The following is a 60,948-nucleotide window of genomic DNA, read 5'->3' on the forward strand; positions in this document are numbered from 1 at the left end:
CGTGTTCACTTCTCTGGGCCTCAGCTTCCTCATCTGAAAAACCCACATGCTGGACTCCATTTTTTAGGTCTATTCTAGATTAATTATTCTATGATTCCACACATAAACCTGTCAGGTGGGAGGTGAGGCCCTTCTACAGCCCCAGCCAAATCATCCAGCAGCCGCAATAATTTGCATCTGAGCCAACGCACCAATATAACACGTTTGGAAAACAGTTTTATTCCTTGTGCCAACTTAGGTCTGTGGGTAGTGGCCATCCCCAGTTCTGTGTTGAGAAGGAATCTGAAGCCTTATCTGGGTCCAGCAGGAAACAGGATGGTTCAGGTTAAAAGCTGGGCTCAGAGGCTGCCACCTTTACCAGTTGTGTGATTTGGGCAAGCTACTCAATCTCTCCCAGCCCAGGGGATGGTAATGTACCTGCCTCCCGGGTTGGTTGTGATGATGAATGAGATAATGCTTGTAAAACTGCTCGCACGGGGTCTGGTGCATAATCAACGCTCTGCTAGAAGAGCCAGGGCTGCCTGTGGTGGGCGTGCCAGGGGTGCTTTACCGACCACATTATCTTTTTCCCCTCTTCCCAGGGCTCATTTCTGGCTGATCAGGGGCGCTGTTTCTCTTAGAGGGCGATTAGGAATCCCACAGTATGAGAGTGGAGTCGGAGGAGACAGCCCACCCTCAAATCCTCATGAAACCTTTGAGTTGCTCCTTTCCTTTCCCTTTTGTCCTGGACGGGGTTTATTTCCAGAAACGCCTTTGCGACCCCGCCCCCTGCTCTTCAGGGAGCCCACCCCGTGCCCCTTTCTCGGGCCGAAGGGGGGAGCCGGGTCTCAGTCGCCCCTCCTCCGACCCGGTCCCGGAGGGTCTCAGGCTTGCCTCCGGTAGGGGTCTTCCTCCTAGATTCCTGCCCCCGGCCTCGGGAGGCACGGGAACGGCCAGGTTTACCGCGTATCCCGGGCAGGGGCGCAAAACGCGCTGCCGCTGGCCCCGCTGGCGCCCAGCCGCGTGCGAAACTTGCTGGGTCTCCGGAGAGAATTCCACTCGATCAGCAAATTTCGTTTTCTTGTTGGTTTTGTCTGCTGGCTTTTCCCCAGTTTCTCTTTTTCCTTCTTCCCTTGAGTCAGCAATGCTTAGCCCAACAACGCAGATGAGGCAAAGAGGAAGCGACGGGCCCGGGGCGCCCCCAGGTCCCTTTGCCGCGTCCCCAGGCTAGCCTGGCGCTGCGGCGACCCGCGCTTCCGGCCCGTTTTTCCGCTCACACAACTGAACTCTGCCCCGCCGCCCGGGGCTGGTGCAAGGGCACTGGCCGGGGAGGGCAGGCGCCGGTCACCTGTGGTCTCGTGGGTGCCCCGCCTGCCGGCCTGCCTGCTCGGCAGCTCCCTTCTCTGAAGCTCTTGCCCAGTTCTTTGGACTCGGATGACTTCGGACCCTTTAACACAATGCTTTGTATTTAATGCACTTGTTCTCAGTGAAACTCTAAGTCCTGTTATCCCACACTGTTACTGTCAGCAGCCGAACTGAGCAATAGTAATATAATCACAATGGGAGTCATTTTTCAAACCAGTAATTTTTCATCTGAGCTTTAAGATCTGAAGCGACATTTGAAAGGATCCCTCACAAAAATACTAGGTTGGCCAAAAAAGTTCGTTCGGGTTTTTCCTGTAACGGCTTACAAAAACCCGAGCGAACTTTTTGGCCAAACCAATATTACCCTACACTCAGGGCTAAAAATCTATCGGTAAATGTATTTAGTATAAGTATGCCCCATGCAATATTTGGGATATATTCATACTAAAAATGTATCTGTTGTTTATCTGGGGTATACTTATACTAAAAAATGATCCACTGGTTTTTTGGGGTTTTTTTAATAATAAATTTATTTATTTATTTTTGGCTGCGTTGGGTCTTCGTTGTGGTGTGAGGGCTTCTCACTGTGGTGGCCTCTCTTGCTGCAGAGCACAGGCTCTAGGCGTGCAGGCTTCAGTAGTTGTGGCTCATGGGCTCAGTAGTTGTAGCTCACGGTTCCAGAGCACAGGCTCAGTAGTTGTGGCGCACGGGCTTATGTGCTCCGTGGCACGTGGGATCTTCCCGGACCAGGGCTCGAACCCATGTCCCTTGCATTGGCAGGTGGACTCTTAACCACTGTACCACCAGGGAAGCCCTGATCCCCTGTTTATCTGAAATTCACATTTAACTGGGTGCCCTGGTTTTTTATTTGGTATATAATCCTAGCCCCATGGTCCCTGAACTGATGCTGTAGAAGGACCTCACCTACCAAGAAATCCCCACTCCAGGCACAACCATAAAACCCCTAGCTGTGGGGGACCTCCCCCCCAACCAGGTGGCCTTTGTTTCTCCCCCATTTTACTGAGTGTGCTCACCCGGGATCGCTTCTTCCTCCTCCTCCAATGCTGCAGCCTCTTCCTAGGCTCACAAAACCCCAGCCCACCCGTGCCCAGGTGAGCAACTTGCCCCCCAGCAGGCAATCCAGGATGCTGCAAAGGCCAGGGGTAGGGGGCTCTGCTGAGTAAGCCAATCCCGCCAGCTGGGACTTATGCAGCTCGGGCTTCTTCCCAAGGCCCCCACTAGAGACAAGGGGGTCCCTCCCTCATAGCAACATTGGGATGGGGGTGCTAGAGAGCAGTGAAAAGGACTTGGAGTCTAGAGACTTTGATTCCGCCCCAGCTGAATACTGCTCCCAGCGTTCTCAGACAATTCCAGACATTTGGAGCCTCCATTGCCTCATCTGCAACAGGGCTAATAATACCTAGCTGATCCCACTGGGGTGAGAGTGAGAGGATGTAAAAGCCTCAAGAATGAATAATGGATGAAACGTGTAGATCTTCAACATTCCTGCTCCCTCACTCCCACCCTCCAATTCAGGCACTGCTTGGGCAGTATTTAAACTTTTTTCTTTTTTTAAATTTTATTTTTGGGTCTTCATTGCTGCGTGTGGCCTTCCTCTAGTTGCGTAGAGCAGGGGCTACTCTTTGTTGTGGTGCATGGGCTTCTCATTACGGTGGCTTCTTTTGTTGCAGAGCACGGGCTCTATCTGTGCAGGCTTCAGTAGTTGTGGCTCGTGGGCTCTAGAGCACAGGCTCAGTAGTTATGGCACAAGGGGTTAGTTGCTCCGCAGCATGTGGGATCTTCCCGGACTAGGGCTTGAAGCTGTGTGCCCTGCATTGGCAGGCAGATTCTTAACCACTGTGCCACCAGGGAAGTCCCAGCATTTACACCTTTTTAAGAAATATTCCCCAGTGATTATTTGACAGAGCCCTAAATGACAATGATCAAGGTCCAAATGGGCCACAGAACTGAACCTTCTGGAAACAAGGCCCCCAGCACTATTTTTTTGGGCTGTGTTTGGTCTTCGTTGCTGCGCGCAGGCTTTCTCTAGTTGGGACGAGCACAGGCTACTCTTTGTTGTGGTGCACGGGCTTCTCATTGCGGTGGCTTCTCTTGTTGTAGAGCACGGGCTCTAGGCACGTGGGGCTTCAGTAGTTGTGGCTCGCGTGCTCTAGAACACAGGATCAGTAGTTGTGGCGCACGGGCTTAGTTGCTCAGCGACATGTGGGATCTTCCCGGACCAGGGCTCGAACACATGTCCCCTGCATTGGCATGCGATTCTTAACCACTGCGCCACCAGGGAAGCCCCCGGGTCCCCAGCTTTGCTTTCTGACTTATTGCTGACTTGGAGGACAGATGCCCAGCCTGTAGGGGAGCTCTTGGCATTGACGCATCCTGCAAACCTCCCCAAGGTGACAGCTGCCTTTTTGGCAGAGGACCAGGGAGTCCTTAGCCCAGCCTCTAGGATTCCATCCTCTCCTCCTTGGGCCCCAGCACGGCTCTCGGGGCACAGCTCTCTCATGGGGCACAGCCATGAGGCCCCACGGTGCCAGCATGGACAGGAAAGGCAGAAACTGTGCAATATGCCAGGCTCTGGGGAGAACCTCATCCTGGCTCTGCAGGAAAACAGCGGGAGTCGGGGTGCTCTGAGCTGCAAACCCCAAAGCTGAGACCTGTCTGTCTCCATTAACTCATTCAGCAGACACATTTTGGGCACTTCCTTCTCCCCCAGCACTGCGGATGGGGAGGCAAAGACAAACACAGGAGCTTAGAGCCTGGTCCCTCATGCTTTGTCTCTCCTGAACGTCTCTCCACAAAACCTCCACCACAGCTCTGGGCTGGCAGCTTTCCCTCCTAATGTGCCAGTTTCTCTGAGATACAGGGTCTTGTCCAAAGCCCTTCCCTGCACACCCCTAATTCCATCCAGCTGTCAGAGAGGAGAAAGGGAAAGAATAAGCGGCTGCACAGTGAGGCTGACTTACCAGTGGACTCTGACAAAGGCCCGAGAGACCTGGATTGACTTTTTACATGTAGCGTATGTCTATTGAGGGCTTTTATGTGCTGAGCCCTAGGGATACAGGCATAGACAGGAAAATGGCTTCCTGCCCTGATGGAGCTTATGGTCTGGCAGGAGAACAAATTAGGTAAGTCATAACAATCTAATAATAAATTAGTAATAATAGCAATATAGGTCATAACAATGAGATAAATAATAACGGTGTAATGAGGGTTAGGCTGAGAGAAGTGAAATTGCTGTGGCATAAAGCAAGGGTCTCAGCCAAACCTAGGGGTCAGGAGTCTGGGTCAGAAAAGGGCTCCCCAAAGAAGAGGAGAGCGAGAACTGAAGGCTGAGCAGGGGATCTCCAGGTAGAGAAGGAGACAGAGTAACAGTGTTTTTGAAATTCCCAGGGCAAGAGAGAGGCTCTGGAACCTTGGAAATGTTATGCTTGTATGATTCTATTTATATAAAATGTTCAGAATTGACAAATCCGTGGAGAAAGAAGGTACATTCGTGGTTGAGTGTGAGGGGGTTATAAAGAGACTGCTAACGGATTCGGGTTTCTTTCCGGGGCGATAAAAATGTTGCAAAATTAGGGGGCTTCCCTGGTGGCGCAGTGGTTAAGAATCCACCTGCCAATGCAGGGGACAGGGGTTCAAGCCCTGGTCTGGGAAGATTCCACGTGCTGTGGAAACTAGGCCCATGCACCACAACTACTGAGCCAGTGCTCTAGAGCCCGCGAGCCACAACTACGGAAGCCTGCGTGCCTAGAGCCCATGCTCTGCAACAAGAGAAGCCACCACAATGAGAAGCCTGCGCCCCACGACAAAGAGTAGCCCCTGCTCACTGCAACTAGAGAAAGCCCGCATGCAGCAGCAAAGACCCAATGCAGCCAAAAATTAAATAAATGTATAAATAAATAAATTTATTTTTTAAAAAAAGACTAGGGGCAGTATCTTACAAACAACCCAGTAATTGCACTTTTGGGCATTTATCCCAAAGAAATTAAACTTATGTTCAAAAACCCGTACAGGAATGTCCAGAGCAGCTTTATTCCTAACAGTCAAAAACTTGAAACAACCCAGATGTCCTTTGATGGGTGAATGGATGAACAAACCACTGTGTATCCACACTATAGAATGCTACTCAACAATACGAAGGAACGAACTAGTGACACAGGCAGAGACTCGCATAAATCTCCAGGGCATTATGCTGAGTGGCAAAAATTCAATCCCAAGAGATCGACTGCTGTATGATTCCGTTTATATAATATTCTCAATATGACAAAAATCATAGAAAAGGAGAACAGATTAGTGGTTGCCGGGTGTTGGGGATGGAAAGAGGGAAGAAAGTGGGTGTGGCTTTGAAAGGGCAGCAGGAGTGATCCTTGTGGTGATGGAAATGTTTTGTATCTCGACTGTATCATCCTCAGTATCCTGGTTGTGATACCGACTCTGGTTTGTAAGATGTTACCATTGGGGGAAACTGGGTAAAGGTACAGAAATCTTTCTGTATCATCTCTTACAACTCCATGTGAACCTACAATCATCTAAGAACAAAAAGTTTACTTTAAGACGTACACTTTAAATAGGTCACACACTGTATGGTTCCGTTTATATAGCACAGCTGAAAGCTGAAATGACAAAATTATAAAATGAACAGATGGCCAGGTGCCAGGGTTTGGAGGGCGGGTGGAGGAAGGGCTGTAGCTTTTAAAGTTTAGCAGAAAGGATCCTTGTGACGGAGCTGTTCTGTATCTTGAGTGTGGTGATCCCACAAATCTACACATGGAATAAAAGTGCTTAGAATTAATATACACACACATGCACAAATGAGTACATGTAAAACTGGTGAAATCTGAGCAAGACCAATGGATTGCATGAATGTCAATTTCCTTGTGATCTGGTACCATAAGATGTTATCATTGGGTATAAGGGGTCTCTCTGTATTATTTCCTACAGCTGTATGTGAATGTACAATGATCGCAAAATAAAATATTTTTTAAATGATATTATATAAATTACAATCAAATAAATTATATTTAAAAAGACAAACATGGACTTCCCTGGTGGCGCAGCGGTTAAGAATCTGCTTGCCAGTGCAGGGGACACGGGTTTGATCCCTGGTCCGGGAAGATCCTACATGCCACGGAACAACTAAGCCCGTCAGCCACAACTACTGAGCCTGCACTCTACAGCACGTGAGCCACAACTACTGAGCCCACGTGCTGCAACTACTGAAGCCTGTGCGCCTAGAGCCCATGTTCTGCGACGAAGAGTAGCCCCCGCTCACCGCAACTAGAGAAAGCCCGCGCGCAGCAACGAAGACCCAACGCAGCCAATAAATAAATAAGTAAAAGATAAACACTAAAAACCCATCACTTCCTAATGATTTCACTCCATCTCACTACTACTCTGATCTTAAGGATATTACATCTGTGGTATCTATGTGGTGGCTAACTGATGCCTTGGTAGCTTGAAATGGGCCACAGTGGGAGTATTTATACCATGAGAATCAGCAAACACTACAGATCAGGGCTTTCCCCATCCCCTGTTGGAGCCTTTTGTAAGACATCTCCCAGCACACCGCTGGGCTGGCCAACTTGTCAGAGTCTGAGGGGGTGGAGTAGTCTTTGTGGAGGACAGAAGCAGGAGCTGACTGGAGGCACAGGTTAGTGAGACTTCTGGGCGCCGTTGTGGGTCCAGCTGAAGGTAGAGACCGGGACTTCACGGGGCCCCAGCCTGCCCAGCGTTATGGAAAGTCGTTGGGTGCGTTTGTTGAGGGTTGGATTTTTGCCAGTTGCTTTCGAGGGAACGGCAAGGGAGAGAAGGATTTTAAGATGTAGACAATTAGTGCTTGGAGCTGGAGCATGGAATCTGAGCTGGGGAGGGAGGCATGTGAAGGCAGTGGGGACTGGGGGATGGGGACAGTGTGGAGGCATCCTGGGCTGGCGGTCCCGAAGGACCTGATGAGCAGGGTGTTACGGGCGACCAAGCAGGTGAGCCGAAAGGGTGGGGCTGCAGTCAGGGGGCGCAGTGACTGCAGGTGTTATCTCAGGGGGCAGAGTCCTGGGCACAACCAAAGCCCACAGCATGGGCTGCAACGGAGGAGAGGGCCCTGAGGATGAGACGCCAAGGATGTGAGAGGCTAGCTGGACAGGTCATTTCCATGGAGGCTGGTGTCTCCAGGGATTATGGCAGGACTTGGAGCAGAGAAAACATCAGAAGAGGGAAAAGTGAAAATGCAGAGGGAGGGAGGGAGAAAAGGACCCAAGAGAGAAAAGCCTGTTCTTCAGGGAGGCCAGAAAGAGAGACTCATGTGTAAAGCTGGAGGATGTTTGGGGCATCATTTAATGATATTAAATGTCTCTATTTTAATCAAAAAGGCTAAAAGGCTTAATTGAGAATCTAAATTACCCCAGGGACCAAACTAAATTCCTGCCTTTGCACTTCTTAACTTGTCATAAAAGTCTGAAATTATCAGAGTGCATCCCAAATTACAGGACAAAGGGTAACCAAGAAAATAAAGAGTGGCCGGGACCACCCTCCTATTGCCCTGGGACCAGCCCTGCCAGCAGCTGACCACAGCTCCCAGACATGAGTGTCTACTCGCTGGGCTAGTCTGAGGGAGGAGGCTTCAAAGGGGGCATCAACCAGAAGGTGGGAGCTGGGGCCAGATCTCAACTAGACAAGTCTGACTTCTCCCAGGACCCAAATGGGGACCCAGGAAAAGCTCCGCTCAAGCTCTGGGAGTGAAAGCATGGTGGGAAGTTCTGTCAAGTTGCAGAAACCATATCTTTCTTACTCATGTTTATAGTGCCTGGTCCAGTGTCTTGCACATAGTATGTCAGCAGGTGCTCAGTCAGTGTTTATAGAATTAAGGAATTTTTATTTAAAAAGAGAGAGAGAGTTTCAATCGATGGATTGGGAATGCGATGTGTTTCCCAGCCAGCCAGATTTTAAATTTAAGATGGGAAAGGGAAGGAGATATTAGCATAACTAACCCTTCACTAGTGGACTTCCAGCTCTCCGTGAAAGGTTTTCTTGTTGGTAGCGAAAAGGTAGGAAGAGCCTTTCTTCTTTCTTCTTTCCTTTCCTTTCTTCTCAATTACCCCAAGGGGCACCGGTCAGTTCGGCGAGCCGTGCTTGTGTCACCTCTCAGTTAACCCCTCAGCTAGGTGTGCAGGACACTGAACTGTGCACTTTCCAAGGACACAAGCCTGTTTCAACCTCACCACAGCCCTTGGAGGGAGGGATGCTGTTATGTCCACTGTATCAACCAGGACCTTCAGGTTCAGGGAGGCCCCTGGATGATGCCACTGGCCAGGGGTGGGCCTGGGACACCAACCCACCTTCTGCCCCCAAAGCCTGAACCCATCACCCCACACCTGCCCCCCACACACACACACCTGCCCCCCCATGGACCCTGAAACTGAAGCAACAGCAAGAGGCCCTCTTCTCACTGACTCAGAGCTCGCTCCCTGTGACCCCTTTGGACAAACACCTGCCCCATCTTGTCCCAGAACTTGTGCCAAATCACGTTCTTGTTCTACAGGTAGAGGCAGGAGACGGAAAAATCCGGATTCCACTGCCAAAAGAACTTCAATCTGGGGGCAAGGGAGGGGTGGAAGGAGGAGAGAAGTATAGGAAATGACTCAAAAAGAGCTGAACTTGGAAAAACGGCAGAAAAATCTCTCAGGTGCCACAGAGAAGTAGATTTTTTAACGAAGCTGTGCTAAAGGACTGGAAAATTGCTTATGAGCAGAGGGCAGCGGCCTAGGGAGCAGTTTGACCTGACAGGGCAGACAGAAGAACTGCTGGGGAGGCAGTGAGAGAGTGGCATGGACATATATACACTACCAAACGTAAAACAGATAGCTAGTGGGAAGCAGCCGCATAGCACAGGGAGATCAGCTCGGTGCTTTGTGTCCACCTAGAGGGGTGGGATAGGGAGGGTGGGAGGGAGATGCAAGAGGGAGGAGATAGGGGGATGTATGTATATGTATAGCTGATGCGCTTTGTTATAAAGCAGAAACTAACACACCACTGTAAAACAATTATACTCCAATAAAGACGTTAAAAAAAAAGAATAACAGTCTTGGGGCTCTGAATTCACCTGTGGGCCAGAGTAGAGTGACAACAGCCTGATGGCAGCTCGGGACTGGAGGGAGGGGAAGGGGGGAAGGTATTCATTCATTTGTACATGAGTCCAGAAGCCTCCCTCTCTTTCCTGGGAGGAAGTGGTATTTCTTTCCCATGTGGCTGTCCCTTTGGCACACAAAGCCGTCTCTGCGCCTACTCACTCGTCTGGACTGGGGACCAGGTAACTCCATGAATTATTTTTGTCGAGGTGGATGTTGTCGCCAAGGAGCGTTTGCTTTTTAACTGAGTTTGGGGATTTAGAAAGGAGTGAGTATGGGGCTCTATTTCATTTGGGTTTTACCTGTGGCCTTGCTCCTGGGCAGCCAGGGAGTCCTGTGGCCTGTGGTTTTCCCCGGCAGCTCCCCTTGGCCATCAGAGGGGCTGCAGGAGGCAGAGGAAGCCTGGTCTTGACGTGGCGGCCACAGGAACCCACCCACAGGCAAGGGCCTCCCATGCTGCACGGGCTCCCCTGCGGAGTCAGCCTCCTCCACACACCCCAGCCTCCATGCCTCTCTCTGCTTCTCCCCCAGCTTACACAGGAGCGCGGGATGGGGCCGTGTCCCCAGGTGCGCTCACAGAAAGGACCCGGCAGCTCCCGGCGCCCGCCTCGGCTGTGTGGAGAGACGGAGGGTCAAGGGGCGGTGGCACAGAGGGAACCAAGGCCCCGTTCTCAGGTGCCTGTCCTTTCCCCCCGCTGCCTCCTTTTTGTCTCACCCAGTACTCCTACGGTGGGGGACGCTATAGGAGTCCCCAGCAGCCCTGCCCGGCCCCGCAGCAGTTTGACTCTCCCATTTGCAGGGGCTGCTCCACATTGAGGAGCGGAAGGCGGCCGCTGGCCCAGCTGAGGGTCCAGCGGGTGATTGCGGCTTGAGGCGCCCAGGCGCCCTACACTGACTTTTCTGGGAGCCAGGAGATCCCAGTACTGTCTGAGCCTTCACGGTTTACTTTCTCAAGTCTTTTCCTTATCACGACACATGCTCATTGTAGAAAATATGAAAAATGCAGAAAACTATAAAGATGTTGAAAAACGATTACTAAGCGTCCATTCCCTTGGAAGCAACCACTAGTAAAACGTCAGCGTATCGTCTTCCAATCTTCTCTGCTGTTTCTTTTCCTTCATGTGGTTGAGCTCATATTGTACTCCTAATTTTGTGCAGTGTTTGTTTCTCTTAACAGTAGGTGATAAGCCATTCTCGATGACATTAAACATTTCGTAATGTTATTTTAAAGGCCAGCTGTGATGGTTCATTTACTTTCATGTGTCAGCTTGACCGGCCGTGGGTGCCCAGGTTAAACGTTATGTCTGTGTGTGTCTGTGAAGGTGTTTCTGGATGAGGTTAGCGTTCGAATCAGCGGACTCAGTAAAGGACATGAATAGAACAAAAAGTGGAAGGAAAAGGAATTTGACCTGTTTTCTGCCTTACTACTTGAGCTGGAGCATCTCATTTCATCTTCTCCTGCCCTCAGACTGGGATTTACACCAGTGGCTCCCCTGGGTCTCAGGCCTTCAGACTCGGACTAAATAACACCATTAGCTTTCCTGGGTCTCCACCTTGCAGACTACAGACTGTGGGGCTTCTCAGCCTCCATAATCACATGAGCCAATTCTCCATAATATATATATATATATATATTTTTTTTTTTTTTTTTTTTTTTTTGCGGTATGCGGGCCTCCCACTGCCGTGTCCTCTCCCGTCGCAGAGCACGGGCTCCGGACACGCAAGCTCAGCGGCCATGGCTCACGGGCTCAGCCGCTCCGCGGCATGTGAGATCTTCCCTTCCCGGACAGGGGCACGACCCCGTGTCCCTTGCATCGGCAGGCGGACTCTCAACCACTGCGCCACCAGGGAAGCCCTCCATAATATATCTTGATGACAGATAGATAGATAGATAGATAGATCAATCGATTCATATCTCCTCTGGAGAGCCCTGACTAATACAAAAGCTGTCACTGAGCCACCTCATATATAAGAAAGGAGAAATGCTTTCCACCTCTCAAAGGATGGATTAACAAAGAATTTGCAGCCACCTTTAATCCACCACAACAGGTGTATGAATGCTATGGTGCGCCACTGGGTTCACCAGAGAAACAGAACCAATAGGAGATACAGATACAGATATAGATACAAATACAGTTATAGCTCTCATTTACAATTACTATAAGGAATTGGCTCATACAGTTATGGGGGTGAGAAGTCCAAGATCTGAAGTTAGCATGCTGGAGACCCAGTGGTGTAAGTTCCAGTCCTGGTCTGAGTCCGAAGGCAGAAGTCTGATGCCCCAGCTCAGAGACAGTCAGGCAGAGAGAAAGAATCCTTTACTACTCAACATTTTATTTTATTCCCACTTTCAACAGATTGGATGAGGTCCACCCACACTGGGGAGGGCAATCTGCTTTACTCAGTCTACTTGAATTCAAACGTTAATCTCATGCAGAAACACCACACTCACAGACACACCCAGAATAATAGATAAAGAAATATCTGGGCACCCTGCGACTGAGTCAAGTTGACACGTCAAATGAAGCAACGCAGTCATCCAGCGCCTCCTTCCAGACGAAGGCATTTGTTTCCCTGCTGGCAGTATTGGCTGCTCACAGCTGAGTGTCTCCCCAGAAACAGTCCCCTCCCAAAGTTCCACCCCCCTCAAAGCACAGCTCCCTCCCAAAGCAATCCTCTTCCCTCACTCCCTGGCAGATGCTGCTCTCCAAGTCCTCCCTAGTAACCAGACACAGATCTCTGCCTCAGAGTGTTTCCCACCAACCTGACCTAGTCAGAGAAAGAGGAGACCGAGCTCTGACTGGGGCAAGTAGCCATGCAGGCAGACTCTGAAATAAAATCAGAGCCTTCTGCAGGCAGTGGGATTAGTGAGGCTGTAATCTGAGGCCCTGGGGTGGAGTGGGTAGAATGAGAGGATCAGGAAACAGGTGAAAACAGAGTAAACACTGACCTAACCAATCCACTAATGTTAATCACTTAGGCTGTCTCTAACGTTCACTGTTATAAATAAAAAGCATTGCAATACATGCCTTGATTCCTAAATTCTTTTGTTCACAGTTCTGATCACTTTCTTAGGACAGATTTTGAACAATGAAATTATGAATGAAAGACTAAGTTTTTTGGAGGCTACCAGAACTTTCCAAGACCCCTATTCACACTGCATTTACACAGCATTCTCCTTCAGCCAAACTCCTAAGAGACCTGATTTAGGGAAGGTCATTGACTCAGCTGGAGAATTAATTATTCATCTGAATTGGTCTGTGCAAAAGGCTCCAGAGAGCCTACAAGAATAAATTGAAATGCTATTAGAACTAACAGGTGAATTTAATAAAGTGTCTGCATGCAAAATTCAATAGCTTCCTCATCAACTACCAATAGCCAATTAGAAAATACAATGAGGGTGGGTGGATGGGAGGGTGGAGAACATAGTCAAAAAACAATTAACAGTAACAAAAATACCCAGGATTGATTTTACCAACAAGTGTGGGAAACAGGAAAACTAGATCTTAAAAATGTACAAACTTTTCTAACACACATGAAATAATTAATTAGACGGAAAGGCATGGCGTATTCCTAAGAAAAATGAATGTACTGTAGGGTTAAACTATAAAAAAAAAGTGAATGTTCTGTAGGGTTAAACTATAGATTAAACACAGTCCAGTCAAAAGTCCAAAGAGGTTTGTCATTTTCTTGTTAAACATGCCACAGTTGTACTAAAGTTTACTCAGAAGAAATACATATGCAAGAGTAGCTAAGAAAAAACTTGAAGAGGAATGAGAAGGAATTTTGCTCCAAAATAATCAAACGCTATGCAGCCATGAAAAAGAATGGAATATTTCCAAGAGATGTCATAAAAAGGAAAACCCCTGGTGCAAAACACCTAGTGCAATATTCTCCGCTGTACATGCCTAGGTGCCTATAAGTGCAGCGACTGTCTAGAAGGACACACAAGAAACCCTAAAATGGGACGTCTCTGGTTGTCCAGTGGTTGGGACACGGCACTTTCACTGCCAAGGGCCCAGGTTCAATCCCTGGTCGGAGTGCAAGCCGAGTGGTGTGGCTAAAAAAAAAAAAAAAGAAACCCTAACATGGTGCCTCTAGGGAAGGGAACTCAGTGTCTGAGGACCTAGGTTAGGAGGGACAGAGGAACAGTATCTTTTATTTTTTTGTAAAACTGCCTTTTATTTTTTAATTATTTTTTTAACATCTTTATTGGAGTATAATTGCTTTACAATGGTGTGTTAGTTTCTGCTTTATAACAAAGTGAATCAGCTGTACATATACATATATCCCCATATCTCCTCCCTCTTGTGTCTCCCTCCCACTCTCCCTATCCCACCCCTCTAGGTGGTCACAAAGCATGAACAGTATCTTTTAAATTGGGGTTTGGTCAATAGAATGTGAGCTCCAAGGTGGCAGGAACTCAATTCAGTTCAGTGCCCTCTGCCACGCCTAGAGGTGATCGATTAATACTTGCTGAGTGAATGAAGGTGCGACCTCCCTCATGCCTCATTAGATCATTAAATAGGCACGCTAACAGCATCTACCTCCTGACCTTGTGAGGACGGAAGATACTCATGCTCGTGAAACACGACACGATGCCTGTAATGAAACAAGAGCTCAATAAGAGACAGTTATTAATATTGGGTTACTTTCTGGCAAAAGAGGAAGCTCCCTTACAGCAAAATTGGCAAGTAGGTTTCACCTCACATGTCAACTCCAGTTATCTGTATGGTTGCCTGTACTTTTTTTTTTTTTTTGCAGTACGCGGGCCTCCCACTGCCGTGTCCTCTCCCGCTGTGGAGCACAGGCTCGGGACGCGCAGGCTCAGCGGCCATGGCTCACGGGCCCATCCGTTCCGCAGCATGTGGGATCTTCCCGGACCGGGGCACGAACCCATGTCCCCTGAATCGGCAGGCGGACTCTCAACCATAGCGCCACCAGGGAAGCCCGCCTGTACTTTTTTGTTGAAAAAGATGCTGAGGTCAAGGCTGGGCTGGATGGTAGGAGTGCAGTGATGAGTCAGCAATGATTGCCACAGGCAAAGGAGGAAGTAGGGTGGCCTGGGTGCCCCTTCTTTGCTATCTCCTCACAGCACTCAACCCCAAGGACCTCCTCAAATGGCATTAGCCAGCTCCTTACAGAGGTAAAATGTCAAGATGAGACAGACTTGTTCTCCCTGCAGTTTGCGGGGGAGGACAGTCTCCCAAGGAGGGCAGGTTGCCCTGGGAGCAGAGCCTCGCCCACGTGTCTGGATCTCCCTGCAGAGGCCGAGGTGGGGTCATTGCTCCCTTGAGGACAGGATGGGCTCCCTAAACCCAGGCAGGAGAGAGGTGGAAATTAGCCAGTTATCTGGAGGTGGGCAAAACCCTTCTAGGACAATCATCCTCTCTCCTCTTTCCTGTGGATTCACTCAGGTCATTGAGGGCAAAAGGCATCCCAGAGACCCTTCTTCCCCCATGTTCCAGATGCCGTGGGCCTCACCGTCAACTTCCACACTCCCCTCCAACGGCTCTTTCATTTAGTGCTAATAACTCTACAAAGTTGCTTTATCGCCTCTACTTTACAGATGAGAAACGAGAAGACTGGAGGGTCTAAGTGATTTGTTCAAGGTCACCCCCTTGTCTCTTTGCCTTTATCCTGGGGAACTGGGCTGTGAAGGTGGGCAGAGGGTGAGTTTCCTCACGCTTCCTGTCCTCCAGAACTTGGAATCTCTTGGGAGGAGCCCTGGCCTTTTGCTTTTCCCCTTTTGTCCCTCGCCCACCTGGAGCAGCTCAGATCCTTCACTGCTTCCCTGGGAAAGAACATGGGTCCCTTGTTAAGACCCTAAATTGCCTAAATCTCACCAAGGAGCTCAAAACCCAGAGGCACAGCAGCAGGTCCCTGGGAGCTGTGTGGGCCCTCCCCAGAACCCTCACCCCAGCCCCAGAACATTCATGCTTCCTGGAAAGACTGGGGTCCTGCTGGGGGCCACCTCTGGAGATCGCCCTCAATGCATTCTCTTAAGCACCGGCTTGCTACCAAGCGTGGCTGGGGGCTGGGCAGACGGAAGGAAAGACACCCCGTCCCACTCACCCTCCTGCAACTCACACTCTAGCAGGGAGGGCACACCCAGTAATAGACTTTCAAGGGCACCACTGAAGGATTCATAGGCGCTCTGGGTGCTCAGTTAATTAGCCAAGTGTGGACATGTGTTTCAAACTGTGTGAAAATGCATGGCGTGCTTGGGGCAGGTGCTGAGCTTCCCGTCCCAGAAGGTCTGCAAACAGAGGGTAAGGGACCTCTGGCCTTCCTACAGAGAGACTTAAGTCCCTTCTGTCCTCTTCATCTGGCCCCTGGCCGTGGGGATAGGGATGGGATATGCATTTACTCAGTGGGATAATCCTTAGCACATGCCTGCTACACAGAGTAAGTGCTCAGCGATTGTCAGCTGCTGTTATGAACGATTCTATTTGAGTTTAGGGCACCCATCCTCTTGCAGAGAGAAAGGGTTCTTCCCCTTCGCCAGCTGCACCTGTGCACAGCTGGCTGTGGACAGGAGAGCCCGGCTGGCAGCTGTCCCCACAGATAGGAGCAAGGGTATGTGATTTCCTGAGCAGTCACTTCAATCCTGATGTCCCTTCAACGGTCCTTGTCAAATTGCCATGGCTCTTCCCAGAGGTTTTCATGACTATGGAAAATAAATAGCCATTATCTGACCTCCAGGGGAATGGAGATGTCTGCAGAATTCCAGGAAAGGCAGTTATAAAACCGAGTAGAGCCAATCCACCCTTTCGATATTTGCAAACCCCAATGCAAAACTAAGGTATGGAGTCCTGGCTACTGCCAAAGAAATCACAAAATAAATATAGTCACCACTCAAAGTCTTTATTCACCTATTTTGATGTGCATGAGTACATCTGGCTTCTGGTAGCCAAGGAAACAGAGAGAGAGAGAGAGAGAGAGGAAAACAATTACAAAAATATGTGAAGACTGGTGTCTTTTGCCCTGGGATAGGGGAGAAAGGAGCTGGTCAAGCAAAGGACTTAATTTTTTCTTTTTTTTTCTTTCTTTTTTTTTTTTTTTTTTTTTGCAGTACGTGGGCCTCTCACTGTTGTGGAGCACAGGCTCCGGATGCGCAGGCTCAGCGGCCATGGCTCACGGGCCCAGCCGCTCTGCGGCATGTGGCATCTTCCCGGACCGGGGCACGAACCATGTCCCTTGCATCGGCAGGCAGACTCTCAACCACTGCGCCACCAGGGAAGCCCCAGGACTTAATTTTTAAGTTAATACTTTATCATAAAAACCTGGCATTATTGATTACAAGAAGTTTTTTTTAATAGCTGAGATTTTATTCTAATAGCTGTAACTACAGTGCTTGTTTGTCGAAATGAAAACTGAAAACAAGTATACAAAACAGTTGATTACTAATTGTGTATTGAAAGCAGTTAGAGGTTCCACGACACCAAATAAACCAGTTCTGAGGTTTTCCCCAAGATAAAGTTTAACAGCTCCAGCTTCGTCAATGTTTATCAATATACAAAAGAAAACAGTAGAGCTTATCATTTTTAGATGGCAAATCTGACCCTTGTAGGCTGAGGGAGTGAAAGCACACGTGGACAGGGGCTCCGAAGGGCTGGGGCTCAAGGATGACCACCCGCGCTCCTGCTGGTGAGACCCCCAGAGAGCCCAGAGCAGGCAAGCAAGGGGACTGCAGGGCTCCCGCTCAAACCAGAGTATCCCAAACAAAGTGCCCATGCTGACCCCAGAAAAGGCTGGGGTTCCTCCAAGGGGTCTGAGACGGTGGCTGCAGCCACCAGCCCATCTCCTGGGCAGCTATGTAAGCACAGAAACAAACACAGACGCTGTGGGGTGTGGGATGACTCAAGACAGAGCAAATCACAGGGACCCTACTGTGACCATGTAGATGGATCATGGCTGGTTCTATCCCGTTTCACGTTCCCAACAGGAAACAGATCACTAGTGGACCAGACTCAGGCCATTACTGCAGAACCTACACTAGGCACATTTCTCCCTTCTGTGTGTTCAAGTGTTCTCCTTACCTTGTGTTTGTAACTATTTTTTAAAATGCACTGGGGCTTTCCTGGTGGCGCAGTGGTTGAGAGTCCACCTGCCGATGCAGGGGACACGGGTTCGTGCCCCGGTCCGGGAAGATCTCACATGCCGCAGAGCAGCTGGGCCCATGAGCCATGGCCGCTGAGCCTGCGCGTCCGGAGCCTGTGCTCTGCAACAGGGGAGGGCACGGCAGTGAGAGGCCCGCATACCGCAAGGAAAAAAAAAAAAAGCAGAGTTTGGGTTAAAAAACAACCACCAAAATGGATCTTAACACAGATCTAAAGCCCAGGGGAGGAGCATCGGGCCTGTCTGACACAGTGACTCCTGGGTGACCCGTGTGCCTAAAATCCCTTCTCAGTACTAAACAGTGGGTCGACTTTATTTTGACAATAAAAAAAAGCTGAGTAATATTGCATAGGAGTACCAGAAACTGACTCACTGGAAACAGAAACTATTTACATTAGATAGAAACCCAGTTGCAGGCCGCGTCTGCACATTTACAGCGTGGTGAAGCACACTGTGACCGACCATGGCGACAGCTCCTGGCACTCACACCCCAGGGGCACGTTTGCCACATGAGAGTAAAGAGAGGGTAGAAGGACGGAGTGAGAGGGGAGGAGAGAAGAGTACCACCCACTTCCGGTTCCGGAGCTGATTGGACATCCGGTCCAGCCCCTCATAGAGCCCGTCCCCGCTGGCGGCACAGGGGGTCTGAATGCACCAGTTCCTGTGGCACAGAGAGTGCGGACCCAGCTTGCCCGTCATCTAGGCTACATTCATGGCATTGGGGAGGCCCTGCTTGTTAGCAAACATGAGGAGAATGGCGTCCCTGAGCTCGTCTCCTGCCAGCATCCCATGAGCGCCTCTGGGGCCTCATTCACACGCTCTCTGTCATTGCTGTCAACCACGAAGGTGAGAGCTTGTGTGTTCTGGAAGCAGTGGCGCCACAGAGGCCGGATCTTGTCCTGGCCACCCACACAGTGAAGCTGATGTTATTGTATTCCACAGTCTCCACGTTGAAGCCTGTAGTGGGAATGGTGGTCACGATTACACCCAGCTTCAGTTTGTACAGAATGGTGGTCTTTCCTGCAGCGTCTAGGACCACCAGGAGAATGCTCGTTTCTTTTTTGCTAAAAAGGCCCTTGAAGAGGTTTGCAAAGATATGCCCCACGCCATAGGCCCGTGGGAGCAACGCTGGCCAGAGAAACCCTGGTCGGCCGCAGGGCAGCTGCTGCTCCGAGGCAGGTGCTGGTTTCGCTCTGCGAGAAGCTTTAAAATGTTTCACTGCCATCCAAAAACCACGTGAGGATGAAAATGCCCTTCCTTTTCTTATGTAATGTGAAAAAGAGAAACCTTTCTTTACCCTAAAAACACTTGGTGTACCTGGCAAAAAGCGGGTTCAAATAAAAGTTCCATAAAAGGCCCCAGAGATAGAGCCCTGGGCCAGGTCGGAGCCCTGCCCTGGTCCTAGCTCAGCGGCCAAGGGATCCTAGGAGTATCATCCCGTTTCCGTCAGCTGTGAGACTAGGGTGGGAACAATTGCCCCTCAATGATCTAAGCCAGGATTGTTATGAAGATCACCTGAGATGATAGGAAAGCCCTGCCCAGCCAGTCTTCAAGAGAAAGGAGCAATGTCCAAACCCAGAGGCCCCCAAGGGGGCACCATGATCACAACGCTGCAAAACTGGATTGAAAACCTGTCACAGCCAGACCACCTTCCCTCAGGTAAGCTTCATCCACTTCTCAAATGACCAGGCTGTCGCCACCCTGCCTGGGAAAGATCAGGAAGGGAAATGAGAAGGGGAGAGATGTTTTTCTTCATTCTGTCTCTCCCATCCTGAGAAAAGCTTCAAGCCAGGAGGGGATGGAGGAGCCCACCATCCCTCCCCCTACTCACCCCTATGGGTCTTGGCTCCCGTTTCCCATGGGGTGGACGGCCCCAGGAATCCCAGGCTGAAGTTGATTGGCAGCCCCTCAGCCCTGCCTTTGCCCACACTCCGCTATTTTGATCCAGAGGCCATGGCTGTGGCTCTGCCTCTCTCGACAGCCATGGGTTCTTCTAGGCCACAACATGGCGGAGCTGGTGACAGGAAGGGCAAAGGAAGCCCACACTCCTTCAGGGAACTTTTTTTTTTGCTTTTTTTGCGGTACGCGGGCCTCTCACTGTCATGGCCTCTCCCATTGCGGAGCACAGGCTCCGGACGCGCAGGCCCAGCGGCCCTGGCCCACGGGCACAGCCGCTCCGCGGCATGTGGGATCCTCCGGGACCGGGGCACGAACCCGCGTCCCCTGCATTGGCAGGCGGACTCTCAACCACTGCGCCACCAGGGAAGCCCAGGGAACCGTCTTTTGTGCAAAGGGGGAAACAGGCCCTGAAGGGGGCAGGCCAGGTGGCAGAGGAGATCGGATGAGGACAGAGCACTGGCCCAGGTGTCAAAAGACCTGGGCTTGTATCCCAGCCTCATCCCGTGCCATCTTCCTTGTCTGGGCCTCAATTTGCCATGTCTCTGAAAGGGATCGTGGTCTCTGACCAGCGTAACACATAAGTGTAATGTCGGATCTTAACAAACGGCACCGCGAAACAGAGGAAAGCTTCAAGTGAGCTTTATTAGGGAGCGCTCCCGGGCGAGGTTCACTGGTCCGAGAGAAAGGGGCCAGAGAAGTCGCACCCGGGCGAGGGTTGGGCAAGATTTTATAGGGGAAGAAGGGAAAGGGCTGTGGTGAATCTGGGAGGGTGCAGGGTATTCCTTATTTGGTGGTCTTTTCGGGTATTCTGGGGGACCGTTGCTCCCGCTCCTCGAAAGGCGGGAAAGCTGGGCTGGGTTCAAAGTCCCCAGGTCAGTTCCTGGAACTGGGTGGTCCGGAATGTCTCCAGGTCAGTTCCTGGAACTGGGTGGTCCGGAGAATTTCGGTCTGATGCAATCTGTGAATCTGATTGTGTTCCCCCTGCCTCGGGCAGTTGGCCTTACATCCCGACATCTTTGGTGTAATGGGGCGGCGTTCTGATGTCTGGCTACTTGCTGAATGGGGGCGTCGAAAGGGGAGTCAGGCGACCAGAGGTCCGAGGCTTAGGGGAGGCCAGTGTGGGGTCCTGTAGGAAGCAAGGTGTAAGGGCCGAGGAGCATTTTGGTTGTGGCCACCCGAGAGACTTCCTCCATGCGCCTGCGAAGGAACCTAAGGAAACAGGGAGCAAGCATGAACAAGATACAGATGAGAATTAAGGGGCCTGAGATTGGTGTTAGCCAGGTATAGAGGGTGGATCGCCGCCAATCGGGAATTGGGGAGGCGGACTGTTGGTGTTTGCGTTGGAGTTCTTCTCTTAAGCGATGGAGGGCTTTTACGTTGTCTTCGACGAGTCCTGTTTCATTGATGTAATAGCAGCATTCCTCCTGTAGGAAGAGGCAGGTACCCCCCTTTGTCGGCCGTCAGGAGATCGAGGGCTCGTCGATTTTGGAGGGCAACTCGGGCTACTGAGGTGATCTGGCGCTGGAGGGAGGTGATGGAGGCGGCAAAAGCCTCGATGGCTAGCTGGAGTTTCTGTTCTAGGTCACGGGATGTTGAGACACTGTGTGTTAGGGCTCCTCCCCCGATGCCCGCAGCAACGAGAGAGGAGGCTAGGGAAATGCCTGCGACCATAGGGAGAAAGACGGCCCTTTGGCCCTTAGATAGGCCGAGGGCCCACGTGAGTGCTATCAGTTAAGCCCTTTGAGATGTTGTCCTTTCTGGGAGGCTGTTAGCCTCGGTAATAGTTGAGATAGTTACCACCGCATAGCATAGGCTGCCCTTCGGCGTCTGTGAGGACCGAGTATTGAGCTGCCATCTACGAAAAGGGTGCGGTGCGGGTTTGAAAGAGGGATGTCAAAGAGTCCCTGTCTCGGTGGGCTCAGGGCCTCTACGACTTGGGGGCAGGAGTGGGAAGGGGAGGTCCCGGTATTGGAGATAGGCAAGAGGGAGGCCGGGTTTAGGCGGGGGGAGAGGTCGAGGGAGACAGCAGGGTTTTCAATGAACAGCAGGTGGAACTCCTGGATGCGGGAGGGGCCCAGGAGGAAGAGAGACTTGTGGCCTAGAAGGTCGACCAGCCGGTGGGAGGAAAACACGGTTAGTGGGTGGGCCAGAGTCAGTTTGTTTGTTTGGTCCGAAGGCATGGTTGCCATCCCCGAATGGTTGGCTCTAGCTGTTTGGAGAGGTAAGCCACGGGGCGGTAGGAAGGCCCTCCAGGCTGGGCAAGGAGTCCAGTGGCTATTCCGGCCCGTTCATCCACAAAAAGGTGAAAAGGTCGGTTTGAGCTGGGCAGAGAAAGGGGAGAAGATATCAGAGCGTTAAGGAGGGTGAGAAAGGCCTGTCGAACGGCGGAAGGAGAGGAGCTCTGGAGGGGAGAGTGGTAAGAGATTCGGGAAGGTCGGTTAGTGGAGAGGAATCCAAGGGGATTGAGGTTTTGGATAGAGGAGATGTTTGTTTGGCGAGGAGGATTTGAGAGGTAGAACAATTGACGCAAAGGGAGGGGCGGGAGCGCAAATACCAGAAGGCCTGAACATTGGGGACCTCGGACCATTTGCCCATCCTGCGGCAGTAATTATCTAGATCACGGAGGATGTTAAAATCGAAAGTCCCTTCAGGATTGATTGTCTAGAGGATATTGTGGCCAGGCCACAGCGGAATAGAAAATAAGCCGTCGGCGACGGAGATCTTGGGAAAAACCGAGGGCTGTAAAATTGGCTAGGAGGCACCCCAGGGGCGTCTTAGGATCTGGTTTCGATTGTGAGGTTCCCATGACCCCCAGTCTGTCCCTGAGTGAATGGAGAGGGAGAGAGGCGTCCCTGGTGTCTCAGTCTCCAATTCACGACAGGTGGGAGGGCGGTCAGGCAATTGGGACGTCTCCACAGTTGCCCGTGGCCCGGAGAGAGGACGGAGGAATCCCTGACGCGGCCGCGATTAAGGACAGGGAGTCCGGTGGGCAGGGACTCTGAGGGTCGGAGGGAACAAGGGAGGGGGACTTACCCCGTTTTCTGCCGGATCAGGTGGATGAGTAGAGCTTCCCTGGTTGTCTCCTGGGTGAGGGGAGGAGCGGCCCGCGCCGTAACCCGCGGGGCTTGGAACCCCTCCCGGGTTTCGGCACCAAATGTAAGGTCGGATCTTAACAAACGGCACCGCGAAACAGAGGAAAGCTTCAAGTGAGCTTTATTAGGGAGCGCTCCCGGGCGAGGTTCACTGGTCCGAGAGAAAGGGGCCAGAGAAGTCGCACCCGGGCGAGGGTTGGGCAAGATTTTATAGGGGAAGGAGGGAAAGGGCTGTGGTGAATCTGGGAGGGCGCAGGGTATTCCTTATTTGGTGGTCTTTTCGGGTATCCTGGGGGACCGTTGTTCCCGCCCCTCGAAAGGTGGGAAAGCTGGGCTGGGTTCAAAGTCCCCAGGTCAGTTCCTGGAACTGGGTGGTCCGGAATGTCTCCAGGGCAGTTCCTGGAACTGGGTGGTCCAGAATGTCTCCAGGGCAGTTTCTGGAACTGGGTGGTCCGGAGAATTTCGGTCTGATGCAACCTGTGAATCTGATTGTGTTCCCCTGCCTAGGGCCAGTTGGCCTTACAAATGCTCGTTTCTTTTTTGCTAAAAAGGCCCTTGAAGAGGTTTGCAAAGATATGCCCCACGCCATAGGCCCGTGGGAGCAACGCTGGCCAGAGAAACCCTGGTCGGCCGCAGGGCAGCTGCTGCTCCGAGGCAGGTGCTGGTTTCGCTCTGCGAGAAGCTTTAAAATGTTTCACTGCCATCCAAAAACCACGTGAGGATGAAAATGCCCTTCCTTTTCTTATGTAATGTGAAAAAGAGAAACCTTTCTTTACCCTAAAAACACTTGGTGTACCTGGCAAAAAGCGGGTTCAAATAAAAGTTCCATAAAAGGCCCCAGAGATAGAGCCCTGGGCCAGGTCGGAGCCCTGCCCTGGTCCTAGCTCAGCGGCCAAGGGATCCTAGGAGTATCATCCCGTTTCCGTCAGCTGTGAGACTAGGGTGGGAACAATTGCCCCTCAATGATCTAAGCCAGGATTGTTATGAAGATCACCTGAGATGATAGGAAAGCCCTGCCCAGCCAGTCTTCAAGAGAAAGGAGCAATGTCCAAACCCAGAGGCCCCCAAGGGGGCACCATGATCACAACGCTGCAAAACTGGATTGAAAACCTGTCACAGCCAGACCACCTTCCCTCAGGTAAGCTTCATCCACTTCTCAAATGACCAGGCTGTCGCCACCCTGCCTGGGAAAGATCAGGAAGGGAAATGAGAAGGGGAGAGATGTTTTTCTTCATTCTGTCTCTCCCATCCTGAGAAAAGCTTCAAGCCAGGAGGGGATGGAGGAGCCCACCATCCCTCCCCCTACTCACCCCTATGGGTCTTGGCTCCCGTTTCCCATGGGGTGGACGGCCCCAGGAATCCCAGGCTGAAGTTGATTGGCAGCCCCTCAGCCCTGCCTTTGCCCACACTCCGCTATTTTGATCCAGAGGCCATGGCTGTGGCTCTGCCTCTCTCGACAGCCATGGGTTCTTCTAGGCCACAACATCGCGGAGCTGGTGACAGGAAGGGCAAAGGAAGCCCACACTCCTTCAGGGAACTGTCTTTTGTGCAAAGGGGGAAACAGAGGCCCTAGTGGGGGCAAGCCAGGTGGCAGTGGAGATCAGATGAGGACAGAGCACTGGCCCAGGTGTCAAAAGACCTGGGCTTGTATCCCAGCCTCATCCCGTGCCATCTCCCTTGTCTGGGCCTCAATTTGCCATGTCTCTGAAAGGGATCGTGGTCTCTGACCTGCGTAACACATAAGTGTAATGTCGGATCTTAACAAACGGCACCGCGAAACAGAAGAAAGCTTCAAGTGAGCTTTATTAGGGAGCGCTCCCGGGAGAGGTTCACTGGTCCGAGAGAAAGGGGCCAGAGAAGTCGCACCCGGGCGAGGGTTGGGCAAGATTTTATAGGGGAAGAAGGGAAAGGGCTGTGGTGAATCTGGGAGGGCGCAGGGTATTCCTTATTTGGTGGTCTTTTCGGGTATCCTGGGGGATCGTTGCTCCCGCCCCTCGAAAGGCGGGAAGGCCGGGCTGGGTTCAAAGTCCCCAGGTCAGCTCCTGGAACTGGGTGGTCCGGAATGTCTCCAGGGCAGTTTCTGGAACTGGGTGGTCCGGAGAGTATCGATCTGATGCAACCTGTGAATCTGATTGTGTTCCCCTGCCTCGGGCCCGTTGGCCTTACAGGCTGGGAAGAATTCACTGCAGCGGGTGACTGTCTCCTACACCCCTCATCCTCATCATCCTTAACAGACAATCACTAAGGACACCATCGGCCACACCCTGGGGTTGGGATTGCCATCACGGGGCTCCATCTACTTGCGGAAGTAAGATCTAAAGAAATGACAAGTAAGCCACAGTCGCATATGCTGTCAAGTGAGTAGACGTCAACCAGAAAGGGTCAGGGACCAAGGGAGGGACCACAATGCCCTGGGTTGGATGAGGTTCCCAAGGAGAAATGCTGGATAGCACATGAGTGGAGAAGGACAAATTGGTGTGGACAAGGCACAGCAAAAAGAACACAGGTGGTGTGCTCAAGGGATTGTGACCAGCAGTTTATTATTCTTTTTCTATCACTTTGTATTTTGGGACCCTTTCACATACATCACCTCAGGAAATGACTCTGTTGTCCTTCACAAACGCAGCTCCCTGGACCAGATGGCCTTCTGTTCCAGTGAGTTCAGTGGAATTAAACGAACTCCTACTATGTGTAAATCATTGTTCAGTATTGCAGGGTACATAGAAAAGTGTAAAATATAGTCCCTGCCCTTAAGGACAGAAAGGATTTTCCTTCCATCAAATGGCCAGGGAAGGAGATTCCGGGGTGACTCTGCAGCAGTGAAGTATTCGTCTGACAAAAGGCAGCAGGCTCTGGACAGCATGGACGAGCCTAAGGAAAACTGGATTTGCCATCTATCAAGATGCTCCATTTGGGGGTTGTCCAAAAGGTATTCTGGTGACTCTGCAGTTTCCTTCTCAGAATTGGTTACCAGGCTCAATCAGTATGTGCCCTTCACATTCTTCCCACTATATTACTTCATAAGCACAGAAGCCTGTCTGCAGCCAAACACCAGCTCAGAATCAAAAGCTGAAGTAACTGCAGATGTACCTATAACTCAGCCATGTCTAGACCACTGAATAACAGCCCAATCAATGAGCAGTCTCAGACTCTGCAATTAATCCCAGAAAGGACGAGACATCGGGACAAGAAAGAAAGAACCAAAGTAAGACAATGCATGCGTGCAACTTCTGAATCAGCCAACCTTGGGCAAAGGAAGGTCTGGAAATTTTCACTCTGCCTGAGAGAAACAAAGCAACCTCATCCTGGCCCTTTAAGTGCCAATTAGGACTGAGTGAGAGAAAGCACAGTTGAACAACATCTGAGACAAAACGAAATACAAACTTACCCTGGGCATCCTCAGTCTGATGATGTGGCTACTACCATGATGGAGCAGTCCACGGAGAAGTTTCAGGAACTTTCCAAGTTGAGTGGGCGGAGTTGCCGCTTATATGACAGAATTGGCAGATGCCTGTCAGTTACTTCTCAAAAAGTGAGTGGGAGGAATATTAAGCAAAGAACTAGCTACGTGGATCAGCCAGAGGGCCTATGACTGATGATTCTGGGTGGCCAGCACTCACAGAGGCATGTTTGACCTCCTGCTTCCTCAGACAACTGAAGATTAAATACATGGTGAGAAGGGGATCTCTGGAACCTTGAGGTTCTGCACTCTGAATTTTTAGCTGGAAAACCTCTTTTCAAGGCAAAAACATAGCAAAGGACATTTGGAAGTATTTCGAAGAACGAATTCACGTGCACTAACTTTGTAACAGAGGAAGCTGCAGATCTCACTTCAAGACAGCTGAAGCAGAATCCTCGCTGCAGGCGAAGTCTAGAGCAAGGGACTGTACACCCTGGATCAAAGCAGAGTCTTCAAAACTACCAAGTCTCCCATCTACCCCCCTCCACACCCCCCCACCAAAAAAGCAAAGAAACAGCCACCACACAATCTTAAGACTCTTTATTTAAAATAAGTATCTCTGGGCTTCCCTGGTGGCGCAGTGGTTGAGAGTCCGCCTGCCGATGCAGGGGACACGGGTTCGTGCCCCGGTCCGGGAAGATCCCACATGCCGCGGAGCAGCTGGGCCCGTGAACCACGGCCTGTGAGCCTGCGCGTCCGGAGCCTGTGCTCCGCAATGGGAGAGGCCACAACAGTGAGAGGCCCGCGTACCGCAAAAAAAAAAAAAAAAAAGTATCTCTGAGTCAGGCTGCTGTATAACCAAGCAGGAAAATCTACTGAAACTTGACAGTTTTGATCAATGGCCTTCAGTCTTGGATGTTAATGAAATGTTTGTTATTGTTGTTGCTTTTTAACCAAGCGGTCTGTAACTCCACTTTCAGGTCTAATTCAGAAAACTCCATTTCATGAAACATCAGGCTCTGAAGTGAAGAAATGAGCATGATTCTCCTAGCATGAATACTCCCGAGGCAAGCGTTAAGAAGCTGCCCAGATAACCCATGGTGAGGTGGCCCAGAGGAGGACACCATACAAGCAATCTGGTTGTTGAGTAAGTGGATGATTCATCTTATTGCTTTTTTAAAGAACGTTGCAGTGTGTGTACTTTTAAACTGTATTGTAAATCACACATTAATTTGTTCCACATAGGAACGCCTACACTGAGAATCATTACACTTTTTCAGGTCAACATTCTTTAAACATTATTTTAGCTTGTTTTATGTTATTAACTAGTTAATTATTATTATTGCAAATGACCTTATATTCTCTTTCTTAAAGGTATGAAGTGAGTGGATACTGGCCAAATAATTTATACACATAGGTATTTGGCTATGTTTGTATCAATTAATATAAAAACCATAAAATATACCCATTTTAAAATCGTATCTTGTAAACCTTTAGAAATGTTACATAAAAAATAATTTACTCCTGTGCCTACCTTCTTTATAGGTAAGAAGACAGACCAAATTTACATTTTCTTTGTCCTTTTTCTTTAAAAGTATATATTTATTTATTACATTGCCTGCAGAATTAGATTTTCTCTTGTGTCTTTTCACTGACAAAACTGATAGGGGTTCTGGCACACTATCCAGCTCAGAAATATTCTTGAGTAATAAAGTGAAGACAATATTGAATACGAATTCACCAAAACTGCCTCTGTGATTTAGTTCAATGCAAATCCTTTATGTATGCAGATTATATAATCCAATTTGCTATTTTTCTTTTGCATCTTTAAGCTTTCTAAATAGTTTCAAAAGTAAACTATCAGACATAATTTTTTGCAAAATTATATTCACAAATAACCATATGCTGAAAGTTATGTATTAAGGAGTGACTTTTTAAATGAAAATGATACTAGTATGTGGATTTTTAAATATGCGTAAAAAACGGAGTTTTAATGGGCAAAAATTAGCAGCTTAAATAGTAATGGGATGAACAATAATTTTGAGGTTTAAGTTTTGTTTTCCTTGGGATTCTTATTATATAGTTGTATCTTAAATATAGATTTAAGAAATTTAGAAAACATAACATCATTATATGATAAAGTATATGGAGAAATGCAAAATTGTCATTGTAAATGTTCAACAATATATATTTTTAATTTAGTGATTCAAACATCATTTAATAAAATAAAATAAAGGCAAAAAAAAAGAAAAGAACTGTGCAGTAACTTCGAGCAGCTGAATGATGTTTTAAACATACTGGGCTGCTATACCTGTCAGAAGAAAAATCTGGATCTAAGAAAATCTGGCAAAGCTATCTGAAATGAACCCAATTTTTATCTATCCTAAATGTTCATATTATTTTTAAATGTTAATTTATAGATATTTGTACACTACGGGAAAAAGTGGTGAGCAGACAGCTGGCCAAGGGAAAACAGATCAGAGGCCAGGCATGCTGTGGATCTTCTATTTACACCTTTAATAAAGTGTCTGACTCCCTCACAGAGTACAGGCCATCCTAGGGTTGATGGGTTGCCAAGCTGCTGCCAGAACATTTCGAACTCCCGAAGTTGCACTGTTTCAAGGTAACTCTGGAGATACAGCCTCTGTACTTTAGTTCTCTCCAAAAGGTTTCAGTATTTTCATGGTCTCTCTTTTACCCATCTTTAAACCAATTAAGGGCATTTCTGAGCATTCACTGGTTTCCCAAGATACTGCAATGAAATAGCCATATCCCTAGGTCAGCAATGGTTCTGAAGAAAGCATCACTTATTATGGCACCAGACTGGACTGGGGAATTAAGAGCTTTGTGCTGTATTTCCAACTCTTTCTCTGGCCATGCTCACTGCTCTCTCCACCACCGACCACCTCTCTTGAGTCCTCAGGAGGTGCTGGAAGAGAGGAAATGCAGGTTGGCACCACCCAGGCTAGTGTCTGTGAGCCACTGCCAACTGATTTCTAGTTAACTACCAACAGTTACCCACTCATTTGGCAAACAATTATCAGGTGTTGCTCCTGGCCAGGCCCCACGCCCTCAATTACTTTGCAAGTTTCTCCCACCCTCAAAGACTAGGTTGGAAATCATGTTTCTCTGCTCTTTCTTAATCGATTCCTGCAGTATGTAGGACTACATACCTGAATTAGAGTTAGGAATATCAAAAACATTTATAAATAACAAAGGATTCCCATATATTAGAAAGGAGAGTCTGTTATTCAAAAAGCCACAAAATATCTCATTTAGAGAAGACACTTAACAAAATATACATCTTAAAAATTCAGCAGTCAAGAATGCTTTTTATAATTGTTTCCATTTGAGCAACAGAGAATTAAAATGGATAATTATAAACACAACTTCCCACAAAATATGCAGGAAGCATCACCATGTTTTTCTGAGATTCCTCTCTGTGGTCAAATAACCACACACGAGGGAGGGACCAAAGTTCAGATGTGCCCCAGTCGCAGTGCCCCAAAGTGGCAGTGCACTCAAGGAGTTTCCTTCCCTCAGTAAATGACATGGGGGAGGCGGGGAGGCTTTACCAAGAAGCACACAATCCAGCTTCTTACCCAGTCTGCTACCATCATCAACTGTCAAACCATTTGCTCCTCTTTGCAAGAGGAGCTCCTTTAGAAGGTCCCAATAACTTCTGCTTATATTGTTCGACCAGCTGGTTGAAGCGAATTTCTGTCTTATTTCCCTTAGCTTTCTTCCTAGGTACCTACAAATGAAAGGTAAGGAAACATAAGATAATCGGTTTCAGGCATTAAGTATTACCTTACCCTTAGGCCAGCCAAGGGAGAAAGTAGGTTCAGAGATCTTGTCCACCACAAGAGGGACTTCCAGACAGTGACCCCGCAAGAATCATCCATTGGTAAGAAATCAGACCAGGAGTGCCTGAGAGAAGGGCCCCACTAAAGTACCGTGTTTCAAAGGCCTCTCCCCCTTCAATTCCCAAATGTTCACACGAATCTCCTCCGAGATGAGTCAGCCCCAAGTCTGGATGGTCTTGCTTGTTGCCCTTTCCCTCACCAAGAATTACAGGGTTTCAAAGAGAGCTCTATAAGATAGTGTGACGGGTCAGAGGCTTCCCAGAGACACAGATTTCTTGAGTAGGATGAGAAGCTAATGCTCTTGTACCCTTTAAAGAAAGGAACTAGGCAAGGAAAAAAAGAAAATTTGACTTCAAATGATCAAGAATGCAGGACCACCACTTTCTATTAAGAACTAGGGCTCCGGGCTTCCCTGGTGGCGCAGCGGTTGAGAGTCCGCCTGCCGATGCAGGGGACACGGGTTCGTGCCCCAGTCCAGGAAGATCCCACATGCCGCGGAGCGGCTGGGCCCGTGAGCCATGGCCGTTGGGCCTGCGCGCCCGGAGCCTGTGCTCCGCAACGGGAGAGGCCACAACAGTGAGAGGCCCGCGTAGCGCAAAAAAAAAGGAACTAGGGCTCCTTGGAAGCTAATGCCAGGGTTGACAAAGAAATAGATAAGTTGGGACATCCAGTTGTACTAGGAAGTAAGGACACTATCAAAGACAGGATCATGTCAGAAGGACTCAGGCAGGAGTCAACCTGAAGGGGCTTCTGCTGGCCTCAGATGGGACAAGAATAATGACTGCATCTGACTGAAACACATCAAGTACATAAAACCTCAGGAATTCACAATACTAAAAAAAATCGTACTGGTCATCTGAGGAGGTTGGTAGGGCAACAACTCATTACTCTGGAATGTGATAAAAGGAAAAGAACAAAATCAAGCATTTACCCTGCCTTTCCTACACAAATGATATTTCATGGGAACCAAACAGTTGACGAGGGGAGATTCTTTTTTTCTAGAATTCTTCTTTAAAAACACAAAAGCGTTGATAAAATTAGAAAATTACCATTCTGCAACTCGTATTGAAATACAGATCTAGATAGCAATCATCAGTGGGTGATAAGACCCTTAGGTGGGAGGCTGATGGGGGACTTTACAAATAGAGGGATAAGGTAGACAATTCCTGAACGTACTGATGAATCACAGCATCACTAAAAATGGGGCAACCAGACACTACGCACCTTACGGTGCAATGCAACAGAAAGCACACAGCACCACCTATGAAATACTCTCGCCAAGAAAACTGAACTTGAATCTAATCTAGCCTCTAGATCTAACAATCAGTTTGTAGGCAACATGAGGTGTTAGAGGAACAAGTTAAATGACAGCACAAGGAAGAAAGCAACTAAATTCAAAATGTAATACATTCTAAGGCTAAGGACCTGGGTTATCCAACAAATTAACTGCATGGAAAAAAGCAGGGGTGGATATAAGGAAGACTGGATATTATAGGGGGAAAAAAAGATTTAAGAGATTTAAAAATGAAGTATAAGGAATTCCCTGGCGGTCCAGTGGTTAGGACTCTGCGCTTTCACTGCCGTGGCCCAGGTTCAATACCTGGTCAGGGAACTAAGATCCCACAAGCTGCAGGGCATGGCCAAAAAAAAATTCCGAGTATAACATGTGGACTTTGTTTGGAACCTGATTCATACTAACCAACTTAAAAAATGTATTTTTGAGGCAACTGGGAACGTTTTAATATGGATTACATATTAGCTATTAAGAGCTTCTTATTAACATCATTAGATGTGATGATGGCATAATATGTGCTGGGGTATATGTGTGTTTAAGGCCTGATCAGCTCGAGATGAATTCTGAGATATTTTTCTGAGCAATATACCTCATTTCCACATGAGGCACATTTACAAGTGAAGTAGAATTCACTTTAATATATTCATAGGGTGGGGTGGGGTGGGGGGTAGGTAAAACAAGATAATTGTTGAAGCAGAGTAACCAATACATGGGGTTCGTTTTATTATTCTCCCCACTTTTAGGACCATGTACCTCCACATCCTCTAAAAAGCTGCAATCCTGTACATAAGTGCAATCTAGAAGCCCTTTCCTTTTTTTTTTTTTTTTTTTGCGGTACGCGGGCCTCTCACTGCAGTGGCCTCTCCCGCTGCAGAGCACAGGCTCCAGACGTGCAGGCTCAGTGGCCATGGCTCACGGGCCCAGCCGCTCTGCGGCATGTGGGATCTTCCTGGACCAGGGCACGAACCCGTGTCCCCTGCATCGGCAGGCAGACTCTCAACCACTGCGCCATCAGGGAAGCCCCGAAGCCCTTTCCCTTTGCACAACTAATCACGGCACAAGCAGCTGCCGACCCCAGCAGAGCTGTGCCATGCCAAAGCCTCATAGCCTACAGAACTTACCTGCTTGGAAGATAATTTCTGCTTCTCTTGCTTCCAGTGGTTTATCTGGGGGTTTGGCTTCTTGGGAGGGAGAGGCTTCATTTTGCCTTTGTCCCGTAACCTGAAACAATATGGTCAAGTGTCACCCTGAGTTCCTCCTCTAATTGGGACCCCTGAGATTTTTCTCAGCCCAAAAGATAAAATGCCTTTTCTTACGCTGGCTCTTTCTAAGCCCATGAGAAATCATGCTAAAAAGGGATACTGCAACAGAATGTCCTATGGCTCAACATCTGTATACTTCTCTTTTTGTTTTAGCTTAAAACCTCAAGGAAATCTCAAAAACCTTCATATACCTAACAAAAATTTGGTCCAGATCAACTTCTGTTGACAGCACTAATCTGTTGTCCCAGACAGAAACCTCAGGTAGATGGGCCCCAGCTGACAGAGACCACCACCAGGACAGGAGGAAGCTCTTCAGAAGAGAAAAATCAGGAAAGCCCGCACTGGAAGGCTCCTCCGAGGCCCCCTCTGCCAGTCCTGTTCCAGCCTCCATCTGGTCCAAGAGTGACTCTGCTGGTGTAGAGATACTTCATGCGGGACTGGAGCACACCAAGCATCCCTTTCATCCAAACAAAGAGGAAAAAGGGCGAAGCAAGACAAACCCTCTGAGCCGCCATCCTGCATCTCACCTAATTTTGGGGCCTCGGTGTGAGGGGAGCACCAGGACCTTTCTTCGCTTCTTCCCATCAGACAGCTCCACGTGCTCCACTTCGGCCTTGGTCTGGAACCCTGTCCACGAGACAGATCCTGCCTTCTCCTTCTGCTCCATGGGTGCCTTGCTTTGTTGATGCATGTGGTTCTGAGCTGTTTTCTGTTGCTGTTTTTTCCCAAGCTCTGGTTGTTCTTGCTGGGGCTGCTCACCAGTTGCCGACATGGATTTCGCTTTTTGCTGTATAAGACAAGGGAATGCCATTTAGTTACTGGGTGAGGTTTATTTGCTGGAAATATTCAGAAGAGGAATGAGCTGGTGAGAGAAGGGGAATTCTTCCCCCAAATAGTTAGAGACTATAGGAAAGTGAATGCAAGTAGTTCACAGGCCCTGAAATAGTAACAGATGGTTACTGGGTGGGGGACACAAAACAACCATTTCCCTTTCCACATGCAGAAATAGGGGAAAAGTACAGGTATGTCCCAAACGCAAAAGCCAGTAGAATATAGGCCAGTAGCATGGGACAATTACCAAAGGTGTAACAAATGTATAATGGGAATGAGAAGAAAGAAGAGAAATATTTGAAGTAATAAGAGCTAAGGATTTCCAAACTTAAGGACAGACACTAAACCACAGATCCAGGCCCAAAACCAAACAGGATATTAAAAAAAAAAGAGGGCTTCCCTGGTGGCGCAGTGGTTGAGAGTCCGCCTGCCGATGCAGGGGACACGGGTTCGTGCCCCGGTCTGGGAGGATCCCGCATGCCGCGGAGCGGCTGGGCCCGTGAGCCATGGCCGCTGAGCCTGCGCGTCCGGAGCCTGTCCTCCACAACGGGAGAGGCCACAGCAGTGAGAGGCCCGCGTAACGCATAAAAAAAAAAAATAAATAAATAAAATCTAGCACTCTTAAAAAAAAAAAAAAAAAAAAAAAAAAAAAAAAAAAAGAAAAAAGTACACCTAGGCATATCATATCAAACAGCAGAAAATCAAAGAGAAAACCTTGAAAGAAGCCAGAGGTAGGGAAAATACATTACCTACAGAGGAACAAAGTTAAGATTACATTGGATTTCCCTTCAGAAACCATATAAGCAAGAAGAGAATAGAAGGAAATATTTAAAGTTTGGGGGAAAAAAATCACCAACTTAGAATGCTTTACCCGTGTAATTATCCTTCAAAAGTGAAGGAAAAACAAAAACTTTCTCAGACAAACAAAAATTAAAGAAATCTGGGAATTCCCTGGCAGTCCATGGTTAGGACTCAGTGCTCTCACTACCGGGGGCCCGGGTTCGAGCCCTCACTGGGGAACTAGGATCCCACAATACGCACAGTGAGGCCAAGAAAAAAAACTTTAAAGAAATTTATCACTGGTAGACATGCCTTGCAAGAAATACTACATGAATGTATTAAGGGAGAAGAAATGACACGTCAGAAACTTGAATCCATATAGAGAAAGGAAAAACATTAGAGAAAAGATAACTGAAATGAAGATAAGGAAAAGATGACATGAGAAGGAAGACAAAGTATGTTACAGATTTATTTTGCACTGAAGTGGGGGAAGAAAAAGAAGATTCATGTGAAATTAATGTAGTAATAATAATGTTATTTTGTCCTTTTCACTTCAGAAATCTAGACAGGCACACTGACACAACAAAGATCTATTATATGCCTCTTATGTGCCAGTCTCTAAGTGGTAAGGGTACAAATGGACAGAATGAAGTGTCTACCTTTTAGCACTCACAGTCCAGTGGAGAAAAGAGACATTCACAAAGTAAAAAACTAAAAAAAAGTTTAAGGAACTTCATGAAGTACAAGTAATAAAGTCTTATCTCTTTTGAGAGAGGTGGGGAAATGCTACTTGTGGAATATGAGTATGGAAACTGAGTAGAAGTATCCTTGAGTCAGGGGAGAGGAACACTTTTACACAGAGAGATCAGTATGTACATTAAGTGTAGGCAACAAATAAGGCCACCTGAATTTTTTTTTAAGCCAGTAGCTACAGAATCACCTCCGACTTAGGCAGTAAATAATTCTATAACTACAATAATAAAGCTGCCTTGAATAATAACCAGAACTCAGGTTTTTCCAACCCAGGGCCATTGTATTAACCACTGATACTGCTCCTCTAATAAAAGTCATGCTCAGGGCTTCCCTGGCGGAGCAGTGGTTAAGAATCCACCTGCCAATGCAGGGGACATGGGTTTGAGCCCTGATCTGGGAAGATCCCACATGTCGCGGACGAACTAAGCCCGTGCGCCACAATTACTGAGCCTGCACTCTAGAGCCCGCGAGCCACAACCACTGAGACCACATGCCACAACTACTGAAGCCCGCGCACCTAGAGCCTGTGCTCCGCAACATAAGAAGCCACCGCAATGAGAAGACCGCGCACTGCAACAAAGAGTAGCCCCTGCCCGGCGCAACTAGAGAAAGCCCGTGTGCAGCAACGAAGACCCAACGCAGCAAAAATAAATAAATAAATAAAAGTCATGCTCGTGATATACACCATAAAGACACCAAAGCACTGCAAATGTTTGGTATATACGCAAGTTAAGGTATAATATCAATGAGATCTGTAAGAGTTATGGTGTCAAGAATAACCTGGCCTTCTATGTCCTGCGGCAGGATGGGTAAGAGAGTGAGCAATGACTGTGTGCTGACTGTGTAGAATGCGAGACAACTTACACGCACTACCTCATTTAATCCTCATCAACCATGTAACACAGATGATGTTAATCCTATTTTTACAAACTAGAAACTGAAGCTGAGAGAGGTAATAACTTGCCAAGGAACTCAGAAAGGGGCAGAGCCTGCGTTTGAACATGAATATTCTTGTTCCCAAAGTCCCTGTTCTTTCCTCTCCACTACACTAGATTAAAAACAGTACTAAAACTATCAGGCATCACACTTCTGCAGCCATCTAAGAAGAAAACAGAATTATGGAAGAGAGCGCTGAAACCTACAGGTAATGTAAAACTTAACCTTGGCTATTAACTTTGACACGTACCATCACCAAACACTGCAGTACAAGCACTGCTGATTGGTAATAACATCAGTCCGATTCTCCTCTCTCCTTCCTCCCCGTTCTGTGGAGCTATCACAAGCCAGGCCAGGAGAGGAGAGATGGCCTGCAGAGTTCTAGGAAACTAAGAGTAAAGGGTAATAAAGAACCTAATGAGGAAGAGACCTACTTTAAGGGAGCAGCAGAACCACAAACTGCACAAAACAGTTTAAATATGGCCCTAAAAAAAATATTGTTTTAACTGTATACTTAAAAATAGTAAAGTTTATGTGTATACTACTACAATTTAAAAAACAAAGACAGGGGCTTCCCTGGTGGCGCAGTGGTTGAGAATCTGCCTGCCAATGAAGGGGACACGGGTTCGAGCCCTGGTCTGGGAAGATCCCACATGCTGCAGAGCAACTAGGCCTGTGAGCCACAACTACTGAACCTGCGCGTCTGGAGCCTGTGCTCCGCAAGAAGAGAGGCCGCAACAGTGAGAGGCCCGTGCACCGCGATGAAGAGTGGCCCCCACTCGCCGCAACTAGAGAAAGACCCAGCACAAAAATGAAGACCCAACACAGCCAAAAATAAATTAATAAAAATTAAAAACAAACAAACAAAAAAAAAAACAGACAGAAAAAACATTTCAGTTCTGTACCAGGCTGCGCTGGATCCTCAGTTCCTTTATTTTAAGTTTCCTTCGATCTTCCAAAGAGAACTCCACTATTGGTCTCTGTGGCAGAAGGGGACAGAAAGTCATTCATTAGATTTCTTAATCTCTGCGTGCAATGAGCTGAGATATCGTCCCACCACTACCCTCTTTCTTGCAAGTCAGAGGATGCTACTCACTTCACTCTACTTAAATGCAAGGGGCCAGTTCTGCAAGCAGTCTATCCAGTTTAGTGCTCCTTCTAATCATCTTATCACCTGAATCACTGATCACTCCTCCAACGCCTTGCCACTCTTACCCACCATGCAAACGTCAGAGGGTTTTCCGCAAATGGCCCTCAGAGGAACGTGTTCCCCCCACAGGATGAGGCTCACCTTCTGAGGCCCAAAGACTTCTGGATTGTTGTTGATGTGGCGCAGGGCCGCCAGGGCATGCTCGTGCTCCTGGAACTCTGCAAAGGCGTAGCCCAAGGACTGACCGTGAATTTTCCCATGAGCTCCTTTAAGGCCTCGCATTACCCGACACTACAAGTAGAACAAGAAAAAGAATCAGTAATTAGAGGATAAAGATCCTTAACAGCTTCAACAAGAAATCACGTTATTGGAACAGTTTTCATATATATCACCATCACAAGAGTTTTACTGGAATAGCACTTACGAATGTCTGTTTTATTAGAATACACCTACGGAGAGCACAAAATGAGTTAAACAGATAATTTCTTGCTTTCTAAGAGCTTACAGACATCAACACAGACCTACAAGTAAGCATGTAAATAAAATAAACTTCCCAAGGAAAAATTATAATAGCTAACTGTTGACACGACAATACACACAAGCTGAGAGGTATGTGGTACTTGAGGTTATATAAGTTAGCACTGAGGCTAAAAAGCCATCTGTGGATCTCCTCACTGAAGAAACCACTCAGAAAGGAAATTACTGAAGAAGGGAAGGATAAGGGCCTGATGGCTTTAGATAAGAAAGACAATTCAGGTATGGGGAAGATCCTGCCCAACATATAGCCTCAGAAATACAGGAAGGAGCTTCAGCTGTCTTTGCTCAGAGCTCAGATCCTCTCTGGCATGATTTTCCCCTAAATCCTTAAGCTGTAATAGGCATCCCGGGGCACCGAGGAACAGTAGGATATTTGGGGAAAACTGATAGTTTATGTGCTTTTACTGCTGGAAGCTGTAGTTATCACATAACAGAGAAGTCTAGGCATTGGGTACACATGGATGCTGCATTTGCTGTGCGTCCGGTATCTACTCTGTGTCTAGAACTGTGTCATGTACTGTAGGATAATCAAGAAAAGCATAAAATGAGGCTCCTATCCTCAAGAGGCTTACTATCTTACTGAGACACGATATTTACACATACGAAAGAACTAAAAATTCAATATAATGCAAATATTGTAAAACACACATACATTTCTCTAAATGATGGCAGGTGTTAAATGTGCAGACTCTTACTAAGCATTGTGGACGTTAATGAGAAATTACACAACTCACCCTTATGCCAGTAACAGTTGAACAGTTACCAAGTTTTACCAAGAGTGGTGTCAGCTACGTGCTGACATGTTCACATTCTCTCCTGGAATTCCCTGAATACCAATACCTTACATTTTGAAGAGGATTTCCAGGAGTAGGAAAATAGTTTACGGTGATGAATCAGAGCAAAGCAGATTCATAATATTGGCTAGGTTACTTATTCAATAAACACTGATCAAGAGATGACTATGTGCCAGGTATTGTGCCAAGAACTGGGAACAATGAGATAACACCTGCTCTCTAAGGGCTCAGCCTGGTGGGGAGGAATGACTGGCAGACCATCACAGGACATGTAGTACTCAGTACTATGACACAGGTACACAGGGGTGTTGTGGGAGCAGAGGAGAGGTCTCTGTACACACACAGAGCCTAACCAAGTCTTGGTGTGAATCCAGAGTCTGTCTAACACAACTGCTGAAGACCCGGGTGGCTCTCTATGCTCACCACAGGGCACTGAGGACTCTTACTACAGGGTAAGAGCCTACATGGCTCTTACTAAATGGTAGCGAAATGCCCTTCTAAAGAGCAAAGCACACAGATTATTTTCTCAGCAAGAAAATTAACCTTACAGCACCTGGTATAATGCTGAGAACACAGCAGGTATTCAATAAATGCTTGCTAAATTAATTCATGAGGGCAGAGACTTCCTCACATTCTGCTGCAATTTGGTCAGATGTGAAAGGTAGTTCTTAGAAGAGGTTAAAAAAAAATTTTTCAACCCCATAAAACCACAAAAATCGCCAAACTCAGCCTTGTCTGCTGACTGTGTCCAAAAGAAAATCTGTCAATCTGCCAGCACCACAGCCTGAATGAAATACTCGATCTGACCCAGGATGAGTACCTGAGTTCTGAGTGGGCAGGGCCAACTCTCACCTCCTTGATGCGCACCCCCTTCTCCCCTCTAGTGGCATTCAGCAGCAGCTTTCTGAGCTGTTTGTCATCCACGGCCTTTGGGAGATTGTGCAGGCACAGCCTGGTCCGGGAGACAAAGATATTCTGGTCCTTGAGTTTCTGATGCTTCAGCAGCTCAAACTGAAAGAACAATAAATTGTTAACAATACAATCCACCCTTTAAAAATACAGGCTCATAATTCTCCAACAGGAAAGAATCATGATGCCTATCCAATAACCACACATCTAGAAAAAAGGAGGGAAACCACCCACGCTGCAGCCTTACGATACTCAGCACAGGGAAAGAAAGGGTCAAGGAAGCAAGATGATGGTGGAGAGGTGATAAGATTATGGGCTCTGGAGTCAGACTGAATTAGAAATCCATCTCTAACTGGAGAAGCTACATAAAATTATTTAAGCCTCAATAATTTCACCTACAGAGTAGAACTGTAGATCAAAATATAAGACCAATCTTTCAGTACTGATGTGAGGCTGCAATGAGGTAATACACATAAAATCCCAAGCTCAAACCCGGCCCAGAGCAAATAAAAAAGAATACTGTAGTTAACATCTATGCCAAGCCCTTATCTACCCATCAACTCAAACTAATTACTTAGTCCTTCCTAAAGGAAATGGAATTTATTTAAGAATTCTTGATAGAATATTGTCTCGTCTCAACTCTGCCACCTTGAGGCAAAGAAACGTCTCAACTCTGCCACCTTGAGGCAAAGAAACGTCTCAATTCTGCCACCTTGAGGCAAAGAAACGTCAATGGCCATAGAAACAAACCGTCTAGAGCCTCAACTATGCTACACAAAGCACTGGTCCCAGGGCAACCTGTCTCTAAAGTGAAAGGATGACATTCTTCTCCTGATTTGTTTGTTAAAATTAGCTCAGTAGAAGAAAGTTTGAAATTAAATTTTTTCTTTTATCAAGTCTCATCCCTGCTGCTTCTTGTTTGGGAAAGGTACTAACAAATCACAAAATAAACAAATACCCTGGAAATGAATATTAAAAGGGCTATTTGAAGAGGTTATCATGCTTAAATTGAACAGTCTAATTTTTCTCCTAGGAAAAACTGTGCCTGCTGTGAATTACACTGTGTATAATCTAGTGAGCTTTTTGCTAGAAAAATTCACTCTAAGGGAGAATTAAATGTGTCACTATCACATTGTGATCAGAAAAGGGCATACAATGCCCCCCAAATAACCATGATTTCCAGATGTTCACTACCAAAAAAAGTTGAGGACACTAGTCCAGAAACTGTACAGAGAAAAGACATGCTGCCTCTTGCTGTCACTATATTCTCATCTCTGTCCGTCCTCTTCTGCACTTTCAGGTTCCATAGTTAATTCTGTTAATGATCATGCATCTTTACCATTCTAGGCTGGCTTAGCTTTTTGAAAGTAAGCTATATGGGCAAAAGTAAAAATTACCGGAACAAATATTGCCGAGCAGCAAAGGAACTCAATAGCATCAGTTATCAGTGGAAATCCCATAACATAGTTTTCCTACTGGAGACACCACCCTCCCCCATCAAAACAGACATCTTAACTCTCCCTTCCAAGACCCACATCTACACCTCCTTCCCTACTAACTCTAGCCACCCTGACCTTCCTTTCTTATGTTATTCTGCATTTATACTGACACCTAATTATATACAGCCCGAGCCTCTAGGGATCTACTCCATGACCCAGAAGCAAACTATGTGGCAAACGTTTACTGCTGAGCATTAGGAAAACAAAGAATAAGACCCAGTTCCTATAATGGCATATAATGCTGACATGATATTATGTATAATGCTGGGTTAGTTGCTGTTTCACCTGTGTGCTTGTTTTCTAACAACAGTGTAAGCAGCACCTGTGACCGATACTTGCTTGGCTCTTTGATGAGCATCTCTAGCATTCAATTATTATTATTTATGGATTTTATTAAGTCATGCAGAACATGAAGACTGGTGCCTAATCTACTCACTCGTTCTCTTTTGGCCATATCAGCAGCACTCACACCCTCTGCAGCCTTCGTCCCAGCACGAATCACTGCAGAAAGAGGGAAAAAGGCCAAGACATCAGCAAGGGAATTTTCACTGAGCAATAAGAGGAATGTGATTTGAATGATGCAAGCTCTCTGTACAGGGCCCAGAGGACTATGCTGGCCAGGACATAGTGGCATCTGGGTAGGTCCAGAAATAGGCTACAGGGCTAAGTTCTTGTCTATGAGCTGCTCTCAAGGACTAAAACTCTGAACATTTTGTGATTTTGTTCCTCTCCTTCCTTTCCCTCAAAGAGTTTCATGTACATGCCCAAAGTCAGATGGAAAGGCCTAGAGGAAATTCTGGAAATAAGTACATTTTAGGCATCTAGAATGCAAAAATGCTCTACCTATAACCTGTCCTTGGAATTTCAATGCGCATGTATTTGGGAGCCATTACTAAGCAGTGAGATAAGCCAACCTAGAAAACAGCTACATCATAACACAGGGCCTAGTCTCAAAGGCTAATGGTCTCCCATTTGCTAGTCCAGGCTGTGCAGCTGTGCAGCAGGTGGCAATATTGTGTGACCTAGAGGAAAGGATTCTCTTTTGTCTTAATTAAAACTAATTCCTGATTATCTTTCTCACATTAAGGGAAAGGTACTCAGTGCATATTTAAAATCCATGAGTAATCCAAAAGAGTAATTTTCGTCATAATTTTCAACTTCTTCAGAAAACCTATCAGGAATGATGACAAAAGGCAAAGGTAATTTGAGTTTTTCCTCCCTCTTTGCCCTGCTAATCCTCTGACAAAAAGGTCTAAAGGCAAGCAGGCAGAAAGGAGAACGGGACTCGTTAATCCATGAACTGGGTGAAGCCTTCCTAACAGAAAGCCACATCTACTAAAGTGGATTAACAATATATCACTGTTAAAGAGGACACAGGGTTTTTAATTTGAAACATGCCCCAAACATACTATTGCCAGGTCACTGTCACAGCAAGGGGCCAGCTACTCAGAAGCCTGGTTCCCATCTCCCTGCCACCACTCACAGCCTTCTCGGGCCAGATAGAGGTTCCGGGTCCCAGTCGGCTTCTTCACCTTCTTTGTCCGGAGCTTTGCAGCCTCATCACGGGTCACTGCCAAGTCAACCTTAAGCTGCCGGCCATCCAGTTTAAGCCCACCACTCTGTAACAGATTGCAACCTCTTAAAATTCATGACGAGTAGAAACTAAGCACCTGACAAGGAACACCAAGGAAAGGGAAAACAGCAAACCCCAATTATACTGTGGAACCCAACCCCCAGGATGTTTTAGCCCAGCTGGTTGCAAGTAGATCACTGAGCCTAACAGTATTTAGCACAGCTGTGCAAAGGCCACCACATGTTCGTTTGTTTTAAGGGAGCTGATTAGTCCCAAAGTAGGCCCAAACTGAGGAAAACGATCTGTAAACTGGCAAAATTTTAGTATTCTAAAGAAAGCTAATGAAATGGTAGTATTAACTCTACTCAGGAGAATTTAAGAGACAATGGCAATACAGAGTAATTTATCTCAAAACAATTTATACTTGGTTATAGAAATCACAGAAAAATTCTCAATCACCCACACTTTCTCTCTCAAACATTTACTCCACTTCACAGATGGCCTTAATCCCTTCTTGTCCCAGTGTTTCATGTCATCAGCCTAGGATAAAGACTGACATACAGAGAGTGAACCGTAAATAGATTACTATACCTGTTTCCTCACCTGTAAAATAAGAATGATTGTACTTACCTTATACACACCTACAGGGCTGATGTGAGGATTAAGTAAAGTGATGCACGTAAAGCTCAGTGCCTAACACACACTACGTGCTCAACAAGTGTTCGCTTTATTATTATTATACCATGGACAATAATAATAATGCGGCTTTGTGCTAACATCAGATGTTGCCCCTGGGAGCCACTACTGCCAAGTTACAGAGTAAAGGAAATGTCTTCCTTACCTCGGTCTCTGGAGAAGCAGCTTCAAGGCATTTCTGAGCCGCTTCTTGAGTCATGAACTGGGCAAATGCACAACCTGCACAGAGAGAAAAAACTAAGTAGATCCCAAACACCCATGGCCCACCAGGAATCCAAAGACAACACTACAAATGGTGGCAGCCTGACACAAAGTGGAGGGGTAGTAGCATCCTTTTGTTTAGTACTATGAGACTTAACTAAGAAGCACTGTGTCAGGCACTGGAGGTTCAAAGACAGGTAAGATAGCACACTTGCTCACAATGAACTTTTATTATTACTTCCTTCATCTTTTCTAAGGCTTCTTAGAAACTTTAGTCTCACCATTCTACTCCTTAATAAGAAATATCCACAAGAAATCTAGAGAAATTCCAGCCTAACATTTAATTCAGTATCACTCTCTGTGTGCCTATCAGAGGACTAAAAAAATGAGGCAGCAACCACTTAAGCCTGAAATTAAATTACAGATCTCACTGTCATCACAGTCACTGGGAGGCATTATATAAGGACAGATCTAGCTCTTGGAGTAAAAGTCCCTGGCCTCTATCCCATGAACATAGTGGTGAATCAGAAAGCCGTGAGCTCAACTCTTTTTTGTTTTGTTTTGTTTTCATGAATTCAACTCGACTCATGCTTTAGAATTTCCACACCTTTCACTGGTTAGAGGCAGGGCCAATCAACCCATCCTAATTTTCTGCTCTTGATAAAAAGCAGCTTATGTAAGAAAAAAAAGTTCACCTTACAGTAAACTCAAAAAAACCAATTAAGTTCCATAATATTTTGTTAGTATTCCTTTAAACTTTAATTATTCCCTCATATATGAAAATAATGCCATATTTCCTGGAGCTACTGGAGCACTGATCTTCTGCCCCTCTAAGAATGAATGACAGCAGACCAACTGAAAGGACACCTGTGGCAGGCCAACCCAAGGGTCGCCATCTAGTGAGGTCTTCCCTGCTTCCTCCAGGCAGAGCCAAGTGCCCCCCACCAACCCCCGCCGGTCCTCCACTCTCATCTCTATTACAGCACTGGTCAGGTGGCATCTTCCCCAAAAGACTTGAATGTCTCTGGAAGAGGGGCCATGTTTCTTGGCTATTTCTACATTTGTAGCACCTACCATAATGTTCAGCATTAGTAGATACTCAATAGGAAGAAACAAGTAATAAAGAAAGAAATATGGGGGGGAAAATGTTTCTAACAGGCAGATTAGCCTGTTTGTCCAATATGAAGAAAATGGGATGAGTTCTTCTCTCTGAATGGGTAAGAATTTTACCATTGGAATTTCCAGGGTAACTACTGGGTTAAATCCTACCACCTTCCTAAAAGTCTTCAGACAATACTTAGCCCTTCCAGGCAGTGAAATGGCATGCTGACAGGGATGAGGTATAGGAGGAGGTTGTGTGAGGAGGCAGAAAAAGTGCCAGAAAATTTTAATATGAGCTCAGGAAAGACAATGCATTATGAAAAAAAAAATAACGGAAACTATGCCTATTAAGACCATTAACTCTCAGCTAACATTAACAGACCAAGAAAGAGACTGAGCAAGTCAACTATAGACTCCATTCTGAAAATGTCAACCCAATACACTACTGCACCCTGAAAGAGACAAAAGAGATCATCAAAGTCAAGCAATATCCTACAGTACTTATAACATTTTATGCAATCCTAGTTGCCCATTTTCAGAAAAATATACTAGAAATGGAGAAGGTCCAAGAAGCATAATTGAATATCAGAGCTGAACGCACGTTAAGTGATTAGTTGAACCCACTCGTTTTACAGATAAGAAACTGAAGCCCACAGTGGTTAAATGATTGCCAAAAATCACCCAGCCGGTCTATGGTTTAGCTGGGATTAGATCCTAATCTCCAGGAAGCAGTTCAGTTTTCTTTCCATTATACTACCTCATCTACATCTTTCATAGCTGAGTAAAAACCAGAAATGATCAAGTTTCATCAAACTGGAAAATAAGAAGGTTCAGAATGGAGGCAATTAATCCATAGATAGGCTCCAGAGAGCCCCAAAACACTCAGAAATGGCATTTTTCTGAGGACAGGGTTCAGAGTTTTTGCTAGATCTCAAAGGAATCAAGAACCAGAATGAATTAAGAATTCACTGCTTTAGTAGAACGACTGCAGTTGATAAAATCAAAGATTATGAACGGGTTGAAAAGGTGCTTACCTAACAACAGTATATTAGAATGAGGAGTGGTCAACCTTTAAGCTCAAAAGAAATAGCTTTAGGGGGGGAAAAAAAGAAAACTAAGGCAGCACTCCTGCTACATAGTTTTCCTTCTGACTGTTGCCACTGCAACAAAGTTTCTGTCAGCTTCCATCTCTAACAAAAGCAACTGAAAAATATCCCAGCAATTTCAAGCAATGTGGAATGATTAATACCCATGAGATGCTATCACATCTGAAATTCAAAGAACAACAAATGAAATTCATTACCCTAAAGTAAATAAGCAAGAGCTTAAAAAGCTGAGACAAAATTATGGCCAGCAGCACCATTACAGATGCTGAGTTTGACAACATGGAAGACAACCTCAGAATGTCCTTGGTGCTTCTATGGATCACAGAAACCTGGATAATGGTGGACCCCTCAGGGTGGCACACACTATGCTCTCATGTAACCTAGTCAGTGCCCATGGCAGCGGTCTCAACCCTTTTGGGCCTGACCAGCTGACAGCAAATACCTTTAGAATGCTCTGTGTCTGGATGCAAGACAATGCGGACATATTTAAGATCTCCAAACTGCTGGAGGAGCTCTCCAAGGTCTTCTTCCTCTGAGTCGAAGGACAGGTTTCTATGGAGGACAATCAGGTCACAAGAAAGGTCAATTACAAAAGTGAGATCCTACGTTCCAGTACAAGGTGAGTGAGTTAGACATCAACTGGAGTGGTTCCCTTGCTCATAACCACCCTTCCCAGGGACAGCACCAGGGGATGGCTCCCACTAGCCAGGCCTCCAGTGTATGACTCTGCCTATAGGCTGTAACCGACTGACCTTCCTGTTAATCAAATTCTCCTTCCCAGGAATATAAAACTTGAACAGACATATACAAAGACCAGAAGTTGTAGATACAGATTCACTTCAAAACAGCAGTGTCCCACTTGAGGGGAACTTATGGGGAGCTGAAAATGTTCTGTATCTTGATCAGAGTGATGGTTACACGGATATACATATATCTATGTATAAAGGTATATGTATATAGATGGTTATATACATGAAAAATGTCACTGGTTGTACACTTACATTAAACACACTTTACAGAATACATGTTATACCTTAACGAGGGATAGAAAAAAGGATGGGTGTCTTCAGAGAAAAGACCACATAGCCTTCTGCAGCCAGGGTCCCAGAACCACCCTGATCTTCATCCCCTTCTTGAGGTCTGCTCTTTGACAACTTTTATTCCGTGAGCCACCCTAATGTTCATCCAACATACCAGCCTTTTCACTTAAACTGGCCAAACTTAGTTTCCCTTACTACAACCAAAAGACTCACAGACAGCTAATGAAAAGTCAAATGTCTCTCAATGTCTCCTCTGTACTCCTATGAAATCCAGGTTTCAGTTAAAATTTTACAGAAGTCAGAAAATCCTTCAAAATAATAACTCAAAACCAAACATGGTAAAGTTTACTAGCTAAGTGCAAAAAAAAAAAAAAAAAAAACTACTATTTCTCTCGATGGGATTAGAAAATGTTGGAAGGAGATTTTGTTCTACTAAATTTCAACACAGTGTAAAGATTCCTCTTTTCCCAGCTATGCACAGCCTTTCAGGGGTAAGAAAAACAGTCCCAAATAAATATCTACAATTTTACTTCTCTTATGCTAGTTAACAACCCCATAAACAGCTCTATCTTATGGAATAACCAAGATAAAAAAGATGTTCTGAAATAAGACATATCCTAGCTACATTATTTCTTCTAATTTGCCTCATCGTGGACATAGTTTTCTCTCTTCCATCCTTTACTTTCCTAAGTAAAGTTCTTTTTTAATTAAAAGATGTATAAGGAATGGTATCCTTGGTATTGAGGTCTCAGGCTTCTAAGTGTGGCATTCCTTCTTTTCTGTTACACAGAATCCTCTACAAATACAAAATTATATGGAAATTACAAATAACACAGTAAAAAGAAACATGGAAAGACATGCTATAAAGAAAGAAAATGGGACATTTATACACTAATATGTATAAAATGGATAACTAATAAGAACCTGCTATATAAAAAATTAAATTGAAAAATTAAAAAAAGAAAGAAAGAAAGAAAATGGGCTACAGCACAGCATGTATAGGCTAAAATCATCTTTGTAAATATTTATGATGTTATGAACATGTGTGTGGGTGTTCCCCAAGCAGTGATTAAGGTTAACTTTTTGCTTATTCATTTCCTATATTTCCCACAATAAACATAAATTATTTGTATAATGAAAACAATCTTAAAAGACTATACAAGAGAATAAAATAGACATCTTTAAAATAAGACCCAAATGGCCCTAGCACAATGGTACTTAAGAAAGGATGAGAAGGCATGCTTGAGGTATGCCGAAGATATCCCAACCTCCTGAAAACACCAACCTACTGCAGTCAGTAGGACTAAAACAGCAATGGCAACATGATACAACACCTATCTCCCTCCCTCAGTTTTCCAGGAAACAGATGGGATGCCTCACTATACTCTGGACATGACTGTAGAAGATAAGTTAGGCATGAAGAGAGAATTCGTTTGGGATAAGTGGTATCACCCCTCCCCAGCACTCACCCTAAAACAAAGGCCAGAAGCAAGATGGTTCTAATAGTTGAAAAACTGATTTGTTCCAAATGATCCCACCCCAATTACAAAGAATGAAATCTAAATGAGGACAAGATATAAAGACCCCTGCTATTTATCTTCTGTGCGTAGTTCTGATTCTCCTACACATTTCTCATTGTGTGCTATGTTCCTAGGCAGATGTGCTAATGGTCCTCGATGCATCTAACTTTTTGGCCTAGCTAACAGAATTAGTGCAAAAAGAAGACGACGAAGAAAGGAAAGAAGGGAGGGAGGAAGAAGGGAAGAAAAGAAACCTATGAAGGCAACACAAACAGCAGTTTTCAAGATAGAAAGTCATACCTGATAAAGACAGTTTTCCCTTCATTCACATCAGAGGGTAATTTCCTCTTCTTCTTCTTCTTTTTCAAGACTTGTATATCCAAAGTAAAAAGAAAAAGAACAAACTGAAAAAGACTAGTACAAGCCTTACAACAAAGGCTTTTAAATATATAAAGATCTTACATAAATTAAGAACTCCAATTAAAAATGAACAAAGGATATGCAACTATAATATACGAAGATGCTCAAACGCACTCATAATTAAAGAAAAACACAGCACAAGAAATGAGATACTATTTATCACCAACAGATTGGCAAACAACAAAAAAGACAGATGAAATCCATTGTGGTAAGGGTGTGGGGAAAAAGAGAGATTCCCATATACTGTTGTGACAGTGTAAACTTTCTGGAAATACAAAATGTAAACATTTGAGGAGAAAAAAATATATATCTACATTTGCATACACAAATATACATTATATTCTACGTAAGTTACATTATATTCTACGTAAGTTAATGCTTATAAAAGCATTAACTATCCTTAGATACACAAGAAACACTGGTTGTCTCTGGGGAGGGGCCCAAAGTGGCTGCGAATTTGGGTTTAAGGGAGACTCATTGATTTTAAGAATAGACACAGGGGCTTCCCTGGTGGCGCAGTGGTTGAGAGTCCGCCTGCAGCTGCAGGGGACACAGGTTCGTGCCCTGGTCCGGGAAGATCCCACATGCCGCGGAGCGGCTGGGCCCGTGAGCCATGGCCGCTGAGCCTGCACGTCCAGAGCAACGGGAGAGGCCCACATACAGCAAAAAAAAAAAAAAAGAACAGACATATGCTTATATATAAACAAATTTCTGGAAGGATACAAAAGAAGTAACAGAAATTACTTTGGGGGACTACTGGGAGGACTGGTGAGGAACTTTTAAAGATCTTACATAAATTAAGATCTTACATAAATTTCTATATTACACCCTTCTGCACTATTTATATTTTTTGTACTGTATTTTTAATTAATTTTCTCTCATTATTATCCATAAGTCTTATAATTTTTTCAAGTGAGAGAATGGTAAGAGACAGCTGAATCTGGTTGTAGAATGCAAGGTCTCTCAGTTCCTTCAGAATAAAAGCTTCTTTGCTTCTAAGGTGTCTACTATTCTCTCCTCACAGAAAAAGCTTATTTCCTCAGATTTCTCATATGGTCAAATCAACATGCCAGACTTACAGAAAAGGGAGAAGGGAGACCTGATAAGTGAATAAAAACCTCCACCCAGACAAACTAAAGGACCACTTACTGACTGCTCCTCATTCTGTAATGACCTGCCTCCCTCAATAAACTAGTTGAGTTTAAACCCAACCTTCTTGATAAAAGTAGCAATATGGTTTGGTTACAGTTTTACAAAATGCCCCAGAAGGTCCTTTATCCCCATTTCAATTCAAAATTGTTGTTTATACTCCACCACTGCCACAGAACAGTAACAATGATAATACTAGTAGTACAAGGCATTAGTCACACAAATAATTTAATCTTCACAACAACCCTGTGTGGTTATTATCTCCATTTTATAGATGAAGAAACTGAGGTATAAAGAGGTTAAGTAACTTGCCCCAAAGTCATACCTTAAGAAAGGAGCAGAGACAGGATTTGAAACCCTCTGCCAAACAAGCTATTATTGTGATCTCTAGGAAATGTGGCGTTTTATTTTCTTTTAACTCCTGTTCACCCAGTGTCTAGCACTGCAGGCACTCTGAATATTTGTTGTCTGAATAAACGAAGGTGTAGTAATAGTAAAAAAAAAAAAAAAAAAAAAAAGTACATTTTTCTCTCATGACAGGTATAAAAATCACTGGCACATGAAGCATCTATTCCAACCTTTCCAAAGAGCAAACACATGGGCATTTACATACCACATGGGGAGGGTGTGCACAGAAGTGCTCATTCATCAGTTCCAAATTAGTTCATCTACATTTTTAAAAAACTCTGATGAAAGTGCAGAAGTGTTTTTGTTGGTCTTTGCTTGTTTTCTTGCCAATCCTTTGTGACTGAAAGTAGTGGAGCCAGATCAAAAGCTCCTAGAGAACAAGGATTTTTTTTCTGTTCAGCCCAAAGTTTAACATTAGTAGGTGTTCAATAAATGTTTCTTTTTAAGCGAATGATGAGGAAAGGAGACTTGATTTGCTCAACTGAATGGAGTAGTGGAATGCTCAGACTGCCTCCGCCTCCTTCCCAGTGACCACTAAAGGCAGAAGATTTTATCAGCCCCCATCTTACATCTAACTTAATGAGACTCACACATTTTTTTAGAAGATTGTTGGTGACGGGGGTGGGGGGAGGGGGGGCGCATAAAAATAAGATTAGTAGCAACAAAGGCAGCTAATACTGTTGGGAAGGTACTCTCCGCAATGTCAGGAGATGGGGACCTCTAACATCCAATCACAGATGAAGTAATATGGAAACTAGAGGCAAGGACTTGACCAGAACCAGACAATTAGAAATGGAAAAGCCAGGACTTGAACCCACATGATTTGACTCCTGAGCCCATGATAAAAGGCAGAAAAGACTGCTTAAAAGAACTGAGCTTTTCCAGATAAGAAATTCTGAGTTCAGAAGTTTGTTACTATCATAATGGATTATTTTATTGTTGTTGTCAGTCTTCATCCTGGAAGGTGCCAGTGACTCAAGTACCTCTGATTCTGAGTAGAACATACTAAGCTGATGTTCTGGAGTTTGCTAACACTGCAGACACACTTAAAATAATACCTCTAATCAATGAGGGGAAAAAAACACCATCTTTGGGCTTTCAAATCTACTCCGTATTATCTGTTGTTTACAGACAACAGCATGGATGGAAAAATACAAGTGTTTCCCTTCCTGAGTTTGTTACATTTAATAAAATGTAATTTCAGTACAGAAGTAAATAAATTAAATTAAATTAATTAAATAGAACCCATTTTGGTGGTAGGATGCAATATCCTGTTTATGCAGTTATTCATTCAATTTGGGTAATTGAGAGAGACAGAGGCAGTGCCTCAGCATTAAGCTAGGTTTTAAATTCCCTAAGAATCTTAATCCTCAAACACTATTCCAAACTCATTAAAAAAAACACAAAAAACCTTTAAAAGAAAGAAATATAGGGGCTTCCCTGGTGGAGTAGTGGTTAAGAATTCGCCTGCCAATGCAGGGGTCCCAGGTTCGAGCCCTGACCCGGGAAGATCCCACCTGCCACGAAGCAACTAAGCCCGTGCGCCACAACTACTGAGCCTGAGCTCTAGAGCCCGCGAGCCACAACTCCTGAGCCCACGTGCCACAACTACTGAAGCCTGTGCGCCTAGAGCCCGTGCTCCACAACAAGAGAAGCCACCGCAATGAGAAACCTGCGCACCGCAACGAAGAGTAGCCCCCGCTCATGGCAACTAGAGAAAGCCCGCCTGCAGCAACGAAGACCCAACGCAGCCAAAAATAAATAAATAAATAAATAAATTTATTTTAAAAAAAAAAAGAAAGGAATATAAAGGTTTCATTTTCAGCATTTAAACATAAATTTGACAGGACACCTTAGGGTCCTACTTAAAAAGAGGACTGAGCTGAACTGATGCACATTTCTCAGTGACTTCTTTTAAATTTAAGGCAAACCTTCCTCCTCTTGCTCTTCAGTGTTGGTATCACTCTGAGCCAGGTCCTCTCCACCATCGATCCTGTCTCTTTCCTCCAGGTCGCTGTTGTCATCAGAATGCTCCTCTTCACTGCTTTCTGCAGGTGCTGCCCTCTTGGCTGCTCTGCAATGGCACAGATCAGAACTAAGGTTCTGGGATGAGAGAAGGGCCTGCCTCTCCAACTTCACTGCACATGTCAATTCTGCAATGACGGGGGCAGGGAAAGAGATCATTTTCCTCTCACGGACAACCCTGAATCTTCCTCTGTTGTCTCAGAACACACTGAGCCACTTACCTCTTCTGAATTTGCAGAGGCTTGGTCAGCTTCGACTCTCTATTCTCCTCGTCCTCCTCCTCTTCTTCATCATCTTCCTCATCATCATAACCACCATCATTCTCCTCCTCCTCCATATCCTCTTCTTCCCTGCCATTCTCTTGACCTAATTCCTGACATTTAGGTTCAGGCCTCTTCTTCTCACCTACATACATAGTTGGTAAAGAAAGTTAGGAATTCATTTAGTATCCAAAACAAGGTTATTTAAACAAGAGTAACTAATACCCCAAGTTCCCAGTTCCTTTGGTTTTACAGAAGCTCATATATTTTTCTTACTGTACATAATAGGAAAAATATGGGGGAAAAAAAGCAAAAAAACAAAAACCCCTCATCACTGAGATTCCCTCGGAGGCTGTCCCATTCATCAGAAGCCTTAAGGTTAACCTGGCTCAGCAACTGAGCCACTGCAAACAGCCTATCATTGTGCACCATGGCCAGCACAATGCATGCTCTGGAGCCCAGCCATGAAATTTAATCTCTGTGAGTTCTGTTCTCTGAGCTCCTGGTGGCTTAAAAGCCAATTGTTTTCTAAATAAAAATCAAGTTTTAAGTTTCCCTATTTTTAATGTTCCATCACTCTCTATTATGAAAGCTGGGAAAGTACAGCAAGTAGTAGGGACAATGAACTTGGGCCCCACTCTTCACATCCACATCAAGAAGTGGGCTTAGATTAAAAAGATCCTGTTTTGGGACCAAATCACCAAATGGTACAATACAGACTGACAAACAGTTAGGACATAAAACCCCTCCTACCCAACACCACTTCATCTTACCTGCGACAGAGGCAGACTGTGTATTTTTATATTTATCCTTTGCCACAGCCCAGTCCACAGCCACTGTCCGCCCTGTCAGACAGAAAAGTAGCATCAGAAAGGCCTTCTCTTTAACATTCCTATTTCCTATAAATGACTTCCTATTCGTCAAAGACAGTAATGGAACCAAAGGAGACGAAGAAACTGTGGATTCAGAGACTGTTGGTCTTAAAATAAAACTCCTGGTAGGTGTCTATTCTTTTGACCCTTAACCTTTTTATCAATGAACAGAAGTTTTGCCTTTCTACACAGCCACTACACCTGCAACAAGATAGAGTAAGAATCAGAACAGAGTTTCCAGTTAGACCAAGTTTCCAGTTATACTAGCAAGGGGGAAAATAGACGTTCTGGAATAACTGCGCGTCACTCAGAAGTTAGGAAGTCTCCAAGCCAATACCTTCTTTAGGCACTGTACCTGGTAAATCAATACCTAGAGTAACGTCAAGGTCAGTTTAAAAGCCCACAGGTGGACTTCCCTGGTGGCGCAGTGGTCAAGAATCCACCTGCTAATGCAGGGGACACAGGTTCGATCCCTGGTCCGGGAATATCCCACATTCCACGGAGCAACTAAGCCCGTGCACCACAAGCACTGAGCCTGTGCTCTAGAGCCCGTGTGCCACAACTACTGAAGCTTGTGCACCTAGAGCCCACGCACCACAACAAAGAGTAGCCCCCGCTCGCCGCAAGGAAAACCCAATGCAGCCAAATAAATAAATAATAAATAAATAAATTTATAATTAAAAAAAAAAAAGCCCACAGATGCTGAATAGTGATCATAACCAAGACGAAGGAACCTGCTAATCCCACATCCTCTAGACAGCAACCTGACTCTATCAGTCAGGGACAGTTTTTCATTAGGGATTTAAAAGGACACTCATCACCAAAAAAAGAAAAGAGAAGGACAGCATGGGTTCTTTCAAGTTTAACCCTAAGATCAAGTACTAGGAATATTTCACCAAAACAAGCTTCAATATTAGCAATGAGACTCTCAACAAGGCAAACACCTTTTAAAAATGTAGAAAGTGGGTTATTGTGCTAATTTGCCTAAACACCAGAAATATCTGAGTCAATGGTATGGGCACAGAAAACTTACCTTTTATCTCTTTCATGTTCATGCTTTTGAGAGCCTTTCCTGCTTCTAGGAGGTTTTTGAACTGAACAAAAGCAAAACCACGCATCTTTCCATCTGTGTGCAAACACAACAAAGAAGTTAGAGGTAGCAGGTAGGGAACCAACAGACACTAAGAAGGATGTTACAGCAACCTGGACTGGCAAGAAGACCCAAATCCTATCAACCAGTCAGCCCCTTGACCAAAGCACAAGCCTATATCCTGCTGAGGTTACCCTGACACAGGCTTGGGGAGAGCAATGCATTTTCTCAAGCTGTAACTTGTCTTCTAAAAGTAGTTCTGATCTAACTAACAATACCATAAGGGGACTAAACACTGTTATTTGTCAAGCACTGTGCCTGATACTTTACACATATCATATCATCTGGGGCTCACAGAGTATGACCCGAACCTTGTGTTTCTGCTTAGTTCAAAGGTGATACAGAAAAAGACCATTATGTAAAATAACCTTAATCTAATCCACACAAAATAAAGGTTTGCCAGTACCTGGTTTCCTAGGGATGTTTACTTCCAGGACAGCTCCAAACTGAGCAAATACTGTCTTCAAGTCATCTTCTGAACACTGAAGCCAAAAGTGAAGAAAGAAAAAGAGATATTATCACAGCAAATGAACACAAAACATCAACTATTCAATTAGTTCACTAGGAAGAGCTTGAATATTTGCACTCCTTTTTAAATTTTGAGACTAGGACACCAAACATTTCAAAATAGACGACATCTTGCTTTGTACCTATAAAGGCAAAAAGGACAGATATCAGAGAGCTTTTCCTTCCCTCCCTTTCTCAGCAGTAGTTTCCCCAAGGCATCTTCACAGTCTCTGTCCTTAATAAGTTCTTGTTTATACAGGCCCATTTTCTGAATTCAACAAGGCTAAAGTTCGTTCCCAGAAGGAATTAAGCCCAATTATACCATCCTGGTGAGAAGTTTGACCAATGAGCATGCCTTGGCTCCAAGAGCTTTCAGAACACTCACTGTTAGTTTTCTCTGTCTCTTACCTTAAAGCTCAGGTTCCGTATAATTATTCTGGCTTTCTTATCTGCCACTTTGGCTTTTTTAGGCTGCAGCTCCTTCTTTGGGGACTCTGAATTTTCTAAAAAATAAATGGCAATGAAGTAAATCTGTGATCCCCTCGGCCCAGAACATCACAGGAAAGAAGCTACTAGCAACAGATGGCATTTAACACAGGGTTAAGTATGGCAATGCCCAGGGACATCAGGTTTTCCAGACTCAGAAGTAAACAAAAGACTAAAACTAGTAACAAAATACACTGGATGATTTTGGACATCAAGAGGAAATTCAGGGAGCTTTTAGGCCTAGACACTACTCCCAGAGCCAATCCACTGCCCCCTCAATCCTGGGGGAAAACTCCCTTCAGCTACTAGAAACTCACCAGTTTTCCCCTTTTCCTTGGACTTATTTCTCAGTTTTTTCTTGGCAACAGTCACGGTGATCTTGCAGCCTTCGAAGGTGGTAATCTCCTTGAGGGCCCTCTGAACATCTTCCAGCATAGAAAAAGTGACATAGCCAAAGCCTCGACATGCCTTACTCCCTGGAACAGTATGGGGATGGGGGGAGGGGGGATTAACAGTAAGCCAAGATCCCTAAACCAGTAAATTCTCACAGCCCTAAACTAGCAGATATACAGCCAGGCCAGCCAGTCTGCCAAAATTCTCAAAAGAGAAAGAGACAAGGTTAGCATGGGTGGCCCCTGTCCCCTCTTTGTTCAGAAATCATTAGGCTTCCTCTTCTAATATGGTGTCTTTGCTGTTAGCTCCCTCTCTTCCTTCTTTCCTGATAATTTCAAGAATATGGAGGACCCATGATATGCATTACACCCCCGAAGAAGAACTCAACGTCAAACAGAACAAAACATCACCAGAGAAGGTAGGAAAGGTAAGTATGGTAGCTTCAAAAATTACAAAGAAATAATTCAGCCACCACTCCACAGAACAGATCGGCAATGAATGCCAGGGGCCCTGAAAAAAGAACCTCAAACAATAAACATTGCTTCAGAAGCCTGCAGACACTATTACAATTATTACCAAGCCCTAGAAATCAATATCAAATTAAACCTTTCTAAAGCGGCTGTAAACCTCTTATCTCATTTTGTCAGAACACACCAAGAAGGGAAAAGCCAATATCATCATCGCTTTTTTCCAAACGAATCATTTAAGACAAACAGTTGCAATTATCAACTGTAACCCACCTTTGCCCTTTTTGGTATTTTTTTTTCAGTTTAATATTTTTGTGTAGTAAAATTTTAAGTAATTTACTGCATCAAAAAAGAAAAGGACAGACCAAGTAGTCTGCTTACTACCCAAAGAAGAAACAGAGCTCACACACTCTCCTTTTACAACTACACCCCAATCTGCTTCTGGGTACAAGCCCTCTAACACAGGACGCTGATCCACGTAAACTGGTTAAAGCTGACACTTGGCACTAGGAAAGCATACTATGGTCTGGTGATCTCTTCTTCTCTTGAAACTCCTTCTCACAAAAGCCTGCCCACTCACCTTTCAGAAAACAAGAACAAGAAAAATCAGGGCCCTTCCTGATCAGTACAACCAAAAACGAAGCAGCTGAAAGGTGAAGGAGTTCAGTGACAAAACAGAAGCGTGCCGCTCACAAACACACCATGCGTTGTTTATGTCTGCACAAAGCACTCTCACACATTTACTTGAATCTTTACAACAATCCTGTGAAATTATTCCCATCTTAAAGAGGTTAAGTGGCATGTCCAGGTCACCACTACTGGTAAGACCTCACCCCACACCCCCTCCCTCCTATCCCACTAAGTACAACATTCAGTACATCTGGCTGCCTGGACAGATAAGCACGTTTTTTCTTAAAAAGGGAATAGCAGCTTCTGTTAAAGATGCAGACTACATACACAAGCTACAGGTAAGGTTACATGTAGCCTATATTCTGAGGACCCAAAAGGAGAATTCCCATTCAAAGGCCTGTTCCTCCCCGGAACACAACCAACCACTGTTGAGCAGCGTTTCTCAATTGTTTTGATAACCCACAGTAACAAACGTAACTTATAGTGGATCCAGGATGCAGTTTTTTACAAAACTGAAAAAAAAAAGTTTTATGAAAACTTCTCCTTTACCATGTATAGATATACTCCTATTTCATTAAAAAAAAATCTCTAATCATGACCCACTCAAGGCCCACTAATGGACGATGATCTGCAGTTTAAGAAACACTGCTATATAGCACTCATTCTCATTCTCTCATTCGCCCATATCTATACTTAAAATGACAAAGAACCAGGCAGCTGCTATGGTTTGTATAGCAATCAGAGCCATGTCGACAATCCTAATTCTAATTTCTGTTACTAACAAAATAGAAGATAAGGACAGAGTGATTATTAGCACACTATTAGCCTGCCTACTCATCACATACTTGGACACCATGGGGGGAAAGAGAGGTACACAGGATGTTACTTCCCTCCAGTTGCTCTCCTGAAAGACAAGGAGGTACTACAGAGACACACTGATGACTTGGAAGGAAGCTAAATTTATGTTCTGGGCAACATCAGGTGCCCCTTGACACAGTCTAGGTAAGAGTAAGAAATGCTTCTACAATTAAAACCCTTACAATTCTTCCTCAGTCTAATACATGCTAACCCTCCTTCATCGTGATGCCATAATCATCAAACAGAATGCAAAGCATATGGCAGTATTCCACAAGTCAGTGAATATCTCCTGCAGCTCAAGCCAAAACCCTTGGAGTCAGACCTGACTCCCTGACACTCTTTTTTTTCTCATACTCCACATCTGATCCATCAGCAAATTCTTTCAGCTCTACTTTCAAAAATATCCATGTCGCAATCACTTTTTACCACCTTCACAGCTACAACAGCTGGTCCAACACCATGACCTCTCTCTCACCTGGATTACCACAAGAGCCTAATAACTGGTCTCCCCGCTTCTGTCCTATTCTTAGCAGCCTATTCTCAACATGGCAGCCTGAGAGAATCTTCCAAAATGCAAGCCATATCGTATCTACTGCTCCCTGCTCGAAACCAGTGGCTTCATATCTCAGAGTAAAAGCCAAAGTCCTTGCAACGGCCTATAAGGTCCTACATGATCTGGTAGCACCAGATCTCATCTGCTAATTCTCTTCCCTTCACTCACTGCATTCCAGTCACCCTGGTTTCGTCACTATTCCTCCAATATACTACACACACACTCCTCTTCAGTATCCTTTAGCTTCCTCTGCCTAGGCTGCTCCTCCCACTGAGAAACACATGTTCACTCTCTCACATCAGAAAGGCTTTCCCTGGCTACCTCTCACCCCTCTACAGCTTCCCCACCACCACACACACACACATCTACAGAGACTCTCTATCCTTTTTCTCTGCCTTATTTTTCTCCTCAACATTTATCACCATTAGCACTACATATTTTGCTTATTGGCTGTCTTCCCATCTTGAACACAAGAGCAAGGTTTTTGGTTTGGTTCTGTGCACTGCTGTATCCCCAGGACCTACAATAGTTGCCTGGCACAATACACATTCAATTAACATTTACGGAATAAATAACTGGGCGAATGAATAACATACTGGTTAAGAGCTCCCGGTCTGGTGATCAAATTCTGAATCCACTACTTACTAGCTGTATGAACTTAAGCTGAAATTACTAAATTTCCCTAAGCCCTAGATTCCTCGTCTGTAAAATGGAGTTAACTCTCCACCCAACAAGACCGATGAGGAAATTAAATGAGATAACACATGGAATTCAAGCACCGCACGTGGCAATCAGTTGATTCTCAATAAGCCTTACTGGTGTTTTATTAAAAGTTAGTTATTTACTACCAAATAAGATCTTATATGTGAGCGCGCATAATAAACGGAAAGCGCTCCATAAACTTAAGGGACTGATTTGACTTTCAGAAACGGCCCGTATGGATTCATCTAAAGCAGAGTCCGTTTAGAAAAGAAATTCAACTTCTAAGTCCTTTCACTATGGGGCAGGTAAAGGATTATACGGGTCGCTTAAATTTGGGTGTCCTCGCCCCCATCCGGCTCCCAGGAACCCCAACTTTGTCCTCGACCGCCCCGCCCCCTACCTTTCTCAGTCACCACGAAGCACTGCTTCACCGGCCCCACCTGACTGAACAGCTCCTCCAGCTGCTCGCTGCGGGCCGAGGGCGGGAGGCGGCCCACAAACAGGGTCAGCCCGGCCATAAGGCCGAGAAACAGAAGCGCGCGGCTTCGCGCACGCGAGTCAAGTAACAGGTTTTAGTCAGAGGACCACGCCAAGCTGCCGGGAGACTCCGGAAGTGCTCTTCACTCAAAAGAGTCCGGAGGAAAACGTAGTAGAAGGGGGAAAAAACATCCCGGAAGGAAGAAAATCGTGACGCCCGGGGGCGGAGCTTCTTGAGCGGGGTTCCACCCCTAATCCAAGTACCGCCCCCGCCGCTGTAAAGAAATTTGGCTTCGCTGTTTCCTGCACTGCTTACAATCTAACCTCCTGGAGATCGATACCAAACCCAGCAGGGCAGGCCGGAGAAGTTGGTTTTACTCTGGCCCTAACCCAGGATCTAACATATGATGGATGTTTAATAAATATTTTCTGAAGTGCCACTACAGACTCCCAGATTACGTGCATAAAACACAGCCAGAATACACATCAACACAAGTACGTCACATACATCATTCGGACAATTCTCATGTTCTCAGAGAGTATGAGACATCTGTCACACTATAACAGATAACTACAACTCTGCCTTTAACACTTCGCAGACAAATGATAGCTACTAAAGTACAAATAGGCACATATCATACACATTCTTTCAAAAAAATATTTACTGAGCTCCTACTATGTGCCAGGCACTAAGGATAAAATTGGTGAGCTAAAAGAAGATGGGACCCCTACCCTCATGGGGTATACAGTCTCGTGGGGGTAGACAGACATTAATCAAAAAAAAAAAAAATAAGGAGGGCCGTTGGCCGGGGCCTGCAGTACGCCGCTTCAGTGAGGAGCTCAACCGCAGTCAACCGTCTTGTTGCTTTACTGGTCGCCACTCCCACGGCCGGCCCGACAAGACGAGCCTGGAGCGCAGAACAGATTTCCCTCGGGCTCGTGGGCGCTGCTCTGAGCAGCGTCACCCTTTATACCAGAAAGCTGGCGGGCACTATGGGGAAAAAACAAAACAAGACGAAAGTGGAGGAGATGCTAGAAGAAGAGGAAGAAGAATATGTGGTGGGAAAAGTTCTCGACCATCGAGAGGGAAAGGGCAAAGTGGAGTACCTCCTAAAGTGGAAGGGGTTCTCAGATGAGGAGGACACATGGGAGCCAGAAGAAAACCTGGATCGCCCCGACTTCATTGCCGAGTTCCTGCATCACAGAAAACAGCACACGAGACAGATAAATCAGAGTGAGGCAAGCGCAAAGCTGATTCTGATTCGGAAGATAAGGGGGAGGAGAGCGAACCAAAGAAGAAAAGAAGAGTCAGAAAAGGCATGAGGCTTTGCCCAGTGTTTGGAACCGCAGTGGATTATTGGAGCTACAGACTCCAGTGGAGAACTCATGTTTCTGATGAAATGGAAAAACTCTGATGAGGTTGACCTGGTCCCTGCCAAGGAAGCCAATGTCAAGTGCCCACAGGTTGTCATATCCTTCTATGAGGGAAGGCTGACGTGGCATTCCTACCCCTCGGAGGATGATGACAAAAAAGATGACAAGAATTAACTCTCTTGAGTACCAGTCCCTGTCACATCTGACTGTGGGTTTCAAGTGGGGAAAGGAGTTCTACTTGTCTTGACACCATAGAGGTGGCTTGAGAAGATGTCCTTTGAAGAGCCAGTATAGTTTCTGTGCCCTACAGCAGCCCAAGTGCTTTAAAGTCACTCCATGCTGGTTTGCACACCCATCCCAGTGGAGGGGAAGGAG

At 45.9% G+C, this 60,948-nt stretch overlaps 1 protein-coding gene and 1 pseudogene across 1 annotated transcript; one reads left to right on the top strand and one right to left on the bottom strand.

Moving 5' to 3' along the window:
* Positions 1–29,613: 29,613 nt before the first annotated feature.
* RBM28 (RNA binding motif protein 28) lies at positions 29,614–59,240 on the bottom strand. The gene is made up of 16 exons (XM_065884130.1): positions 59,123–59,240; positions 52,878–52,949; positions 52,066–52,249; positions 51,751–51,893; positions 49,769–49,771; positions 48,143–48,212; positions 45,725–45,834; positions 43,020–43,093; positions 42,089–42,224; positions 41,042–41,106; positions 39,050–39,208; positions 37,008–37,157; positions 36,622–36,696; positions 32,944–33,203; positions 32,276–32,375; positions 29,614–29,748 (listed from the first exon to the last, which is right to left on the bottom strand). Exons 1-16 carry the CDS (start codon positions 59,238–59,240, stop codon positions 29,614–29,616), a joined length of 1,854 nt encoding a protein of 617 aa, XP_065740202.1.
* A 952-nt stretch (positions 59,241–60,192) lies between these two features.
* Positions 60,193–60,747, top strand: LOC136128323 (chromobox protein homolog 1 pseudogene; annotated as a pseudogene).
* Positions 60,748–60,948: the final 201 nt, after the last annotated feature.

This window comes from Phocoena phocoena, chromosome 9, assembly GCF_963924675.1.
Source record: "Phocoena phocoena chromosome 9, mPhoPho1.1, whole genome shotgun sequence".
In the NCBI taxonomy this organism is placed as follows: Eukaryota; Metazoa; Chordata; class Mammalia; order Artiodactyla; family Phocoenidae; genus Phocoena; species Phocoena phocoena.

What these genes read in the sequence shown, in the direction of transcription:
- RBM28 (XM_065884130.1), bottom strand. Translation starts at nt 59,240, where the DNA reads ATGGCCGGGCTGACCCTGTTTGTGGGCCGCCTCCCGCCCTCGGCCCGC. An exon ending in CCTCTGCAAATTCAGAAGAG is followed by an intron (nt 51,894 to 52,065) that starts GTAAGTGGCTCA and finishes GTGCCATTGCAG; the next exon opens with AGCAGCCAAGAGGGCAGCAC. An exon ending in ATATGGCCAAAAGAGAACGA is followed by an intron (nt 39,209 to 41,041) that starts GTGAGTAGATTA and finishes TTGTTCTTTCAG; the next exon opens with TTTGAGCTGCTGAAGCATCA.